Source organism: Prionailurus bengalensis, chromosome D3, assembly GCF_016509475.1.
Source record: "Prionailurus bengalensis isolate Pbe53 chromosome D3, Fcat_Pben_1.1_paternal_pri, whole genome shotgun sequence".
Classification (NCBI taxonomy): domain Eukaryota; kingdom Metazoa; phylum Chordata; class Mammalia; order Carnivora; family Felidae; genus Prionailurus; species Prionailurus bengalensis.
This window is the reverse complement of record NC_057356.1, coordinates 84,116,564-84,188,652: the sequence shown is the minus strand read 5'-3', so window position 1 is coordinate 84,188,652 and position 72,089 is coordinate 84,116,564.

Below are 72,089 nucleotides of genomic sequence, written 5' to 3'. Positions count from 1 at the left end.
AGAATTTCATTCCATGCAACACAACTAACGTCTTAATGGAACTATTTTTTTTTAAATACTCCTGATAGTAATATCTACTTTTCAAGAAATTTTAAAACTCCTTTTACAAAATGGTAAGTTTGACCAAATTTAGACCTTTTTATTATTAAAACTTTTTTTTTCCAATTTACTTATACTCACTTTGGATACCTACACTCAATTGCTATTTCAGATAATTCTAAAGAGTAAACATCAAATATTATTCAGGCCACATATTTCTAAACTGTTCTCTGCCGAAGACATGATTTCTTAGGCTGTGTACATTCTTCTGACTTTTCATGTTTAAGTCTTAAATAGAAACAAAACACCCCCTTTTCTTCTCCTTTAAGGCTTAAAGAAAAGTCCGTTATTTTGATCACATTGGGTAAGTCTTGACTTTCTGTTGGTCCAAGGGGCATATTTCTAAAGAAAAATAGTGACAGTATAGCAATAGGAAAAAAGAAAAGAGAGAGACGCTTTATGAAGTGAGGTTTTCTATCTCCCTCTTGTGTTTCATTTAAAAGAAAACATGTCTAGCAGTTACTGATTCCGTGTTTCCAGCCTGATACAATTACAATCAGAGCAGCAAAGAAAGCCAGTCTCCGTAGTTCCTCTGGACATTAGTTAAATAGCATCACAAAATCAATTAAAGTTATGCTGAACAGTTTACAGTTCACTTTGTGTTTGTATCCTGAGATGTTTGGAAGCTAATAAGCAAGAAAAATGGTATTGACTCTGTTTTCCTCCTGTTCTCAGTAAGCTCATTTTTCAGACAAAACCAAGAACATGCTGGCAATATGTCTTATTAGTAAAACAAATTGAAAACCTTACTGGTTTAGGTCACACTGTAGTACAAGTGATAGAACCTACTATAAGAAATATAGAGGAATAATTTACTTTTCAGCTGAGAACTGAACAGGGAAAATAGTAGCCCCTCATAGGCACCATAGACATCCTACTGTTGGATCTAAAATGAATTACCAGGCTTAATAAAATTTCAACCTAATTATATCCACTTAAGTGTAAGTTATTTGCCATAGAAAATTTGAGCACATGAAACTTGTTTAAGACTATTTTAAATATGGAAGTTCAATGTTCTATTAACCTCTCACTAAAAAAAAAAAATACTTAGTTCTGGAAAGGAAAAGATAAATTTAGATGTTAGTTAACGTTTTAAAATACGATCAAATAGGGCACCTGGGTGGCTCAGTGGGTTAAGCTTCCAACTTCAGCTTAGGTCATGATCTCATGGTTCCTGGGTTCGAGCCCTGCGTCAGGCTCTGTGCTGACAGCTAAGAGCCTGGAACCTGTTTCACATTCTGTGTCTCCCTCTCTCTCTGCCCCACCCCTGCTCACGCTCTGTCTGTCTCTCTCTCTCTCTCTCTCTCTCTCTCTCTCTCTCTCAAAAAATAAACAAACATTAAAATAAAAAAAATGATCAAATAAATGCATACACATAAATTACTCATGTACTCTCTATCTAAGCATTCATGTTTGCCCTAGAATTGAGGAAATTATAAGTCGGTTTATATGGTGATGTACCAAAACAGAGGATAGGTTACTTCCGAGTGATCCTTCCATTTAATTATTTAATCAACTCATAGTATTCACAGAATTTATCCTTCCATGGTACTTTTTTTTTTTTTTTTTTAGAAATTTACTTTAGTTAAATTTACCATATAACAAATTATCCCACAACTCGGTGGCTGAAAGAAACAGGAACAGCCATTTACTCTAGTGCATGTGTCTGCAGACCAGCTGGGGCTCAACACATAGAACACTGTAGAATATTCTTTAAGCACTGTTTTATCTTAAGCACTGTTTTATCTGCATTTCACACATCTACTATACTGTAACTTTATTTCTATTCAGTTGAAATATTTTGGAATTCCTTCTCAATTTTTTCTTTGGTTACAGGATTACTTAGGATTTTCTTACGTAATGTTTAGATAGTTGGGTGTTTTATATTTATGCTTTTATTACACTATCCGGTTTAATTAACCAAGTGGTGAGATAGTATATTCTGAATATTTCCAGGTACTAATACTTGCTCTATGCAGCAACATGTTAGATAAGGATATATATTCCATGTGCATTTCAGATCATATACTTTGCAATCGTTGCTATCAATGAAGCCAGTGAGATCACTTACCTTTTATCTATGTTGTTTTTTGTCTTTGGGGGTAGAAGGCTATCCTATTTCCTCTGGAGATTTTACATCTTCCCCCCCCAACCATTCAGATCTCTACTTTCCCATACTTTGAGGCTTCCCACAAACCCTCCTCATCTACAAGTCTTCTCAAGAAGTTAAATTGCTCCCACCTGTCTCTCTAGGCGTGTAAAAACTCCTCTCTCTTTTTTTTCACGTTGCGCTACCTAGAAATCGTCTACCTAGAAATATACCTAGAGATCCTCCTGCGCTGAAGCTAGGCTTGCATGGAATTTCATGGAGCTCTTGGGAGGTGGAACCCTGACACAGGGGTTCTCGGTTCTCAGTGGGTTCTTAGTTTATCCCTCATGGGACACGGGTTTCCAGAGAAATTCCCTGTCCTATCCGGCTTCACTGCTCCGCTTTTCAGCCCTGAGACTGTGGACCAGGAGGGCTTGGTTGTGGGTTCCCAAAGAAGGACCTCAACCCTTGGATGCCCGCTGAAAATGCATTTCTGTCTCCAAAGGCCTTTTCCGCTTGTTTCATTGGAACTGTTCCACAAGCTGTATTGTGACATAGCTCGCAAACTTCCTGGCTTAAAGGTAAGGTATCAGGAACTGAGCAAACATCACTGTTCCGTAAGAAACTTGGTTAATAAAACTATTGTCCCTATACATACAAACCATGTCAAAATTTAGACTCAGAGCTAGAAATACATACTCTTATAGAAGATTTTATCGACATTTACCTACAACAATCTAGTACAAATATTGACTCAAATGCTTATATATTTTTGTCTAGAAAAGGCAGAGAAAATATTGGAGAGTGCACCTATTTTATATAAAATATACTTCTGCTTGGGGACAGACTTGTAAATGTTGTGAATGTAATTATTTTGAATTTAAGCTAGGCACTGAAATAGAGTTTCAGAACCAGAAGTGTGCATAATAATATCTTGCTTTACCTTTTCTATGGATAAGAACATTCAAACACTGAGTTTTTAGGTGATTTAACATCTTAGTTCTTTTTTCCTCTTCAAGAACTGTTTCCCCACTTACAAATATACATTTGGTGCAGTTTATAAATTTTATCTAGTTTTTTTTACCCATTAACCTATATGTGTGTTTGGTTTTTTTTAAGGATTATAATATAATCTTTATTTTTTTAATGTTTATTTATTCTTGAGAGAGAGAGACAGAGCATGAGGAGGGGAGGGGCAGAGAGAGAGGGAGACACAGAATCTGAAGCAGGCTCCAGGCTCAGAACTGTCAGCACAGATCCTGACGTGGGGCTCAAACTCCCTAACCGTGAGATCATAACCTGAGCCGAAGTCAGATGCTTAACTGACTGAAACACCCAGGCACCCCTTAATGACCTCATTTTAATTTTATTTTCTCTTGAAAGACCTTATTTCCAAATAAGGCCATATTCTGAATTACTAAGGGTTAGGACTTCAATATGTATTTTGTGATGAAACACACTCCACCTCATAACATCTAGTCTATATATTGGACTCTACTGTATTTGGTTCAAAGCAAGGTCCTAAAGTAAAATAACCCCATTGACAAAATTATGAAATTTGTTAACCAAGTGGTACCGAGGTTAGTACAAGTACACGTGTTTTAGAAAAAAAAATTTTTTTGAATATATATTAAAGAGAAAATGTACTCACTCTTTGAATCAGAAATGCCACTTCCAAATATTTACCCCAAATTATAAAACAAAACAGAAACAACAATTTCTTATATATATCCACAAGTAAATATTCACAGCCATGTGAGTTGCATCATTTCTATAAAGCAGAAATCAGGTCAAATAGCCAGGAACAAGAACATCTACAATTGTGATATAGATGTGACAGAAAATATTATAATTATCTAAAATGTGGAAACAGGGGTATATGTACCAATTTTTTATTAAAAAAAATTATGTTTTATTTTTGGGAGAGAGAGGGGGAGAAAGAGAAAGACAGAGGGTGAGTGGGGAGGGGCAGAAAGAGAGGGAGACACAGATTCCAAAGTAGGCTCCAGGTTCTGAGCTGTCAGTGCAGAGACCGATCCAGGGCTCCAACTCAAGAACCTTGAGATCATGACCTGAGTCGAAGCCTCACAGACCACGTGATGTAATGAAAGTTGCAGAACCACACAAATAGCATGATATTATAACAACGACACACGCAAGTGGTTGATGCTAAAATATGAAATTCTAACACTTGCACAAAAGAAATAAATACTCCATGTAGGATGGTGATTACTTTCACAATGTTACCGCTGGAATTAGAGAGAAAGAAACCAGTTTTGGAACGCAAAATTGGTCTTCAATTTCGGGGTGTGTGATATTCACTTACAAAAGGGGTGCCTGGGTGGCTCAGCCCGTTGAGCGTCTGACTTCAGCTCAGATCATGATCTCACACCCCGTGAGTTCAAGCCCCGCATCGGGCTCTGTGCTGACAGCTCAGAGTCTGGAGCCTGCTTCAGATTCTGTGTCTCTCCATCTCGGGGCCCCTCCCCTGCTCGTGCTCTGTGTCTCTCTATCTCAAAAATAAATAAAAACATTAAAAGATATATATTCACTTACCAAAAACTGAAACAAATATGGCCACGATTAAAACTTGATAAAGCTAGGTACTGGTGATTTTTGCCTTATTCTCTATGTTTTATTATCTACACTTTTGGATGTTTTATTGTGTTTAATCTAAAATAACTAAGGAAGCAAGTTCTTCCAATATTAAATTTTGCAGATTTTAATTTGGAAAATAAATATATTACTATAAGCAAGGCAGACAACCTCTGTGTGGTTCTTTTTTTCTCATTAAAACAATATTTGCTAAGAAGTATTATGAGGAAACAATGTGGGGGGAAGGGGTTGAAATTTTAAAATCCCTATTTAAAACTAAAATATTCATGGAAGCATAGAAACAATTTGACCAGAGGTTTGTAAAATTAAGTGATGTATATTGGTTATCTGAAGTATGGAGAATTATGGTAGGATTTAGTTAATAATTTGGAGCTATTTACTTTTTATTCATGGTTCATTAATTACTTATTGGCTAAAGTCAAGAGACATTAAATACAAATTAGACCCAAAAAAAAGCTGTATAAAAAATCATTTTATTTGTTTCAGCCTATGATGAATGCAATAGTGTGCTCTTCTGAAGATTTCTCTTGATAGGATCATTTTAATTAGGTAAATGTTAGGTTCTGGAATATAGTTGACTGATTAATAGTGAAAGCTTGCCATCTGGCGGACAAAGTGAGAACTGTGGCATATTCTCAGATAGTTAACCAGTAAATCAACGCCCTTTGGGGTTAAGCATATGCTTTCTATGTATTTATTTGTAGCTCATGGCTGAATAGCCCGAGTTACACACGCACAGGCACACACACACACACACACACACACACACACACACATTTATATACATGTACACACACCCAGCAGCCCTAATGGATTTCCGTTTGTGTTCAGACAATTACTAGTATGAAGTGCTAATAAGGAGGATGATACTGATTCATTTCTTCATAAAATGTGATTTTCCTTGAGATCTTCTGTCTCATCAAAACTGTTTAGATGCTACTTTTGAAATAATTTGAAGAACTTGAATTCAGAGCCATTTGCAAATAAATGTGTCCTGTATAGCTCGTATTTCTTTTGATGTACCCTCCCTTTTTAACTCCTGAATAATTCACCTAAATGTTATGTCCACACCCTCAATCCCCACCCCTGCCAAACTTACATCCACACATTGAACGTAATGGTGAGTAAATAGGGTGAGTTCGATTTTGTCCACTAGACTAGATTGTTTCAGCGGGGGTTCGGTAAAACCCTTAAGATTCCACAAACTTCCTCTAAGCGGGGACTAGGATGGAAACAAAATAAACACTCTTTTCTTTTTCACTTTGCATGCCTCCTGGCCTGGGGTGACAGAAAGTTAGAGGTCTCTCGGCACTGATAACAGCGCACATTAGAACCATGTTTCTGTGCTTGAAGTCCCATCTGAGCTCCAGGACAGGGACCGAGATGCCCGTTGACAGGCAGTGGGATGGTACTGAACAGAGGACAGATGAGCAGGCCACCAATGTTGCTCTCCTCCTGAATTAACTCCCGCCAAACTCTCTGTACACACCTTTGGCTGATTTTTATGAAACAAACAAAGTCTGCAAGTGTAAAATTAAATACAAGTGGGTTTGTCTGTATATGCAGCCATTCAGCACCTCCCTCTTTGCCATTTTGTCGCATTATATGACTCACCAACCTACATGGTATGGGTCAGAGCTGAATTGCATTACAAATGCTTAAACTTCTTTTTTTGTTTTGCAATTTTCTCATTTAGCTGTTTATCACTTCCTTCTGTTTATATTTTCTTAGGAGTTGTGTTTTACAAACACATGTCGCCCAATGTGGCGACTTCTGAGACAACATATGACACACAAGAGGATGATGATGGTTATAGGCCTTGGCGAATGGACAACTCTAATTAGGTCATGTTGTAGAGTTACTCTCCTCTGATGCATTTCATCTCATGAGTGTGACAAGGGACAGAGACAGCCAAGAGAACCAAGAGAACCACTTGCCAATGGGGTTTACATGAGGCAGTGACTCATGTTGTCCTTTCCATTGTGAATTGTCTGTAAAGCACAGCATACAAAGACAACAATAGTTTCTGCAAAATCTTGAAAGACTGAAATACAAGACAGAGCTATTGAGCAAATAAAAGTACTGATTATTATAAGTGGCTGTTGGGACCTCCAACAGAGGAAAGATTTTGTTAAACAAAGAGGTCACATTTCTTAAAAAGCCTTAGAAAACAAGTTATTAGCAGAACTTTTGCCCAGAAGAGGGAAAAGGAAAAAAAAAAAAAACAGAACCAAATAATATTCACATGTAGATTAGGGTGAGTATATGAGGGGACAAAATGCAAAGTGAGAACAAAAAGATCCCATTCACAAACAGTGCAAGTATAAGTAAGTAGAAGCATAGAAATAATGCCCAGGAGATTTAAAGAAACATTGATTTCTCTATCTCGATTGATTGTATCAATAAATGTCATGTGGAGCATTTGTAAGATTTGCAAATAATGGTGAAATTCAGAAATTGTTTCTTCTAATAAGCTTCCCCAAACAAGCAGAAACATAAATATATTCCAAGTGTTATCTTCATCTGGAAACAGTGACTGTATCTTCTAGGAACCTGGTGTGTGTACTCTGGGTGCCCATCGATGTTTGGCTTTGTGATGTTTTCCCTCTCAAGTTACAAAAGTTAAACTCAAGTCCTAATGTTGCATAAAACACTGCGTTCTTCACAGAGAGACGTCATTGTCAAAAACTGTTGGGTATGCAATGAAAAATAGTTCTGGAAGCCGTTACCTCGTGGTTAATGTTATAAGTCTACTTCGACTCAGGATGTTCAAAACTATGTGGAAGCCAGAATAACAAATGTATAGTTTTCCTACAACACTGAGTAATCTAGTGGCTTAGCAGAGGAAGATTTCTCAGAAGGGAAAGGTGAGTTGCAGGAATGCTTCTGTCAAAAAATAGGCCATATATCCTGTCTGCTTTGAAGAGGAAGGATAGCCATGAATGTAGTCTACTTCGGACGAAAGCCTCATCTTGTGAACTAATTGGAAAATTCTCTTTATGACCCTAGAGAAAATGTTTTGTCTTTGAGTAGATTTAGAAAGAAACCCAGTTTGTGGAAACCCAGGTCAAAAAAGGAAATTCTGAAAAGTTTCCATTCTCATAGGGATTCAGCGTGAGGAAAAGTCTCAGGTCTCAAGTCTTATTGAAAAGCACTTGGACGAACAGCAGAATCAAAATTGAAAAATAGCTACCCTTCCTCTCAACACAAGTGTGAGACCAGATGACAGACCTGTTCAGAGAACTTACACTCAGCCTCAGAAATTGGTTTTATGAGGAGGGGAAGAATTTTGTGAGGTAAAAGCTGGCATGGACTTTGGATGAAAAATATTGATCTTTCCCTAGACCAGTTTTGGATTTCAGTGATAACAGTAAACACTTTGCTGCAGTGTTCAAACTCTTAAGCATGAACAAGCTTCTTCTCTGACAAGCACCGGGAGCCAGGACAGATATTGACTTACTTCCCCTGAGAATGAAATCTGTGTACTCCCCTCTCAACTTCTACCAAGAATTGAATATTCGTTCGGCAAAAAGCAAGGACACATTTTATATTAAAATGAAAATTTCATTATTAGTTTAGATACCAGGAAGAAATTGATGGCTCTTTTGATTCTGTCTTTGAAATAAACTATTTATAAAGATGAAGGTGTGGGGACACTCTGGATGATGTCTAATTTCTGGATTAGAAGCTGCTAGTCTTTCATGCCCTGGTCTGAAGGAGAAATGTGTAGGGATGTGCAAGAAATGGGTCTTACAGAGCAGGGCTTCTCAAAATATCTGTGGTGAAGAATTTGGTTTAGATTTTTGTTGGTTGGCTGGTTTTCTATATTTCCGGTGAGTTGAAGACCGAAACTTGAAAATTAAAGTAAATTGAAAAGGAAATAAATTACAAGACATTGGTGAAGTTAAGGTTTGCAAAAATGAAAATAAACCACTAAAAAAACGAGGTAAAAAAAGATACTCTAAATACAAGTCTAGTTTTGGTATCATCAGATTCAGAAGATAGACATTTACCCTATGAATTGCTGTAACATTTTCTAAATTCTGCTCGTGATGTTGGTACTTAGTTCATTGCAGGTCTGTAGCAATAATTGGGAGAGCGGTACTGGTCAGCAAGACATAATGTGAGCAGTAATGCAGTAGGGGTCAGCTCCTTGTTGTAGTAATGACACCATGGACAACATAGCACCATGTGACTGAAAGGGTAACAGGGACATAGACATGTTGACCACATTCTCCTCCCTCCCACCTCTCTGGGGAGGCCCACTGGCCACACCCAGTGGAAAGCTACATGGTAGGGGAAGCCACAGCCAACAGGGGGGAGAAGGTAGAGGGGGTTCTATAGTGATACAAAGAAGGAAATCGATACAGAGTGTATTTTTTGCTACTTAATCACTGCTAAATACCTTGGCATCGAAGGACTTTCTGGCTAGCTTTTTCATAGTGTAACTGGGGTTAAAATTTTGCCTTCCCTGAATTTATTCATTTCTTATTTTCTGCCCTCCATTCACTACTAATACATGATTTACTGTTTTTTTGATACCTATATCAAGAAAAATGCAAAAAAAAGAGATGAGTAGATACAGAGTATATCAATTCATGATACATCTGTGAAGTCTTTAAATATTTAGAGCAAAAGAAAGGGAAAGGGAGATGTCTAACAAACCTATACATTTATGCTTTTCTGCTCCCTATGTCATTCACAGAAATATAATAAGAAAGGTCCTATTCCACTTCCCTATTTTCTTTTTTTTAATGTTTTTATTATTTATTTTTGAGACACACACACACACACACACACACACACACACACACACACAAAGTATGAGAGGGGAAGGGGCGGAGAGACGGGGAGACACAGAATCTAAAGCAGGTTCCAGGCTCTGAGCTGTCAGCACAGAGCCTGACAGGAGGCTCGAACCCATGAACCGTGAGATCATGACCTGAGTCAAAGTCAGATGCTCAACTGACTGAGACAGCCAGGTGCCCCTCCACTTCCTTATTTTCTACACCTACGTAGAACCAAACCAAATACAATCGTCCCTCGTAATCATAATTTTTGTTTTACTTTCTCCCAGATATTTAAAATTGGCAAACACTAGCACTCTCTTCATATAAAAAAGAAAAACCTTCTTTCTTTCCAGCCTAGTATTCACTATCTTATTTGCCTCTCTTCCATCCCCAGTCAGCAAACCCCTCATAGGTATTTTCATAACTTTTTATTTAAATTCCAGTTAGTTACCATACAGTGTAATATTAGATTCAGGTGTACAATTTAGCAATTCCACACTTACATGCAACACCTGGTGCTCATCATGACAGGTGCCCTCCTTAATCCCCATGACTTAGTTCACCCATACCCCCACCCACCTCCCCTCTGGTAACCGACAGTTTGTTCTCCATAGTTAACAGTCTGATTCTTGGTTTGGCTCTCTCTTTTTATCCACTATGAACATTTTTGTTTATTTGTTTCTTAAATTCCACATAGGAGTGACATTCTATGGTGTTTGCCTTCCTTTGACTTCTTTCACTTAGCATCATATTCTCCAGTTCCATCCTCGTCTTTGCAAATCCTAACTCATTCATTTAACTTGAATACTTCCTCCAACACGTGTTCTCCTTCTATGTTTTATTTTTCTCCAACTCATATATTATTTTCTACCCTACTATATAAATACAGGCTGTGTCCCCAAGTAGACTATAAATTTCAGAAATGTTTAAGATTTCTGGTACTTAGGTAAATGGTATATTCATAACCAATCCTGGTGAATCCCGGTTAATAAAATGTTGTTGAATTAAAAAATAAAAGTCCTGTTCAATACTTTAATATTTTTTCACTGAGTAATGGTCCATATTATGAGTTCTTGAGTGATTTACTTACAACAAAGTGGGTGTTACGCCTTTTATAGATTTTTTTCTAATATCTACCGTATAAAAATTACCACTATTATTCAAAAGTAAAGTATAACAACTATTTTAGAAACAAAAATACCATTTTTCAACAGAAGTTAAGCCATTCTATTTTTTTTATGAAAGGAAGTTGAATTTTCTGCCAGTTGGTTTTCACATGCTGGTGAATGGCGAAAACTACTATTTTTGTATTGCTTCCAAACTTTTACAAATAGAATTTTTAGAAATCTTCAGACCTTCTCTTCTGTTTCCAAAACTACAGCTCAAAAGATGAGCAAAATAGAAGCTACCTAGATCTTACTCAATTTAATAATACAGTTAACCCTTTAACAAAGTGGGAGTTTGGGGGCCAACCCTCTGTGAAGTCAAAAATCTGTGTATAACTTTTGACTCTCCCAAAACTAAACTAATGGTAGCCTACTGTTGACTGGAAGCCTTACCAATAACATAATATTTGTAAGTTATCTGTATTATGTACTAGAGAAAATAAAATGTCTTTCAGAAAATCCTAAGGAAGAAAAAATGCATTTACAGTACTATACTGTAAAAAGTTCATATATAAGTGGACCCATGCAGTTCAAACCCATTGTTGTTCAAGATCAACTGTATATTTTTGATTCACAAAATTTTAAAAACTTGGGGCACCTGGGTGGCTCAGTCAGTTAGGTGTCCAATTTCGGCTCAGGTCATGATCTCACAGCTCCTGAGCTCGGGACCCGTGTAGGGCTCTGTGCTGACAGCTCAGAGCCTGGAGCCTGCTTCGGATTCTGTGTCTCCCTCGCTCTCAGCCCCTCCCCCACTCACACTCTGTCTCTGTCTCTCTCAAAAATAAATAAACATTAAAAAAATTTAGATACCCAATCTCCATTCAACTTTTTTCTCGTGAATCATTTCTCTCTATCTTAGCTAGGTTTATTGTTCAATGACTTAAAGTGAACATTAAAATTAAGATTTTTCTGGGTTATAAAGATATATTCATCCATGAAAGTAGCCAAATATTTTAATTAATTATGATATCTGCCTTGTAGCCAATTACCACCGGTCATTAAATTTAATCAAAAGATCCATTATAAAAATTATTATTAAAAGTAACATTGAATAACTTATTCACCATAATTATCCATAAATGTAACTAAACATGAACAGTATCTAAATGAAAGTTAACTTGCTATTGACTTAGACTGTAATTGTGCTTTATAATATTCTCTTTCCTAACTCACCCTCCCTGCTGTATTTCATATCAATCCCTACCAAGAAAATCAAACTAAATCATGAAGAAAATCAAACAAATGTACAGCCTTATGAATATTTATCATTTAACTTAAAACACTACTCATAACATTTCTAAAATCTTAAAGCAACTGAAGAAAAAGTCAAATTTGACATTTGTCTCCCATCAGTCCCTTGTCATTAATTTGTTGTAATTTTCAAATATTTCCAATACTATATATATGTGTGCAGGTATATGGGCATCATATATCTAATGGAGTTTTACTGAAAATTCAAATGAAATTATGTAAGAATATATTAAAAATTATATAAGAATATATTAATGGACTTAAAAGAAAAGAAAGCTATGGTCTTATTTTGTAGGATAGACTATACACTACATAGAATATTATTAAAACACCATTGCTGAACTCTAAGATACTGTCCTGGATGAGAAAAATATTGGTGATGTGATTACAAAATGACATGCACACCAAAATTTTACAATTAGAATATTCCAACTTTCCTTAAACTCACAAGTTGCAACCAAATTAAGAAATATTTAAACGAGAAAGAAAGTAGGGAAAGAAGGAAGGGAGAATGAAAGCAAGAGTGAGGGTCAGAGGAAGAAATACAAAAGACAAGGAATTAATAAAAGGCTCAGAAGACTTTCACATTCTAGATCTATAGTAGGTTTGGTGTTTGTTCTTATATTGGGGACGATAAAACAGCAAGTCCATTAGGACTTAGTGTCTTCTTTATTGGAAGAGTTTTCTATATGGATTTAATTTCTTTAGTAGTTATAGGAACATTTAGGTATGTGTTTAAATATGTCATCTATTTTTTTAAATATATTGCTACATTTTTCGTATAAACCTGTTATTTTTAAAAGTGTATCTGCAAGTGAAGTTTCTTCTTGATAGAGTGTATTTGTGCCTTCTTGACTTTTTTTCTTTTTTTCTTTTCTTTTTTTTTTTTTTTTGGTTTATCAGGCTTACCAGGGATTCAATAATTAATGAGTCTTTCAAAGAAATAACTTTTTTCTGAACTATTTCATCCACTTTATTTGTTTCTATTTTACTAATTTCATCTTTATTTTATTTTATTTTATTTTAATGTTATTTATTTATTTTGAGAGAGAGAGAAGGGAAGGAGTGGACAAGGGGCAGAGAGAGAAGAGAGAAAGAGAATCCCAAGCAGGCTCCCCACTGTTAGCACAGAGCCTGAAGTGATGCTCCAACTCATGAACCATGGGTCATGACCTGAGCAGAAATCAAGACTGGCACTTAAGTGACTGAGCCACTCAAGCGTCCCTCAACTCTGTTTAAAAAAAAAAAAATGCAGTAAGCAGTGGTAAACCAATTGTTGCCTTTGGAAACATACATGACTTGGAAACATACTTGCTGAACTTATAAACCTGGACAAGGTGGTTTTCAGGAAGAATGTTGGAAAGTAAAGCTCGCACCTGTTACCTGTAGTTGATAAAATACAACAAGGAAATATGCAAACAAAATGAGAGGGAACATAAACATTCAGAATAGAAAAACAGAATTGTTTCACACTTCCATCTTCTTCAGACACTAAGAGATGATTAATTTGAAATACTGACAGGGCAAAAATTCAAATCATGAGTCTGATCATTAATATGCACGTTGTGGCATGAATCAAGTCAAGTACATGGCTATCATTCCTTTGTTAAAATGTTTGAATTAAATATCAGGACCCTTGTTGCTTTAGGCAAGATCACCTTTTGAGTTTATCTATAATCCAATTGTCACACTTATTTTCCCTCAAAAAAACAAAAACAAAAACAAAAAAACAAGAATCGTTTTCTTAAACATGTTTTGGAAAAATTATATACTTTTTACCAAAAGTGATTTAAGGTAGACTGACCTATTGAGAAAGGAATACTTGGCTATTGGCTAAAAAATAATAATCTGAAGAACCAATCTCTTCTCCAGTAATTGACAAGAACCAATATTGCCCAGACTGAGTAGTGTTGGTCCATATCTTTGTGAATAATTATTATTCAAATGAATAATAAGCTTACAGATGCATTAATAATTATAAAAAATAACATAGGACTATGCACATCAAATATTCAATAGTTGTCTCAGCCATAACATAAATCTTGGCAAACTCTTATGTCAGTCATTCAAAATTTCTTGGAATAAACCTAGTACAAAAACAAAATAAAACAAAATAAATAAGTAGCATTCCAAACAGAAGTGTAATTGTTTTCCTCTGCATTGAAACAGCAAGGGATTACATTTATCAGACTATTATAATTCGCCCTAATTTTTCTAATTTTAAGGACATTTCCTAAAGACCAAGTTTCAATAAAGACCTTGTCAAAAGAAGGACAAAAACTCCAGTGGTTTTTCCCTCCATTAGCACTCTGTGTCTGAATCCACATGGTTTAGACCAAATACAAGCTTCCAAAATTTCAGAATTTTTTAGAAACAGAATGAGACGTAATCTCTATAAATACACACACACAGACACATACATACACAGTTATGAAATCAATTATTTTGCACTTCAGAAATTATGGGAAAACATCATGGAAGTTTGACGAATTATACTAATATTATATGACATATTAAAAACAAGGTATCAATTTTTTAGGTGTTTTTTCCCTTATCTGTACTTTGTTGTTATTGTTGATTTATTTTAGAGAGAGAGAAAGAGAACACAAGTTGGGGAGGGAGTAGAGGGAGGGAGGGAGAGAGAGAGAGAGAGAGAGAGAGAGAGAGAAAATCTTAAGCAAGCTCCATGCTAAACTTGGAGCCTGATGTGAAGCTTGATCCCACGACCCTGGGATCATGACCCGAGCTGAAGTCAAGAGTCAGACACTCGACCGACTGAACCACCCAGGTACCCCATTCTTTGTACTTTTGTAATTGATTTGTGACGATGATGTGAAAAGGACGAAGTGAAACTACGTGGGTAAAGCCTAGCACAAGCTCTGTCCTTAGGACAAACACAGCCTATGGAACAGCCCCACCAAGGATACTGTAAATATAAAAGCATGCTCAACCCATGCCAGCAGGAGTGAGTCGAACCACAATGACATACGATGAATTCAAAGAAGTGGGCACACTTATATCTTTGCTTCTCTGAGAAATCAATGTCCATGTTTCTCATGATGTTTCCTAAGGTCATAGAACAATGCATGACAAATAGTAAGTTTTCAATATATATTTGTTGAATTGTTGGACTCTTCTTTAAGCCACAGAAATGGCTAGTCAAAGGAAAGATTGATTCTAAAGTTTAAATAAATAGACACAACTTAATTGACACGATGTTATAGAGGTTGACTATATATTCATCTCTTGCTGTTGTGACTTCATCAAGTTATCAAAAATGACATCATAATTGTTTGAGATAGCCAACAATTGCTGCAAAGCCCACAAAAACAAAACAAAACAAAACAAAACAAAACAAAACAAAACAAAACAAAAACTACTAGCCTTCTTTAGCATATATCGACTAGAAACAACCGTGACTATCTCAGGTGTCTGTTTTGTGTCATGGACCAATGAAGGGGAAAAATAAGGCCCAAATCTGGGATTCAATAACTACCAGTTCCCTAAATCTGTTACATGAAATGCTACTCCCCTTGAATGTCAGTTGCTAGACACTTGTGCCTTTGTTGGAGAAAAGCAAATTTAGCAACCACCAACACTGTTACCACCACAACAGCAATAATAAGACTCATCAAGGGACTTTGAGTCTGAAATCCAAACTTCCTGTATGAATTGGATCACTTCCAGCTCAGCAAAGGACAGCTGCATTGGTAAATGGCGAGAGTGCATTAGAGCTTGCATTATGGTTGGCTCTTGAAGCATTTCTTTCAGCTTTCCATGGGGTAGTTTCTACACTGCAGGGGGTAACCTGTGCAAGAAGTGATAATAGTAACACACAAGAGATCCCCCAAATGCATGGGTATCTCTTCTCTGTGTTATTGTCTTGTGACTGCATATCTGCTTTTTCTTTTAAACAGCCTGATAACCACTGCTTCTGGAAAGTAACAATATGAGTAGAAATCTTTCTTTACCTTGGTGTGCAAGAACAACTATAAGAGGATAACTTGGATCTCATCCCTTTGGACTAATCAAAGTTCTTACCTATGACCTTTATAATTATGGAATAAATCCTTTTTTTTATAATGATTATCACCTCACTGATTAGAACATATGTAGACCACAAACATAAGTAAGGAATACATAGTTTATCTTGATAATCATTTATTTGAAAATTTTCTGAACTTGTTTGCTTCTTGATGTTTTATCTCTTCCCTCTAATTTCTTCCTCTTTATCTCTCCATATTTTATGTATCACATTAACTTTGTTTACCAAAGGCCTCTCTTCTTTCTTCCTGTTGTCTGTTTTGATAAGTTCTAGCTTAGTTAACTGTTACACATTTTTATCATGTCACCCCTGTTGTATGGGTAGGAGTGTGATGAGACATGGTATGATAACAATTTATATTTTATTTTATTTTTATTTTTAAAGTTTATTTATTTTAAGTGAGAGAGAGGGGGGGGGCAATGAGAGAGGGAGAGAGAGAATCCCAAGCAGTCTCCATGCTGTCAGTGCAGAGCCTGATGTGGGACTTGATCTCGTGAACTATGAGATCATGATGAGAGCCAAAATCAAGAATCAGATGCTTAACCAACTGAGCCACCATGTACCCCAACAATTTTTATGTTTTTATAGTTTTTGTATGTTTATTTGTTTTGAAAAGGAGAGAGAGAGCATGAGAGAGTAAGGAGCAGAGAGAGGGGGAAAGAGTATCTGAAGCAGGCTCTGTGCTGATAGCAGAGAGATATGGGACTGATATGAACCATGAGATCATGACCTGAGCTGAAATCAGATGCTTAACTGACTGAGCCCCACTTGGTTTCCCAGCTATTTGTATTTTATTGTTTTATTTTATTTTATTTTATTTTATTTTATTTTATTTTATTTTATTTTATTATATTTCACATTTTATTTTATTTAATTATTTTAGTTTTTAAATGTTCATTTCATTTATGTTTGAGACGCATGAGCGGAGGAGGAGCAGAGAGAGAGGGAGACACAGAATTGGAAGCAGGCTCCAGGCTCTGAACTGTCAGACCCCAAAGCGAAGCTCAAACTCAAGAACCATGAAATCATGACCTGAGTAGAAGTTGGACGCTTAACCAACTCAGCCACCCAGGTACCCCGACTTTTCCTTTTTTTGAACAACCTGTTCTTTGTTGTGTTCCAGATTTACCTTACTTGATATAACACATTTACTTTTCAATTACATATGTTCCGCTCTTTTACTCTATCAGTTTTTAGTGAGATGATCACGTGATCACCTTGTGTTTCCAATAGCATTATTTATCTTCCATAAGAATTTGTTATTTTATGGGTATAATATGAATTTTAATTGAGCATAATAATTACGACTCTGCTATCCCAATTTTCTCTGGTGTTAACTTTTCTCTACTACAGTGACTGAGATGCTACTGAATTAACTAAAATACTATGTCGTGTGTCTACTCAAATTTATATTTGATCATTGTGCATCAGCTTGTGAGACTGTAGTCTACCACTTCTGACTGTGGGGGAGGAAAGCTGAACTTGTAAGGGTGGGGCGCTCATACCGCCTGAGGCGTGCTAGATGCAACACAGTCCCAAATCGTGTTTGCCTTCTCTGCCATATCATGGAAGTCAGTGTCACATTTTCTTTCCATTCTGCACAGATAGAAAGTGGAGTATGAGGACACCCCTTGTTCCCTCAAGAATTACCCTCTGATTTCTTCTTCAGGAATCATACATTCTCCATATGTGTGCTAACTCTAAATTAGTGCCTTCTGGAACTGATCTTACCTCCTCAGCGGTCTGCTCCTGTGCATCTATGGGTTGTTGTTGTTGTTGTTGTTTTTTCCCTTCCTCTTTTTTGTTTGTTTGTTTGAATAACCTAATTATGTTGGTATTTCATCTGTTCCAGAAATTCTTAAAACTGTCAAGTGTACTTTTCGAGGTTCTTTCTAGTTTTACTGCATTCTTATTGATCAACTGATTAAAATTCCCTTTTCATTATTGCACGGTATTTTTCCCGGGAGAAGATATAAATAATGATGTTGACACTGATCTGACAATATGATTATAATTTTAGTTTTTATGTTTTTAAATTTTTTAATATGACTGTAATGTTAATCATGAGATTCTCCCTTTAAGCAAGGATCATGAGTTATTTATCTTTCTATTTCATTAAACAACTAGGAATTGATCTTGCTTATGACATAGTTTTAATAATAATATTGGTGATAATAGTAGTCAAATTTACTGAGCTTTTGCCATAACACCAAACCCTTGCTGGGGCACCTGGGGGGCTCAGTCAGTTAAGCATCTGACTTCAGCTCAGGTCACCATCTCGCAGTTTGTGAGTTCAAGTCCCGTGTTGGGCTGTGTGCTGACCGCTCACAGCATGGAGCCTGCTTCACATTCTGTGTCTCCCCCTCTCTCTCTCTCTCTCAAAAATAAATAAACATTAAAAATTAATTTAAAAAAAGACCCTTGCTAAGTCCTCAGTTAATCATCCCAACAGCACTCTGTGTTAGGTACTGATAGTATTCTCATGTTAAGGAAACAGAGGCACAGAGACACGAAATAACTTGTTCGAGGTTAAATAGCTGCTGGACGTTTGATTCGGAATTTGAACCCCGACGTTTTGACTCTAGAGACTGTGCCACATTATAAAGTAAGTCCTATTCCCCAAGGCCAAGCCACTAGTTCCCAGCATTCTCCTTACCTGCATGTTATACTTATCAAACACACAGTCTTGTACCCTCCCTGAGTCCTACCAAAACATGAACTAGGAACATTTTGATTTATTACTTATTTTTATTCGCTACTTTGATAATGGAATACTTCACCCACAACTATATGACATTAAGAGCTCATTCTAGAGTTAGAGACTAACAGTCTTTACAGCTAACTTCAAAGATGGGAATCCATGCAGTCAATCAGATGCAATAAGCAAATTTAGCTGAGTTTATAGTACAACTTCGCTCTCACGCGTCATATAGTCGCAACATAAATATGTAAACAAACAGCCCAGGGAAAGAATATTTATTTTACTGACATCCTAGAGCCCTCATTTGATAAACAAAGTTAGTGTTACAGCTGAACATAGCAAAATAAAAAACTCAAAAAAACTCCTAATGCACGGTTCAAACGATTATCAGTTAAACATAACTCAACTTTTGAAGACATAACCTTTTATTTCACCAAAGCATTCCTATATATGGTGACTTTACACAAAATATTTTAAATTCCCACACTCTGAGGCTAATCATTTACTGGTCTACAAATTAAAGGCATTGGTTTGGTGTCATACTTTCCTGGCATAAAAAAGCAATTCACTATCTCGCTAGGAATCCAAAAGTAATTCTCAGAAATATAATTCACAACCCATTATATTTTAACACAACATATTTCAACACATACATCAAGTTGTCTGCCTCTTCATCTCCCCAAGTCACAATTAAAATGAGTTAATGAAATCTTTATCCAACTTGCTCACTCTTATCAGTTATATATGACACAGCTTGTTATTTATGATGTTATTGGTCTTCTATTACATACTATAAAAATAAATTCTGCTTCTCTTCTCTTTTGTATGATTGGGGTAATAAAAAATTTTATTTTAGAAACTGTTATATGTATCTAAAAATAAAATGAATTGGTTATATAAATTTTATTTAAACATTGCACTAATTTGATAAAAGGAAAACACCATCTTATTTCTATTTAAGCAAAATTTTCAGTTTCCTATTATGTTTGATAAAACAGCAAGGAGAATCATCAAATTGTGAATACTTTCCTGTGATTGGCCCAAGAAGATAACCTCCAATCATTCTAAAAATTGAAATGGATAGATGAATATCATGACAGGTGAAATGTTTGACAAATAAAAATGAAAGAATAAAATTCTATTGAAAACATGAATTAGATTGAATATATTTCTTCATATATATCTGAGCCTATGAGACCTTAAGTTTCAAAGATAATCTTCTTGGGTTTGATTCTTTGCCTTGAAAATGCTCTGGGGTGGCAGTCCTGTCCCCAGAATCCACTAGAGCAGACAAAATTTAATCAAAAGAGAAGTCAAGAAGCACAAAAGACACATAGGTTAGACTCCAAGATGCTTACAGGTATATTGTACAGGAGTACCGAAGTGGATATGACCTTGGCAGATGGAGTGGTCTTCATGCAGTTGTCAATCAATCAATCAGTCAGTCAGTCTTTGATGAATATTGGCAATGTGTCAGACCCCATGTAGAGCCTGATGCAGTCTTCTGAATGAATCCTAACTAGGCATGGGAGCTCCAGGACAGGAGGAAGAATTTTTGTCTATTGTGTTCACTGCTATATGCCTAGTGCCTAAAAGAGTGATTGGCACATGCCAAAACTTGATAATTAAGCAGTGGTGTAATGGATATTGTTGAACGAAAGGATATAATGTATTGGTTATTCAGGGTTGAGAAATGTGTGTATATCTATGTGCATTCAAAACCAAATAATTCTAGACTTCTGAAAAACTGTTGCTATCTAGACATACTCTAAAACATTTCAATTAAAATTTAATTTTATAGCCATTGTATATAATAATATTATTATTGAGCTCTTGTTATGCTGATATCTTATCCATATCATCATATATATCAACACTACGTCTTCCAAACTCCTTTTAACAGTGTGACTTTTATATTATATAAAATGTGAAATCAAAGTAATTGAATCAGTATTTTTAGTAGTAAATCATCATCAGGTTTTGTGTTTAAAAACTTAAATGAAAGCAATGTTCAGACATAGTCATGTTTAATAAATCTGAAACAACTTCAAGTGTTTACATGGTATTATATGCTCATTGATAAAGCTTATTGAAAAAGAGTAATAAATTTCTCTCTACCTGTATTATTAAAAGCAAATCAATTGAAATGAATAAGATCTCAGAAAAAAAAGGCTTTAACAATTTTTAAATATCACTTAATTCTTAGCATGTAACACTCTGAATATCAGAATTATGACAGTCAAATGAATGCTTATAAACATTTATATTAAAAAGATACACAGGCATATTTATTAGCTTGTGTTTTATGACTGCTCAAACGTCAAATTGCTTTATTTTGCCCTGGATAGGATTCCAGTTTACCATATCCATTCCTGGTCTTCAAACCATTTCATTGACCAGTTCCTACTGTAAATTTAATATTTATTTATTTATTTATTTATTTATTTATTTATTTATTTATGTTTATTTTTGAGAGAAAAAGAGACAGAGTGCAAGCAGGGGAGGGGCAGAGAGAGGGAAACACAGAATCTGAAGCAGGCTCCAGGCTCTGATGTGTCAGCACAGAGCCTGACATGGGGCTCAAACTCACAAGGTTTGAGATCATAACCTGAACCGAAGTGGGAAGCTTAACTGACTGAGCCACCTAGGTGCCCTTCCCACTGTAAATTCATTTATTGTAGACTTGACTTTCATTACGTGTCATAAGTCATATATATGTATATATGCATATATGTATTTGTTTATATATATTTGTTTATATATTTATTTATATATTTTAAAGACCATAAAATCCCCCACAAAAAAAAAGATGCCCATTATATTAATGAGAAACAAACTCCATTTGCTTAGAGTTAGTGAGAAAGTAACATATAAATAAATGGAATGTTGAGTAATAATACACAAAACAGTTCCATTTTGGACATGATGACAAGAACCTATCAGCATTTGGTGATTAAAGGCACCAAGTTATGCCTGAGCACATATGCACTTTTGTCTGCATTTATTGACTTTTCTTTAGCTGAGGAATATTTTCTTCTATTATGTCTTTATTTATTCCTTCCTGGGCACCATTCAAGATATCACTTATTTAGTTGTTGACTCTACACTGTCTGACTTCCATATCTACCACTATTTCCAACTCATAATTTTATTTAAAAATTTCATTTATTTAATGAGGTTTGATTTTTATTCCATGTATCCAGCAATATGCACTTTTCATTCTTCTGTATTTAAGCAAAACTTGAGAAAACTGCATTGCCCATGCATTTCTACCAAAGTTGTTCTTATTTATGCTCTAGATAAAATGTTTTCCAGGAAAGTTTTATTCTCTCATAAATCAAATCACTGCTATAATATTTTTTTCTTAATATCTTTCAGTTTTTCAACATTAGTTTTCTTCTTTAGGCTTCTGAATAGATAAATATCGAAAAAGAAGATGGAAGAATTATATATTTTTCAATGTTACATAGACTATGGCCCTTGAGCGGGAATGGGGTATAACTTCTTTGTTCTTCAATTATTCATACACAAATCTATTACTTGGGAATTGATAGTGAAGACACACGATGTCTTCTTGTTTTTCTTTCTATCTTTATTTCAATATCACTTAAAAATATAGTACATTAAAGCTTGTATGGATTTTTCTCATCTTATAGTTACATCAGTCTATCAGAGAGATAGATAAACTTTTGGCAATCTTCATTTTTAATTGTGTAAGCTTGTGTAACCTTTAGTTTGGAATTTATAAAAAAAGTAGAGTACTGCTAAATTAAAGATGCTAGCCAAATACTATTTTCAAATGAAATCTCATATATATGTTGTCACTTTATCCCCACAAAAACAGATTTGTTTTCCTTTAAACTATCAGTAAGCCTTGTATAATGATACAATATATAACAAAATCACCACTGTTAATATATGGTTAAAATTAAAATTTGATTTTCAACTTGAAATGTAACGTGACCATGGACATTTAATTTACCTGTCACTGGTCTCCACTAAGACTTTATAAAATTAAAACTCATCTCATAGGGTTGCATGAGAGTCATGGCTTGCCTCTTACTAGTGTTCAATTAATGCAAATCACTATCATAATTGTTAATAACCATAACCTGTTTTATTCATTTTTGTTAATTATGTTTGTAAATGGAATATTAAATTGTTTTAGACACAAATTATTCTAAATAATTTCGAAAGTCATGTTTAATAAATGCCACATCATGGAAATGATTTATCCGATTTGAAAAGTAGGCTATTTTATGTTTGTCAACAGAGACTAAGATATCCCTTCATTCCTTAAAACAGTATAGAAATTATATTTAAATATATATGTTTATTTCATATTATTTTGCAAATAACCTTTGAGTATTCTTTTATTCATTTATGCACTATAAAAATATTCATTTGGTGAATCTATAATTTCAAAATTCTGTTATTGTATGAATTTTATATTATGTAAATTAATTCACTTAAAATGTTAACTCAATGTAATATATCCAATAGAACATACAGAGAATTTATCTAATAAATTGCATTATAATAATTATAGTAGTTATTATTACAATCTAATATTTACCATTTGAAGAATTTTAACTTTCTTAGCATTGACACATTCTAGGTCAGATAAGAAGTTACTTAAATATTGCTTCGGAAATTTACATCAGAGAAATGGAAAACTGTGTGCGTGTCACAAAAAAAAGACAACCTGTCTTTTTTTTTTTTTGAAAATGACCTTCATTATTGATGCTATGGATATATTTTTTGAAGCATTTGAAGCTTTCTATGGATGCATTGTTCTGAACAAGCAAAGACATGTTTTCCTATGTTAATAACGACATACATACATATAATTTTTATGAATCCTATAAACCTGTATGAACATTTATGTGGTGAAACTGAGTATCTCGAAAGACCACTAGATGTCTCCACACTACACTTCTTGGAAAGACTACCTAGCAATCACTGTATGGTGAATACATTGAGAATAATACTGACAGTGTACAAAATAAAGTGCCAACAAAATAAAGTGTTATTTTTTTAGAAAAATTAAGTAATTTTATATATGGACGCAGTTATATATTTTTCATTTTTTTCAAATAAATATAGCCATGGTAAGAAGGGTCTAAAGCCTCTGTCACCATCAATATTGGCCTTCAACAGCAACCACTGAAGGACGAGTACTCCAGGGACTGGAGTCTACAGGAATGTGGGTGCATATGGTTACAATCAAGGACACCATATGCAACCATGGAGATACAATTGCATCCCTGATGTAGAGGAGGAGCCTGATTTCAGGCAGGTTTGACATTCGAAGGGGTGCTATAAAGGGGTTTGGTAGAACATCAAAAGGGATTTCTTGGAATAATAAAGGTGGTGCCAATTTACTAGTTAATAGGGGAACACACACACATGGGCACACACTCATACACACTATGGAAGGAGAGAAGGCATAGAAGAGGAAAAACAGACTGGATTATGGGGATCAGATCTAGAAAGAACTAATCAGGAAAATAAAACCGTAGCAAACTATCTGGCCCAAGAAAGATCTCCCTAATGACCTTCACATCACAACTCCCGTCATTCAGGTGGCACAGACCGTGATAAACTGCAAGCTCCCTCTAGACCAGCAAAAGAATCAGCTTGAATTGGACAGCCCATTGATTGGAAATAACCCAGTTACTGCCTGAAAAACAGCGCCACCAACACAAAAAAGCAGTTGGTCTTAGAAGTGTCTGTATTACTCCAAACATGGAATAGGGTATATGGAGCATCTTGTATTTAAAAGAAAGAAAGAAAGAAAGAAAGAAAGAAAGAAAGAAAGAAAGAAAGAAAGAAAGAAAGAAAGATTAATGTTTATTTATTTATTTATTTATTTTTTGAGAAATAGAGCATGTGCAAGGGAGGGGCAGAGCGGGAGGGAGACACAGAATCTGAAGCAGGCTCCAAGTTCTGAGCTGTTAGCACAGAGCCCAACACAGGGCTCGAACCCACAGACCATGAAATCATGACCTGAGCCAAAGTGGGACACTTAACCAACGGAACTACCCAGGCCCCCAGGCATCTTTTAGAGCACAGAGCACTAGAGGCCTCCCTCACCCCACTCCAAATGCACTGCTAGCAGAGTTAAAATGCATGGATAATAGGCCCTATTGGATTTTTCTCAATCTGTTATGAGTCAGAGCCGGCATCTGATGCCTGCTTGCTCATTGCAAAAATAAGGAAAAAATGGAATGGCTCTAAAATTATAAGCAGTAACTGAAAATCTCATTTTAAAGAGTAAATGAAGAAGGAGTAACAAACTTTTGTTTGGAGCACATTACAAGAATGTAAATTTCTTTTTTAAAAATGTATTTATTTAGAGAAAGAGAGAGAGGGAGAAAGCATGAGAGAGGGGCACAGGGAGAGAGAGAGAGAGAGAGAGAGAGAGAGAGAGAGAGAGAGAGAGAATCTTAAGTAGGCTCTGCACTCAGCATGAAGCTCAACACAGGGGCTTGATCCCCCAACCCTGGGATAATGACTTGAGCCAAAATCAAGAGTCAGAGGCTCAAACAACTGAGCCACCCAGGCACCCCAAGGATGTAAATTTTTTGTATTATAAGTAAATTCGTTGTGGGGCCGTGTGTTTGCCAAGAAGATTGGTAATCATTTTATTTATTTTATTTTATGGTCATCATTTTAACAAATGATGAATCTCAAGCTTCCCCAAACTTATAAAAGGTATACAGTCACTTATGTTTTGCACTGAAAGCATTTCTCATGCTAGAAAGGGAACAGCCTTGAAAGAAAATCTACACAACATGACATTCTCAATCTGAAGACCTAATTCACTGCTGTAATGATAAAAATACAATTAAATATTGTCTTTAAAAGTCTAACTTTATTTTTATATCAATGTCATTCATAATTTCAGATTTTTTGAATAACCAGAAGAATTCACCAGTAGCCATAACTTCCAAAAACCAGAAGGAATTATTTTGCTAAGTAGCTGCTCAAAATGAATAAGCCTTGCTATAACAAAATTCTGTAAGGGATATCAATTTCTCAAGTTCCCCCCACCTGATATTAAACATTTATGGGCAACAGGTTGAAGGTATTGAGAATCTATTTACGGAGATAATGTTCTCGTTCTCATATGAACGAGGCAAAAATGTTCCTCTAAACTACTCTTCTTCATGGATTATTCTGGATGTAGAGATGTGTTTATGTGCTGTTCATTTATTTGTCTACCAAGACATCACTGTTTCTGTGTTTGAAGAGCACAGATTGATTATATCTGAAGATGCTCAAAATTTATTTATTGAGATTTGACTGGACTCTACCAATTAAGTGTGATGTAGGTGTTCTGTTAAAGGGCATAGTCTGTATGCACCACTCTAAATACAGAGAAAAGATGCATAGCAATAGAAAATGAAATGCAAAAGAGAAGATTGAAAGCATGACAATTCCCATAATAACTGATTGGAGGGAGAAAATACCTTGAATAACTTTGCCACGAATAAAATAATGCAAATCATTAGATTCAGAGGAATCTTCCTACAGTATACAAGCTCAAGTCTTTATACAGATAAATGCTGCCATAATCTTTCTGATAATGAAGAAGAAACAAACATTTCCCTATCCATTATATTAGGCTATTGATCCCTTTGCACAAAAATCCAGAAAAATATTTTTAAATCACAAGCATGCTTATCTATACACAGGTTTAAAAGCCCTAAGTAAAATATTAGCAAATTAAGTTTGGCATTATATACATAAGAAAATATATTTTAACTAAGCTGTGTTTGTCTTGAGAATGCAAAAGTAGTTTCACATTCTAAGAACTATAAATATCATTCAGCACATTGACATTTTAATTTGCCAAAGTATATAAGCAACTCAATAGCTCCAAAGAAGTTCTCATTTTTGTTAAAACTCTTAGTAAAATAGGAATAGAAGTGAATTTACCAAAGCCTTACAGCAATTTTCATTCTTCATAGAGAAATACTAGAAACAATTATATGAAAACCAGAAACAGAGAAAAGATACCTACTACCACTCATTCTATCCCAAAGTTACTGAAATTTCTAGTCAGTGCAATAATAGAAGACAATGATTTAGAGATTTCTCCACTGAAATGAAAAACCAAAACTTCTTATAGTTGCAAATGTATAGAATTTGTGCAAAATTTAAAAATAGTTAACAAGATTAATGATATAAGCATATCTATCTATATCTATCTAATCTATCTATCTATCTATCTATCTATCTATCTATCTATCTATCATCTATCATCTATCATCTATCATCCATATAGCTATGTATCCCTTATCTATCTAATCTATCATCTATATATCTATGCATCTATGTATCTGTCTAATAGCAACAGCAAGGAAAAAGGTGTTAATACAAATAAAAGGTATCTGAAAATATTGCAGTGATGAATTTTTCAGAACCTTTTGGAAGCAAATATAAAATCTTTGTAATACATTAAATAAGACCTAAATATTTGAGAAAGTATATGAAAACAGACACAGAAATATTATAACATAAATATGATCCATCTTTCAAAATTTGTCTGTGAATTTAATGCAATTTCAATAAAATACAATAGGTGTTGACAAGCATATTTTAAAATTATATAGATGAACAAATAGCTGAGATTAGTTAAAATGCTTCTCAGGAATATGAACAAACTGGGGAGTATTTCTTGACATATATCAAACATATCTTAATATGTATTTATAGAATGTAAATCTACAATGTGACATGGGTACATAAGTTGACCAATTAAGGAACAGAGAGGCCTCCAGTATATGAAGAGGTGATCATAGAATAAATTTGAATTGTTCACAAAAATTAAAACAAAAATTCTCAAATCTACATTGAATTATGACTTCATCTTACCATAATTCCACAAATGTTAAGGATTTTGATGGTTTTTTTGTTTGTTTGTTTGTTTGTTTTTGGTTTTTTCTTACAAAGCAGCGGTGTTGCTTTTTAAACACACACATACAAACTGGTAGATATATGCTTGTATTTATGCATAAACATGTATTTCAGTTTTTGACCAATATTTTTCTGATTTACTTTTTTAAGTTTATTTATATTGAGAGAGAGCAAGAGAGAGAGAGAGACAGTGAGAACTAGTGTGGGTGGGGGGGAAAGAGGGAGAGAGAGAATCCCAAGCAGGTTCCATGCTGTCAGCACAGAGCCCAACGTGGGGGCTTGATCTCACAACAGTGAGATCATGACCTGAGCTGAACCAAGAGTCGGATGCTTAACTGACTGAGCCACCCAGGCACCTTTAATTTTTTTAATTGCTTTTTTTTTAATGATATTAAATCATCATGTTTTATGTTTACCTTTTTTCAAAGTATCTAGTGAGATTTGTTCAATATTTTAAAAATTGAATTTGATGAAACTGGACCACTTTCTTACACAATACACAAAAATAAACTCAAAATGGAACATAGATCTAAATGTGAGACCTGAAACCATAAAAATCCTGGAAGAGAATATAGGCAGTCATGTCTCTGACACTGGCTGTTGTGATATTGTTCTAGATATGTCTCCTTAGGCAAGGGAAATAAAAGCAAAAATAAACTATTGGGACTACATCTAAATAAAAAGTGTCTGCACAGCAAAAGAAACAATTGACAAAACTAAAAGGCAATCTTCTAAATGAGAGAAAATATGTGTAAATGACATTTCCAATAAAGGTTTAGTATCCAACATATAAAAATAACTGATACAACTCAATACTCCTCCCCCAAATAATCCAATTAAAAAATAGAGACAAGACATGGAAAGACATTTCTCTAAAGAAGACATATATATGGCCAACAGACACATGAAAAGATGCTCAACATCACTCATTACTGGGGAAATGCAAATTAAAACTCCAGTAAGATATCACTTTACATCAGTCAAATGGCTAAAATCAAAAACATGAGACAAATGTTGACAAAGATGTGAAGAAAAAGGAACCCTCATGCACTCCTGGCAGGAATGCAACCTCATGTGGCCACTGAGGAAAACAGTATGGAAGTTCCTCAAAAAATTAAAAATAGAACTACCCTAGACCCAGTAATTACACTACTGGGTATTTACCCCCAAAAATACAAAAACACTAATTTAAAGGGATACGGGCACCTGTATATTAATGGCAACATTGTTTACAATAGCCAAATTATGGAAGCAGCCCAAGTGTCCACTGACAGATGAATGGATAAAGAAGTGGTATATATATATATATATATATATATATATATATATATACATATATATATATATATAAACACATATAGCATCTTATTCAGCCATAAAAAACAATGAAATCTTGTCATTTGCAATGTGAATGGAGCTATGGTATAATGCTAGGCAAAATAAGGCAATCAGAGAAAGACAATTACCATATTGTTTTACTCATATGTGGAATTAAAGAAATAAAACTAATGGGCATTGAAAAGAGAGAGAGAGAGAGAGACCGAGAAACAGACTCTTAACTCTGGAGAACAAACTGATGGTTACCAGAGGGGAGACGGGTGGGGGGATGGGTAAATAAGAGATAGCTATTAAGGAGTTCATGTGTCGTGATGAGCACTGGGTGATGTATGGAATTGTCAAACCACTATATTGTCTACCTAAAACAATATAACACTTATGTTAACTCTAGTGGAATGAAAATAAAATTAAAATTAAAAAAATATTGAAAGAAAAAAGCAAAATACATACTGGAATTTAAAAATAAAAATAAAAATAAAAAACAATTTGACAGATATTGTAAGAAGTCATTCTAATTTATTGAGGATTATTGCAATTAACATTTACAAAAATTTTTTTCTATATAATTTATAAATACATAAAAATTATTGTAACATCTTGGTAAGTTTAAACATAATAATAATAAATTGCACGCATCTAAACCAAGAAGTCAAAGTGTGATAATGTTTCTACAATACTTGAATACTAAGTTTCCTTGCTAGTTCCAACTCCTGCATCCCAAATGATGATAAACTCTAACTTGATTTTGTTTTCATCATGCCCTCACTTATAAAGTTTTTACAAATATATGTATTCCTTAATTACATATTATGTAGATTTCTTGTTTTAAAGTTTTATTCATCATGCATAGGTCATGTTTAGAAAAAAAATTTCCACTCAATTTTAAGTTTTCTGAAATGCAATTATAATGAACTATATAGCCTTTTTTGTGATATACTATAATGTATACTGTAATGTATTGATTTTTTTAATGATGACTGACTAGTTACCCATTTTCCCTCATATTCTGAATAATGCTACTACAGATATTCTTGTTTGTGGGGTCTATATGCAACAGTATTTCTAACATCTGTATCTATTATTAAATAGGTAACATATTAAATAGAACTCATTTTATAACCTCAAGGCCAATGTGTATATCCATAAATGCAGTGCCTTGCAAACCAGTTTTATGCCAATAGCATTTCCATACATATATGTACAGATATATATTATGTATTATTATACATAATATAGAGAACCCTGCACTCAAATAATCATTTCAGAATACAAAAACACTTACAAGTTATCTCTGCTTTTAAGTCCAGAATCTATAACAAACTTAAAAGAGTTTATAAGAAAGTAGCTATCATAGGCAAACACAATTACATTAGAAATTAAAAATTTTAAAAATTCTTAAGGCAACAACTTATCTATGAAGTTGATATTAAAGTTGATACATCTCAGGAACGCCTGGGTGGCTCAGTTGGTTAAGCCGACTTTGGCTCAGGTCATGATCTCACGGTTTGTGAGTTCGAGCCCCAAGTCGGGGTCTGTGCTGACAGCTCGGAGCCTGGAGCCTGTTTCAGATTCTGTGTCTCCCTCTCTCTCTGCTCCTGCCCCACTCACACTCTGTCTCCTTCTCTCTCAAAAATAAATAAACTTTGGGAAACAAAAATTGACACCTCTAAGTATAAAATGGTTTTAAAAATCAACTGGAATGTAAACTAAAGAAATGTTTTTTTAACAGAATGATACTGAAAACATACGCGTCTAAACTTACGGGAAGAATTAAATTGTCTTCTTGACTGAATATAAAACTTTATTTGTTATAAAAATATTTATTAATTTACTATGAAACAAAACACAACAATAACAAAATTAAAGAAAGTAAGTCTTTGATTTAAGAACCTAGGAAGTAGAATAGAATGATCCCCAAATATTACTAGGGAGGAAGTATCTAAAAAAAGTGTCAAAATTAATGAAATCACAAAGACATTAACGAACAAGAGATGAAACTCAAAATTGCATTCTTCCTCTTCTTTTTTTAATGGTTATCTATTGTTATTTTGAGAGACAGAGAGTGAGCAGAGGGTGGGGCAGAGAGAAAGGGAGAGAGACAATCCCAAGCAGGCTCCCTGCTGTCAACGTGGAGCCCTAAGCAGGATTCAATCCCACAAACCGTGAGATCATGACCTGAGCAGAAGTTTAACCTACTGAGCCACGCAGGCGCCCCTAAAAGAGCATTCTTAAAAAGAATGGTTAATTGCACAATGTCTAGTGAAACATATCAAGGGAGAAAGAGAAAAAGAATTCTTTCCTGACTTCCTCAATTCTCCAGGCAGACAGGACGGGGATCCTACACCTTCCCAGCCTGTACAGTCTCTTCCTGGCATCTACTGGAACCCACTCCCAAGAAATCAGCACAAACATTAAAATGATCCTTCAGCCCACTTCAAAATAGTACTCATTTTTAACCCTGCATAAAATTTAAGAAAATAATAGTGGTCACAATGGAGTTTGTTTTTAGAACTCAGTCATATGTATTTGTGCTGGGACACGGGGCCCATTTTTGACTGCCGCAAAAGGAGACAGTTACGTGGGTATTAAACTCTATATGAGCAGCTTAGCTATAAAGTCCGGAAGAGGACAGGACCTAAGGAAGTAAGATAGATATCTGAGGGGAAGCATGGCATTTGGTGGTTATACTTCACTGTGGGCAAATGTCCAGAGTGAAATTGTTGTTGCAGAGAGAGCTGTTTTAATTTAAAATATTGATCCACAAGAGGATTAAAAAAAGATGATTAATGGTACTACAGTCACTTGCATATTCGGTGCTACTCAGTGTATTCCTCATCGTACTTTAGGCTCATTCCATTCTACAGATCCCAGAGGTGATGTGTTTTCTCCTGCAATGCTTTTTTATTTTATTAAGGTCATATTATTATTTTTATATCATTTTATATCAGTCCCCCCCACAATTTCAAAGGCTCATGAATTTTCTTTCTTTTTTCCCTTTCTTTCTTTCTTTCTTTCTTTCTTTTGTTCTTTCTTTCTTCCTCTTTCTTTCCTTCCTCCATTTATTCTTCTTTCTCTTTTTTCCCCCTCATCTTTTCCTACATTCCATCTGTTTTTCTTTTGGGCAGCCTAATATGCTTCAATAATTTCTTCTGCCAAAAATTGATGAGTATCAAGCTTCACAGAATTTCCATGAAGTTTGGAAAACATATCTGGTGGAGTTAAGCTTTGTTAGTATCTGTGTGTGTGTGTGTGTGTGTGTGTGTGTGTGTGTGTGAGTGTGTGTGTGTGGTGTTATGTTGCACATATGTGATATAGTTCCAGAATCTAAGTTCCAGGATCTGGAGCTTACCGTGTGGTGTTTATAGCTAGGAATTCTGTATCTTATACTTGAAACTTGCTGATAATACATGTTAAGTGGTCTCAACACACACACACACACACACACACACACACACACACACACACACCATAGAAACTATGTGAAGTGATGGATGTGTTAATTGATTGTGGCAATCACTTGAAAATGTATACATATATGAATCATCATTGTACATCCTTGTACATCATTGTACAACCTAAATTATGCAATTTTTATTTGTTAATCATACATCAATAAAGCTGGAAAAATTACAATGTATGTCCATGTTAAAAAATGAACAAGAAAAAACTATTTTAGTGTGCATTCAGTGTTTTGTTATGCAAAGGATGTATTCCATCAATAGCCAATTTATTGTTGCTGTTGTTTGAATATGGTATATTTACTTGATTCTTTAGTTGCTTTCTTTGGAGAGTGAGTTCTCCACATTCTTAATTGGCGAAAACAGAGTAGAATCTATCTTATGAGTTTTTAAAATCTAAATCTTGGCTTATACTTTTCATTACTTGGCATGGTGGCTGACAGTACAAGAAACGGAATGTCTCCATGAGTGGACAAATGCCCAGGAATATTGTCATAAGTAGCAGCGTGTTATCAGCAAGCTCCAGCTTAATATATCCCTAGCCTAGCACTTACCAGGCTGAACAAGAAACATCACCATGCAAGAAGCTTGAGAGCTAGTGTCCTACCTGCTGAGGAATTTCTTTCTCCCGACCCTGCTGTTTGCCGACTGCTTTATTGTTCACTTTTGCACGTGGCTCCTGTTTAGCAATTCTGACTCATGTAGAGCCCTCTATTTGCTTCTGGCTCTCACACTCTGGCTCTCCCTGACTCTTTAGTTTGGGATACTCCTTCAGGCTTGCTGCCTTGGAATGAAACCCAAAAATAAAGACTGTATGTTTTCCTCTTTTAGGATGGCCAGGAAAAAGTATTGAAAAGGGCCCAAATCATTGTAGATTCATAAACACTGATGCATTGAACATCTCAAATGAAACTTACCTACTCAGATTCCAAAGAAATTCAAAACACAAGGATGAAGACTGCATAAAATGACCCAAATTTACATATACTGTTTTGTCCTTATTGTCAAGAATTTTTATTCCAAACAACTTCTTAAGGTGTAAGAATAGTTTATATTAAAGGAAAAAAGACACAGGAATTAAATTAAAGTTCTTTTATTTCTTAATGTAGTATAATAATATTATCCAAAAAACCCTTATTTCAGCTAAATATATATTAAATTTATTTATTTATTTGAAATGCAAAACTTTTTAGTTGATTTGTACGATAGCTTTGACTGGATTTATATGACATGGTATGAATGATGGTTATAGATAACTACAGATATGGTTATTTTTCTTTGCTCATTATTTTTATCATTTCTACGTATGTGGGGCATGATGTAAAGAGAAAGAGAAAATAAACTTAATAAAAATAAATAATCTAATGTCTCTTTTTGAAACAAAGGTCATAAGAAATACAGGTACACAAAATACAGTGAGAGCACTTATATGGAAAGTGTAAGCTTGGGGGCGCTTGGGTGGCTCAGTTATTTAAGCATCCAAAACTTGGTTTTGGCTCAAGTCATGATCTCACAGTTCATGGGATCAAGCCCTGGGTCAGGTTCTGTGCTGACAGCATGGAGCCTGCTTAATATTCTCTCTTCCTCTCCCTCTGCCCCTCCCCTGTTTGTGCTCACATTCTCTCTCTCAAAGTTAACAAATAAACTTAAAAAAAAAAAAAAGAAATTATAAGTCGGGAGCTAAGAAAGTTTCTCCTCCAATGAATTAGCATTGTATAAAATGCATAAGTGTGTCAAATAATTTAAGATAATGAGGACAATGGGCCTTCAAGAATTCTTATTTTTTCAATTTTTTAATCTTTATTTACTTTTTGAGAGAGAGAGAGAGAGAGAGAGAGAGAGAGAGAGAGAGACAGTGAGCAGGGGGAAGGGCAGAGAGAGCGAGAGGGAGACACAGAATCTGAAGTGGGTTCCAGGCTCTGAGCTGTTAGCAGGGAGACAAGGCAGATCTCAAACTCACAAACCATGAGGTCATGAGATCATGACCTGAGCCAAAGTCAGGCACTTAACCGACTGAGTCACTCAGGTGCCCCAAGAATTCTTATGTTTTTTAAAGAAAAAAAAAACTTTTAATTTAAAACCATTATATCACTTTTTCATCCTCTGGTGCTATATCAACCTTTAAAAATTATCATATAAAATGAAATATACTTTTATCCAATGGAATTGGGCCAACTTTATCTCTTTTTTATGAAAAACATGCCTATTATTTTTAAATGAGTTTCATCCACAAATATCTTTAAAATATTGGGAAGGGACCATTTGCTTTTCAGATTAATGACATGTTTGGATATCTTCTTGAGCACATCTAGAATATCTCCCATATCTTCCTTCACATAACATGTTGCCCAGTTGACTCATGATCTATTCAATTTCTCAAAAAGTGAAAACATGCATGTGGTTCATGAAACCAGAAAACCAAGTACTTCTATTCTATTTATATCTTTAATGCATAGCCTGAAATTAGGTGTTTTAGCTGAAGTAATGTTAATAACCCTTTTCCTTCTTCCCTTTCTATTAAAGAGCAAATGTGGGGTCGATGGATGTGTTTTGGTGTCCTAGTAGCTCTGTCTCTTGCAATATTTTTCTGTTGAATTCTTATCCCCCATTTTCAGCAAGGAGGATGTTCTTGGAAAATGATGCTGAACTCAATGTGCACTAATGACACTTAGCTGATAGGAAAGCTGTTTTATTAATCTGATGGAAGAGAAAGCTTGAAAAATCTCAACCTCCTACTTTGAAGCTCTGTGGAAAAACATTTCTCTTAAGAATAATACCTAGGGCAGTATTATGTAATAAATAACAGAACAATTATAGACGCCTTAACAGTTTTCTGTCTGTCTAGGCAGACATATCTTCTCCCCTTCTAGGCTTCCGTTGAAATATTTCTTTTTCTGTAATATGCACATTCTTGGAACTGAATCCTGAGAGATTCACTGTTTTAATGCTGTCTCACGTTATCTAATTCAGTTACTCCTTCTTTTACGTAGGGGTCTTCTATTTTTTTTTTCTAATCTAGCAAATCAGCATGGTATAAACCAATACTAACGGGGAGAAATACCTACATACTCCTTCAGCATAGCTGAGGCTCTCCTAACATTTTACTTTGGAAAGAGAAAAACATTAGGTTATTGTATTTTTCACTATCAATAAATAGTTGGATTTGCAGATCTTAATCAGACTTGACATTTAAACCAATTACCTTGGTTACAGAAGGGAGTACGAGCCTCACATAAAAAAAAAAAGCCCTGTATGTTTGAATATGATAGTATTTATCTCTGCTGAATTATCTATTGCCAACATGGCATCACTCTTCCCATGTTTCTGAGTTTTTCTCTGCATTTCAGAGAATCAGCTGAAGACTTCACTTCTCAGAGTCTCCTTCGCTACATGTTCCAAGTTACAATTTGCCAACACAAGAAACTCGCATGATATTTGGGAAGTATAGAACAAAGAGAGGTCATTGTTCTGTGAGTAGAATTATAGGCAGACTCTCATGCAGGCCTGGGATTCTCAGCCGCTCGGTGAGCATTTGGGAAACACTCATTTTGTTATTACAGGATGAAGAGAGAAATAGTGGGAGTTTGGGAATTTTTTCTTCAAACTGAAGAAATTTTCTTGTGGTCTCCTAAGAACCACACGTTTTCAATGCAATATTTAGTTGTGAAGTTATAATCCCTTTACTGATAGGCTATGGTTGTCAGTTTTGTTTGGGTCCAAGGCAAGGGAAGACTCTTCAACTGTCCCTGACTGTCTTGCAAGGTTATGTGCCAGTCGGGCTGCATGATCCATCCAAGAAAATGGTGATTGTAGGAATAAAGTGTCTATGGCAGATAATGATTCTATAGTGAGGCTTTGGCAGGTTCTTAAGAGATTCTCCTATCGTTTAATTTTGGGGTCAGGGGTCTCAAGACCCCCCACGTGTTCAGTGCTTCACTACATGGACTCACAGTATTCATTATATATATACTGAAAAAAATATACATATATATACTGAATTATATATTCAATATATATATACTGAATTATATATATTATATAAATATATATAAGTATATATATAAGTATATATATATATACTTATATATATATACTTATATATATACTTATATATATATACTTATACTTATATATATACTTATATATATACTTATATATATACTTATACTTATATATATACTTATATATATACTTATACTTATATATATACTTATATATATATACATATATATACTTATATATATATAAAAATATATAAGTATATTATATATATTATATATATAGTATATATTATATATAATATATATAATATATATTCTGTATATATTATATATATATATTTCAGTATATATTTGTCCTCACAGCTAAGATTTATTACAAGAACCCAGCAAGCATATGCTACTGGACCAGTAAGGTATGAAGAGACATTCAGGTGAAGTCTGGAGAAATTAATGCATAGCTCTCCTATGCCTTCTCACACCCCCTGGCAGGCGGACGAAGAGCCCAATCTTTTTTTTTTTTTTCAAGCAGCAACTTGCATCAATACATATGCGAAATATTTCCCTGTTGAGACTCAGTTCCCTAGGTTTTACTGAAGACTGGTCATGTAGACACTTTTCATCAAAATTCTAGACTCCTACAGGGCAATCAAATATTCACACTGTTTACAGAACCACTGGGTAGGCTGATGCCACTCTGTAAGCAAGCCCTTCTAAAGATCATTAGTTACATAATCAGGAGGTCACAAAATTGTGGGGAGGGGACAGTGTATGAAGGATGAATGAGTGGAGAATTCATTAACTTTAGTTCGCTATTTCTTGTGAGATAAGATAAGAAAGAGTGTGATTAGAGTTTGAACCTATGAGTTCTGAATTTGAAGTCTACGTGTTTAAAGTGACAACATAGTTATTATATATGCAGATTTATTTTTTTAATGTTTATTTATTTATTTTGAGAGGGGGAGGGGCAGAGAGAGAGAGAGAGAGAGAGAGAGAGAGAGAGAGAATCCCAAGCAGGCTCCATGCTCAACAGGGAGCCTGATGCGAGGCTTGATCTCAAGACCCCAGGATCATGACCTGAGCTGAAATCAGGAGTCAGAGGCTCAACCCACTAAGCCACCCAGGAACTCCTATGTACAGGGATTTAAACCTGCCTTAAAGCATATGTATCAGTTAGAAAAGCAGTTAAAGAAGATAAGTTGAGTGATAAGTTGAGTTACTTCTACTTTGTGCTATTATTTGATTTGTTGTAGTATTTTTTTTCTTTTATTGCTATTATCTCACTCCATTCAATTTAATGGGTGGCATTTAAAACGCTGTGGTTTCCTAATGGATGTAACCTGGATATAAGGATCAGGCCCACCAATAGCAGCCTCTCTGCTAATTATTTAATAACAATGGCATATTGGTTCAGTTATATAACATAAACACAAGCCTAAAAGAGCAAACTCAGACTCATTTTTAAGAAACACTAAGCTTCTTTTCTCAAAAAATTCAATATATTCCCTAGAGTCAAACACAACAGGGATTTGCTATTGCAGCCCAACTGCTTTCCCTAGAGCCAAATTATTTTGTTATTAGGAAATGTGCACAGTAATGGTTAAGAAACATATCAGCAATCTGATAATGACAGGGTTTTTTTCAGTGCTTTCAGAACTCCCGATAAACATTTAAATCTTAAAGCAAACCAAATTTACAGAAGATTTCAAGTATGTGTTGCCCAATTACTGTGATAAAGACCTGCTACCACCTCCCACATTAATGAAGGCCCCACCATCTCCAACGGGGGGGGGTTGTTAGTATCATAACTTAATAAAAGACTTTGCCTTTTCATTCTGTATGAACAGGCAACCCACAAAATGAAAGGAAATATTTGCAAACCACATATCTGGTAAGAATTAATATCCAAAGTATGTAAGAAACACGACTGGATAGCAAAAAAAAAAAAATCAAATAACCCAATTGAAATATTAACAGAGAACTTGAATAGACATTTCTCCAAAGAAGGCCTACGAATGGCCAACAGGTTGTATAAGAAGATGCTGAACATCAATAATTATCAGTGAAATGAGAATCAACACTACAGTGAGATATAACTTCACACCTGTCAGGACGGCTGTTATCAAAAGATAACAAATGCTGGTGAGAATCTGAAAAAAATGAAAACCCTTGGATTCTGTTGGTGGGAATACAAAATAGTGAAGCAACTGTAGAGAAACTGTATGGAGGTTCCTTAAAAAATTAAAAACGGGAACTACCGTATGATCCAGCAACCCCCTACTTCTGCGTATATATACAAAAGAATTGCAGTCAGTCTCTGGAAGAGATATCAGCATTCCTGTGTTTGTTGCAGCATTATTCACAATGACCAAGATATGGAAATAACCTAAATATCTATTGACAGATTAATGGATACAGAAATGTGGTACATGTATACAATCACGTAGTGTTCAGTTTTCAATGAGAAAGAAATCCTACTATTTGTGACAACATGGACGGACCCGAAGGACGTTATGCTAAGTGAAATAAGCTATTTACAGAAAGACAATTATTATGTGATTCCATATATGTGATTCGTATATGAGGTATCTAAAATATCTTGCTCATAGAAGCAGAAGATGCAGTTTTGGTTGTCAGGGCCTGGAGTTTGGGGTAAGTGGAGAGCTGTTCAATGGATATAAGATTTCAGTTATGATAGATGAATAAATTCTAGAGATGTAGATAACACAGTACCTGTAGATACCTGTAGATAACAGTACCTGTAGATAACAATAGTATTGTACACTTCAGGGTTTGTGAAGAGGGTACATTGCATGTTAGGTCTATATCACAAAACAAAAGGAAATAACAGAACCAAAAAAAAACACAAAAAACAAAAACAAAAAAGCTCCAAATAACAAAAACAAAGGAACATAAGGATGTGTCTACTACCTTGTTTGTGGTGATGGCACCACAGGTGTGTGCCTGTGTCTAAACTCATCAAAGTGTTTATATTAAACATGCACAATTCCTTGCCTTCCTTCTCATTCTATTACATGATATTTTCCCTATTTCTTTTCTTCCTTCAGTTTGGAATGTTATTTAAATAAGTAAAGCATTACTGAATTTTATAAAGGAGTAGTTACTTTTAGCCTAGTTGAAAACTGAAGTATGTCTATTGTAAAAAGACCCCGAGAAAGAGGAATTTTTTTGGAAAACAGAACTGCATGAAAAATTCCCGACTGGGAGATTTAGATTCACAAAGGTGCCTGGTGACGGTGTTGACTGAATTTTAGAATAATTTCCGAACGGGTTTTTTATTTGTATCCATAAATAGTGAATTTAAGTTTCTAGAATTAACATGTAAATAAGCTGTTTTATTTGTGAATATATCCAGTAATGTTTTATATTTGAGGCTTTCCGAAGTGAGAAAGGAAAGTTATTTATCCACTGTTAAGTACAGACCTGTCCAGACTTTTCTGTAGAGCTGGTGGGCAACCTCGCCAGAAGTTATATTCAAGAAGAAATGTGAGTCTAATGGCCCTGTTGGTGTTATACCTTAATTCTGTGATAAACTAAACATATTGTTTGAAATGTATTATTACACAATCTGTTTAAATATTCAAAAAATTAAAAAAAATAGAAAGTGGGTGTACATTGCTGCATAGGAAATTATTTCTTATAAAATATAGAATATTTAGAAGGTTTTTTTTCCTATTACTTTTAAAAAAAGAATGCATTTGAATAATTGTTATTTTATTTTTTCTAAAGGAAGTCCTTTTAATCAAATTTATAATCATGATTGCTTTATTTAAATCAAACTATTTTATAGATGAAGAAAGCCAATGTCAGGAAAGGCAAGTTGATTAAAACCATGGTTTATTATTGGTGTAAGAGATATTAGAATCTTGGATAAGCACTATCCTATCCCCCCACTGTGCTACCGCAGTTATATGAGATAAGTAGATTTTAATATCTGACTGCTTAATTATTTAAAAAGTCTTAGAATTCTTTCCTCAACAATCTCATTAAGTAATACAGTCAAAATAGAAGTTAAAACACATCAAAATGCTTTTAAAACTAGGGCACTTGCCACATGTCTTAAATTAGCCTACCATTAGTAAGACAAGATCCTTGACTAGACCAAAAATTCCTGTCAAGGCCGCCTTGATCTCCTCACAATGAAAACTAACAGGGATTTCACCAAATCTTTCCATTACACCTGTCCTATGACTTCAATCTATCACCTTCGACTTTCAATAATCTTAACTCACCAAAGCTTCTCCTAAGTACTTCGAATAAAGTTTTCAGAAATGAATCCTTTAAAATATTACTTAGATGGAAAGTCTTGCTCTCACCTTTCACTTTGTGGATTATAAATTACACTTATACATCTTAGCAGTGGCATCAGATTAATGATATATTCCAGAGGCAAGTAATCAGCACGGTATTTCTTTAATAATGTATTCCCTTAAGTCATCAACATCACAGCATTACAGAGATATTATATCGACAGTGGTTTCCACTAGCCTATCATCTATGCAAGTGCATATCACTCCAGTGGTGGGTATGCTAATGAATCATTAGCTGCCACTTTAATACAGAGTATTAACTTAATGCTGCCATGAGGTAACTAAAGAAGTGGATTTTTTTTTCTTCTATTACTCATTATCACTGGAGGTGAAACTCATTGAAAGTCTGGATGCAACTGAGTTAGAGTGAGACTTCTAAGCATGAAAAGCCCTAGCACTTTAGAAACTTAGTCTTTCCTTTGAACTGTACTTCGACTTTGGAGGAAAGGCATTCCTATTGGAAATCATGTGGGTATGTATTTCTCATTAAAGGAAAATAAGTCTTTAACATATTTTAGAAGATATAACAATATTTTAACAGTCTTAAGGGTGCTATTTTTTTAATGCACTTGTGCAAGCCACTTTTGAAAAAAAAGTGTAAGAGGAAAAAACACTTGGAAATAAATGTCATTGACTTTTATTTCTCAACTCTGTCTTTTCTTTAAAGTTTACTTATTTTTGAGAGAAAAGCATGTGTGCACTCGAGTGGGGGAGGGGCAAAGACAGAGAGAGAGAGAGAGAGAGAGAGAGAGAGAGAGAGAGAACCCAAAGCAGGTTCCGTGCTGTCAGCATGAACCTGATGTTGGCTCAGTCCCACAAACTGAGCCTTGAGATCATGACCTGAGCCAAAGTCAAGAGTTGGAATGAACCACCCAGAGGCCCTTCACCTCAGTCTTTTATCTTTTATGACAAAAGTGAATCTCAGTTGCAACATTTGGCATCATCTTCTATGCTCATTTAAGTCACTTCTATGATACAGATTTTCCCTAAAACACCATTGATACTCTTCCTTTAAAATTTTTCCTCTTTCCAAAATTCACACATTTTTATATGTCCTAAACACTCAACAGCCTATTTCTTAAACTATCACATAGAAAACAGCAGAAAAGCAAATTTAACATTAATGCTAATGGATGTGCATATTTTTTAAATGTTTATTTATTTTCGAGACACACACACACACACACACACACACACACACAGAATGCAAGCAGGGGAAGGGCAGAGAGAGAGGGAGACACCGAATCCGAAGCAGGATCCAGGCTCTGAGCTGTCAGCACAGAGCCTGACATGGGTCTAGAACTCACAAACCATGAGATCTTGACCTGAGCCAAAGTAGGATGCCCAACTGACTGAGCCACCCAGGTGCCCTGTGTTGTGCATATTTTAATGCTCTTTGGATGTACTGCTTCATCTTTGAATAGTAGAGAAAAAATATATTTTTATATATTTGACATGTATATCTATTTTTATATCTATTTTTTTACTCTCTATTCATACATTTATACATATATTCTCCAATATATTTGCATATATATGTGTATAATATATAACATATAATGTGTATAATGTATGGTGTAAACAATATAATTATATATATATACACACACATATATGTACGTGTGTATATATATATATATATATATATATGCATGTGTGTGTGTGTGTGTGTCTGTTTTAAAAATGTTCATGGCTCTACTTAACTCTTGAACATGTGGAATGTAGAGGAACAAATTTTAATTTCCTTGTCTCCTAATTTAAATACCAATGTTGGTCATGAACCTGTTATAATTTTTTTAGCACTATGGGTTGTATTTTTCTGCAGGTTTTCATGTCTGGTAATCTTTTTTTTTTTTTTTTTTTTTTTTTAATTTTTTTTCAATGTTTATTTATTTTGGGGACAGAGAGAGACAGAGCATGAACGGGGGAGGGGCAGAGAGAGACGGAGACACAGAATCGGAAACAGGCTCCAGGCTCCGAGCCATCAGCCCAGAGCCCGACGCGGGGCTCGAACTCACAGACCGCGAGATCGTGACCTGGCTGAAGTCGGACGCTTAACCGACTGCGCCACCCAGGCGCCCCATGTCTGGTAATCTTTGATTAGATGCTAGACATTCTAAATTTTAACTTATTGGGTGCCTGATATTTTTACATTCCTATAAATATTCATAAGCTCTTTTCTAAAATAAAGTTATAGTTTCATGCACACGGTACTTGTTTTTAAATATGTAGTAGGTGGGACAAGATATGTTTAGTATGGGGTTAATTTTTCTGCAGTAGAAAGGAAAGGCTTTTCTGAGTGCTCAACACATCGCCTTATAAATTATGAGGTTTTTTTTTTTTGTCTGGCTAATGGAAGCAAGCTCTATTGCTGGCCCTGTATGGATCCTAGACCCTGTTCCCTGCATTCCTTGTGGAAGTCTGTTTCTTCTCTCTCCAGATCTCAAGGGTTCTTTCTCAGTTGAGCTGTCCATCTCTGATATAGGCTCCTGTGAATTCTAACTTTGTTCAGGGAGTGCACAGAGCTGCAGGCACAGAACTGCAGTCTGGGCTCCCCCCTCTTCACTGCTGCTCATAAATGCTTTTAAGGAAGTAAGTTTAAGCATGTATAGGATTCACCTCATTTGTTTTCCATCTCTCAGAAATCATTATCTATTTTTCCTTGATGCCTAGTGTCTTGGAGTCACGATTTCAAAAAATATTTTGTCAAAAAATTTTAGTTATTTCAAGATAATGTAACTGTCTTTCTTGTTACTCCATTTTCCCCTGAGTCTTCAGCAATTCAATTAACACATTTGTGCCTAAGTTTTCTGTTTATAAATTATAGACATAGTCAATATATTTCTGAATGTTTCCTAAGATTACTGACTTAGTATGTGTAAAGCATGTGCAACTTTATCTGATATTAAGTAAGGGCTCTCTGTTCACTTGTAATATCAAGATGAAGAAGTATATAGTGTTGGCATTGGTATACTTATACAGAGTTTTTTTCATTATTTCTAAGTTTATTTATTTATTTTGAGAGAGAGAGAAAGAGAGAGTTTGCATGTGTGAAAGGGGGGGGGGGCAGAGAGCGAGGGAGAGAGAGAATACCAAGCAGGTTCCTCACTGTCAGCGCAGAGCCCCATGTGGGGCTTGAACTCATGAACAGGTATGATCATGACCTGAGTGGAAATCAAGAGTCAGGCCCTTAGCCACCTGAGCCACCCCATAACTCCCAAAGAGTGTTTTAATATTTTGTTTCTTTTATGTCTGAAACCTTAAAAAAAATAGTAACACCATTGGAGTAGCATGGGTCTGTGTTTCAATGCTATGAGACTCTGTATAGGTTATTTAAACTTCCGAAGCTTCAGTTTCCTCACTGGCAACATAGACATTGAAATGGCACCAAACTCAAAGAATCATTATAAGGATTATATGTGAGAGTGGATGCAAAATGACTAGCACAGGCTTTTGTAACTGGCTGTAATTCTTATTCTTATCCCTAGAAATGAGTTTGTCAGATAAACATGAAATAGCTAAAAAAATAAGAAAATTATTTTATTTATCTAAAATAATTCTTGTTTTACATACACATTGGAATATTATATATAAATTACAGATTATAATGTTTATATAGTCTTTATTATATATAATACAGTAATATTAAATATATAAATATATAGAGAAAGAATGATTTTTTAAACATATATGTATGTTTTACTAATGGATCAATGATTCCTGAGTGTAAAAAGTCATGACTGTGCTTTTTTCCAGAAGCTGTTAGATCACCTCTTCACACTATCTTTCAGATAGTTTGAACATAAGTCTTCCCGATAAAAAGTAAAGAAAACTTACTGCTGCTACCAAAATTCCATAGGTTGATTTATTATCCTAGAAGACAAGGTGATCAACAACCTGTGTGATTTTATTAACTTGCATCTATTGCATCAGATATAAAGCATTGTAATTAAGGTCTTTTGTTTAATTGGACTTTCAAATGTTTGTGTGCCATATATAAGACATGGAAATTAATTATGAATGAATCTATTGAAATGTTTTTGACCAAGATTGAAATAGCAATGTTATTAAATAACTGAATCGTTATTGGATTTAAATGCTTTGTGGTTATGACCTACACATAAAAGAAGTTACAAATTAGTAAGTGCTATATCATTTCATCATCAATTAGCACTTTTGGTTATATTCTGAACTTTCAGAAAAGAAAAAAATGGGTCAAAAGTACAATTCATAATTTTTACACACCCTCCAAAAGTTTTAACTCATTTGATTTCAATACAGTATGTTGAGGGTCCATCCCTATATGTTATGAAGTTCCTATATATAATCATTATTTTTTTTTTAAAGAGTATAATCTGACAACCATTGCCTTTTTTTTTTTCAACGTTTATTTATTTTTGGGACAGAGAGAGACAGAGCATGAACGGGGGAGGGGCAGAGAGAGAGGGAGACACAGAATCGGAAACAGGCTCCAGGCTCTGAGCCATCAGCCCAGAGCCTGACGCGGGGCTCGAACTCACGGACCGCGAGATCGTGACCTGGCTGAAGTCGGACGCTTAACCGACTGCGCCACCCAGGCGCCCCTATATAATCATTATTAAAAGAGGGCCACCTGGGTGGCTCAGTCAGTTAAGCATCTGGCTCTTGGTTTTGGCTCAGGTCATGATCTCACGGTTTATGAATTGAGTCTCCCATCAGGCTCTGAGCTGATGGTGAGCCTGCTTGGAATTCTCTCCCTCCTTCTCTGCCCCTCACCTGCTCACACACTCTATTTCTCTCAAAATAAGTAAATAAACTTAAAAAAATCCACAATAATTATTAAAATAATTTACTTGACATACAAAATTATGCCTTGTATAAAAATATATGATTACATACATCATAAGAGACTATTTGCGTTTCTCATAAGGCTGGTTGTTGATGCATTCCAATATGTTCTGATATCTTGACATATTTTAAGCAATCTTTGACTTAACCTCTCTTAAGCTTCTCATAAAATAATTAGGATGGCAGGGAGAAATTTTGACAGCTCAAAAATGACTGAAAACAAATACATAAGTAAGTTATTGCCACTTCTTATGTGAGATATTAAATATTTGGAGTAATTCACTGGTGAGACATTGGTGAATTTAGTAAGAAATAAAGAAAATCATATAAAATTGTGTTTACCCTAATAAGTCAAGATTGGCTTAACAGTTAATAAATAATTAGATATTTCACCATATAAACCAAAACAGAAGAGAAACACCATAGAAGCATCTCCAGAGTTGGAGGGGGAAACAAAGTGACAACTTTAACATTCATTCATTTTGACTTTTAGCAAAATAGAGATAGAATGCAACTATTTATTCCAAGAGGATCTACCAAAAAAATACTGAAAATACATTTAAATGATATTCCTTGTAATATCAAATGAATGTAAGAATTCCCACTAATATGTATTCTATTTAACATTGTATTGGGGGCTGTAAGCAGTCTAATAAGGTAAGAAAAAAAAAACATAAAGGGGGAGATGGAAAGGAAGAAATAAAATCACATTATACATACTTGAAAAAATTGCAGAACAGAAAAATAACAGAATATTCACATGATTATATGGGATAAAAATAAAATTAAAAATCTCTTGATACAATTTTGGAATAGAAATTAAAATTAGTCATGATATATTAAAAAATTAGAAAATACAACATAATATTCACCATAATCTCAAAAACTTCAAATATCTATACATAAATAGAGTGGAAGATATAAGAAAAAAGTATTTCCTAGAAAACTACAAGTAATATTTAAAAAATTAAAGAAAACTGAAATTAAAGATTGTTCATAGGAAGACTCAAGATTGTGAAATATTTGTTTTTTAAATCTCTATATAATGTAATCTGAGTTAAAATATCAATAAGAATTATTCTGTAGGAATTGAGAATCCTGTTCCAAAATTCATATAAAATTCAGCAGGTCAAAAATGGGAGAACATACACAATAATATATGAAGCCATTATAAAGGTCAATATTTTGAAAAGCGGTAATGACACATCAATAAATAAATAGATAAGTGGAACAGTATCCTTAGCCAGACTCAAAAATTATGACTGAGATAAAACTGAATATACCAAATATACGTACTTTTAATTATTTTAATTATTTAAATTTGTGAAGGCATGGTTTATTGGTCAGATGTGATTTATCTTGGTGAATGTTCCATGTGACCTTGAGAAGAATGTGTATTTAGCTGTTGGTACATGGAATATTGTATAAATTCCATCAAGATAATTGAAAGTGCTGTTGAGGTCAATTACATCACTACTGATTTTCTGCCTATTTAATGTCCGTATGAAGGAGCTGGTATCATTTTCATTTTTTTATAAATATAATCCTGAAATGTATACAAATTAACCAACTAAGATTATGCAGCAAGAAAATGCTGAAACTTTGACTTTTTTTATGCATGCATTGACAATTCCCCAAATCATTTTTTAGGCAAAGTTACCTCTCAACATTCAGAAATGCATAATCTTCAATAAAATGGCTAGAAACCATAGTCAAAAACTAAAAGCAATTCCACTTCTGGGTATAGATCCAAAGAAATGAAAAAAGAATATTGAAAAGATAACTGTACCCTAACTGTTTTTGGCAATACTGTTCACAATAACCATGATATGGAAACCACCTAAGTGTCCATCAAAGAGCAATTGCATAAAGATGTTCACACACACACACACACACACACACACACACACACACACACACTGGATTTTTCTTTTTAAGTTTATTTTTAGACAGAGAGAGAGAACATGTGGGGGAGGAGCCGAGAGTGAGGGAGAGACAGAATCCCAACAAGACTCCAGAATGTCAATGTAGAGTCCAACAGGGGGCTCAAACTCACGAACCCATAGATGACCTTGATCATCCTTGATCAACCTGAGCCAAGATCAAGAGTCGAACACATAACTGACTGGGACTCCCAGGTGCCCTTGCACTGAAATATTACTAAGGCATAAGAAAGTAGGAAATCTTTCATTTGCGACAACATGGACGGAGTTTGAGGGCATTATGTTATGTAAAGTAAGTCAGATAAATACAAATACTGTATGGTATCAATTATACACAGAAATTTGAAAAGTCAAGCTCATAAAAACAGAAGAGGCTTACCAGGGGCAGAGTCCTGGAGGAATTTGGAAGATGTTTAAGGATAAAAACTTGCAACCAGTAGATAAATAAGTTCCGAGGATCTAATGCACAGCATGATGATAGACAATAATACTGTATTCTAAACGTCAAACTTTCCAAGAGACTCGGTGTTAACTGCTCTCACCACAAAAGACAAACGATAATTACGTGACTCCATGATTAACTAACACCATGGCGGTAAACATTTCACAACAAATAAGTGTATCAAAACAATAAGTTGTATACCTTACACTTACACAATGGCATATGTAAATTAGATATCAATAAAAAAAACCTGAGAGCTACCCAGTTTATTTAGAAATCTAGTTTAGATCTGATATTAAAGCATGACTCCCCTTCACCAGTGTCTTACACACCTGCATTCTTCCGAATCTGGTGGTTCTCTTTCCTTAACCTCTCTAGTCTTCTGTGCATCTTTCCAATTTCATAATCCTCTGTACTGTCTCCAGTTGTGGGGCTGCAGAGGACCTCGTCTTGAACCCTTTCTCTTACTTTTTCGCATTCCAAAAATAATTTAATCACATCCCAGATTTCAAGCCTCATATATATGCCAGTGATTCTGAAATATACATTTTCCACTCACACATCGTCCCTGAAATTCATATTATTATTTCATTTCCAAGTTGTAGTGAAAAAAGACAGAACGTTTCATTTATACCATCTACCATATCCACTTATAGCTTCCAGAGGTGTGCTGGGGTCAGCTAATACTGACTTGCAAGAGGCAATTTTTAAATTTTTAGGAATGTATCAATCATTGTTAAACCATTAGTTGTTGGAAATGACAGAGTGGGCCATATTTACAACACGAAAATTGAGAAACTAGTACTAATTGGGAATTTTCAGAGACTGCATGTTGGTGAACATTGACCACCAAACCCCAGCATCTAATACTTCTCCCCTACCCAGATTTCCCGTCTAAGAAATAATACATCCTCCCTTTTAGCGAAAATGAAAACAAACATACAAACAAAACAGGAATCTTTCCTTCCTCAGCTCTCACATCCATTCTTTTTGTGTATCCTGTCATCTCTAATAACAAAACATATTGGAAACTGTCTCCTTCTTTCTATTTCCAGATTATGACACTACAGACAAGAGAGATGTCATTATTCTTCACTTCTTCAATAGCCACAGTCTTCTCTTTCAGTTTCCAGTTTGCTCTCCCCTGAAGCTTTAATCCTTTTTCATATTGCAACTGGAATCACATTTTTATCAAATAATAAAGCCATGCAAATTCCTTTCATTTGTCTGCCATGAGCTGGTGATCCCTTAACTCTCCGACTTCTTGTTATACTCTATGTTGGCATTCTTTCTGATTCCTCAACAACCATAAGAATAGCAATGATAGGGGCACCTGGGTGGCTCAGTAGGTTAAGCCTCCAGTTTAGGCTCAGGTCATGATCTCACGGTTTGTAAGTTCGAGCCCCGCGTTGGGATATGTGCTGACAGCTCAGAGCCTGGAGCCTGTTTCAGATTCTGTGTCTCCCTCTCCCTCTGCTCCTTCCCCTCTCATGCTCTGTCTCTTTCTCTCTCTCTCAAAAAATAAATTCACATTTAAAAAATTGTAAAAAGGAAACATATCTTAAAGCTTAAAACTGCCTCCTGAAATAATATAAAACAAATGCATATTTATTTATTAAGTGTAAATATATTTTACATATGATAATTTACTAATTTGAAGTAAAATTAAATATATTGGTAAACATTCTCTTTTCTACTCTAAACATACTCCGTTCTTTTTACTTATTCTGCTTTATCATGATTTATACAACTGAAACCCTCTTGCTGGACTACCACTGTAGTGCTTAAACTCATTAATTTTTTGTGGACAGCAGAGCATAGTTTTAGAGTTTTTGCAATAGGTGTTTGCAATCCCTACATGAGACAAACCTGGCTATGGACTTAATACATATTATCTCATGGTTTCAATGAGATATATATATATATATATATATATATATATATGGACTACAAAGACATTTATGTAAAAGTAATGCTGAATTTGTGGAAACTTTCATGATGATATTGGTCATTTCATTATTTTTTTTGTTTTGCTTTTGATCCCCAAAGTTCAACTATCATACATAATGGGGATGTCCATAAGATTATTTGAAATGTGCGAAGAATCTCCATCCCTGCGATGATTAAATATTTCAACTTTAGATTATGATAGAATTTAGAGGACAAATGAAGTCTGCTTTTGGGATTCGGTAATAGAACTTTCATCACTATCCTGGCTTTGAAAGACGAAGCCACCTTGACTCTGGCAATCACCGTGGTATATCTCTTTTTTTGTTCAGCAGCAGAATTTTGTTAAGGATACTGATCCCAGAGTGATAATTGCTTAAAACATGTGGGCTTATTAGCAATAACCATCATATCACAAAAATAGCTAGTTTTAACAAATGCGAACTAACTCAGACAGTAAGTATCTATTGTTTAGGAAACTGACCTAAGCTGCAGAACAGAAAATTAAAAAAAAAAAAAAAAAGATTAAAATGGAATCACAACTTCTATGGGTTTTTTTTGAAACCACGGCATAATTAAATTAGTTTTTTCCCCAAGACATGATTGGATATTTATGATAGATCTTTTAAACTAATCATTTCAGGTGTTTTGATGACATTTGGAAACATTTTTGTGTGAACTCCTGTTTTTCATTGATGCGCATTTGAGATGTAGTAGGATGTTATTTTTGCCTAGCCAGTTCATCTGGTTCTCCGATTGCTTTTCATATCTTGTTCCCTGTAGCTTTTCATTTTTCTCCGACTGAACCTGAGAATGTCTCAGCATGAGAGACTAATGCTTATTTGCAGCTTCAGCTATTTTCTCTGGTAAATGTGGTTTTCATTTTGTTTGGTTCTTGGTTCCTCTGGCCCTGAAATTTTGGACTAAGAAATAATGAATGGCAAAATATTAACTTGCACCATAGTTTATAGGGTATACTATTGTACCTTAATTTATTTAATAATATTTGAATATTTTTAATAGTAAATATGATTAACAACCTGTATAATCACTTTAGTGATCAGAGTGGAGTTATAACTTAGATTGCTTTAATATCATTACATTTCCTGAAAACTCAATATTCTGTTTAGATCATTTGCTTTGCCGTTTTGTGTTATGTATAGTTACCTGGGTATATATGGATTTATTTAACTCAATGCAGAAATCTTTGAGTACACAGTGTAGTTAAATTTTGTTACAACATAGATCATATCGACTGGCACATTAAAGGTCCTTGATTGAAAACACACACACACACACACACACACACACACACATATCAATGGGACTTAACTATATGTTGCTTGTTAGAAGTTTCCTTCATATATAAAGACACAGAAAGATTAATAAATAAAGGATAGACTAAGATATAACATACTAATACCAATCAGAAGAAAACTACAGTGGCTATAAATATCAGACAAAATAGGTTTACCAACAAAGAATATTACTGATAATCCAAAATCAGACTCTGTGTGTGTATGTATAAGCACACATGACATATATGTGTTTCTACTATTCTTCTCAATATTTAAAATATTATTTAAATTTTCACATAAAATGCTTACATATTTTATTTTGTGTAACATTGATATTTACCTCCATTTCTAAATTTTTCTTACATTTCCTAAAAAAATCCATTTTATTTTCATTACCAAAACCAATGTGAAAAATATAAAATTGGGATATTATTTCTACACGTACAAACATGTAAGTGAAAACAATGATAATGTGGTATCAATCTTATTGAGTAAATTATGGTATTGGATAAAACACAAGACCTGTGAGTATAAAATTTTCAGCTTTGTTTCTATTTTTACTATTTATAAAAGTGTTCCTGTCAATTCATATGGTTTAGTATGGTTGAAATAAACATAGGTATTGGAGCTGGTTTTAAGAGTGAATATGAGGGGCGCCTGGGTGGCTCAGTCAGTTGAGCGTCCGACTTCGGCTCAGGTCATATTCTCACAGTTTGTGAGTTCGAGCCCCGCATCAGGCTCTGTGCTGACCGCTTGCTCAGAGCCTGGAGCTTGCTTCAGATTCTGTCTCCTTCTCTCTCTACCCCTCCCCCGCTCACACGCCGTCTCACTCTGTTTCTCAAAAATAAATCAATGGAAAAAAAAATTAAAAAAAAAGAGTGAGTATGGAATCTCAGAAAATATGAAACTCTTTGCAACTGAGGAAAGCATTTGAGAGAATACAAATGCTGGTCAACATGTGTAATTCAACTTTTTAAATATTTAGTAGAATGAGCACACCTATAATATTTTAGGACATAAGATAAATATTATAAGAAATTTAGTGAAATTACATATTAGTATCAAATGTAAAAAAAAAAGCATTTGAACAAAATTAGCTCTACAAAAAGGCTTCTAATAGAAGACAATTTTTCTCTGACTCACAATAAAGAGTAGTTTTGCATAATTTGCTCCACCAAAGGGAAAATACTAGATAGCTTTTTGATGTGACTGAAACTTTGATTCCTTCAGTGGTCTGATGCGTCATATCACATCTTCCCATTCTCAATATAACTGAGTGTTCACACAGTGGAAAAAAGCTTAGCAATATTGGGAGTCAGGAAACTAGATTGTCTTTTTTTTCTCTTTGTTCGCTTTTCTTTTTTTTCCTCTCAAAAACTAGAATCCCTCTTCTGACCATGCCACTACAAAGCGTATATGGCCCTGAGTTTAGTAGAAAACGAATAAGCTAGAGGCTCCTGGGTGGCTCAGTCAGTTAAGCGTTGGACTTCAGCTCAGGTCATGATCTCACAGTCCTTGATGATCTCGCAGTCCGAGAGTTCGAGCCCCATATCGGGCTCTGTGCTGACAGCTCAGAACCTGGAGCCTGCTTCAGATTCTGTGTCCCCCTCTCTCTCCGCTCCTCCCCTACTTGTGCTCTGACTCTCTCTCTCAAAAATAAATAAGCATTAAAAAAATAACAAAAAAAGAAAATGAACAAGTTAAATTTCGCCATCTGTTATACTGCTATATATCTGCTTTTGGATGGAATGGGTAGTTTTTTAATCAAACTCCTCCAATGACATAACATAAAACAAACTGGGGAAAAGAATAGAACAGCTCTTTGAATGAATTATAGAGCACTTGATTTAGCCAGGATGAAAAGGCCAAGACCCTTGCAGAAGGCAAATGAATCCAGGCAAGTACATCCACTAATTTTCCATTTGGGACAATTGACAATCCACATGCAGTGAGGGGCCCAGGGTCAGACTTTGGGCAATCTTACAAAAATGGAAAATTGCCACCAAGAGTTCCTAAGGGCGACTGCACTTCAGTAGCCAAGATCATGGAAAAAGGGAACCACAGTGAAGTAAGCTTGATATCCTGCATCAAACTTTGTCTCCAAGCATCGGCTGTTAACTAAAAGTGTGTGGAACGCAAGGCCAAGAAGGAAGCATCCGCTGAAGGATCAGAAAGCCAGACAGGACTTGGAGCAAACTCACAATGCTGAGAAGAGAACAAAAGGTAAGTCCAGGACCTTAAAAGGAGAAGGTGGCCTGGTTAACAGGCCAAGCTTCCAAATGTGATTACCTACAGCTAAAACTTAATGGTAGGATCCAATTTATAAATACCGTAGCCAGGATCAAATCATCTTAAACATCTATGGGATCTATTTGACCCTGGGCTTACAAATTGCTAAAAGCAAATTTTGTGCTTACAGGAAAAAAATAGCATTCCGCTGAATCTCTACAATTTTAATACAATGAAATTTTCATACAATGTATTAAGCAATTTTCACATTATTCCCGCAGCCAGGGAGCTTTAAAGCTCATTTTGAAACCCAAGTAAAAGAATCGTGAGATCATGGCCTAAGCTGAAACCAACAGCTGGACATTTAACCGACTCAGCCACCCAGGCACCCCTAAAAACCTTATCTTTATTTTGCCTTTAACAGGGCCTTTAACTTTATAATGCTTAAAATAGTTATTATTTGATGTAGAGCATGATTATTTTTTAAAATTATTTTTAATGTTTATTTTTGAAAGAGAGAGAGAGAGAGAGAGAGAGAGAGAGAGAGAGACAGAGAGACAGAGAGAGAGAGAGAGAGGTGGGGAGAGGGTCAGAGAGAGAGCAGGCTCCAGGCTCTGAGCGATCAGTACAGAGCCAGACGTGGGGCTTGAACTCACAAACCATGAGATCATGACCTGAGCTGAAGTCCAGTGCTTAGCCCACTGAGCCACCCAGGCACCCCTGAACATGATAATTTTTAAGCAAACGTAGTTGAAATAGTAGAGCTAAAGTTTTACAATTTATCATTTAAAGGTTTAAATTATGCAAGGGAAAAGTCAAGAAATCTCCATTTACACTGTGATTTAGTAGTAGCCATTTTATGAGTTGGCAAGCTTTGTACCCTCCATTTGATGGGGGAAAAAGTGCAACTTAACTAGAACATTAAAAGATAGATCAGAAAAGAAAAAAGAGGAAAAGAATAGTGCTCTGGAAAAGTGTTTCATGACTCGAAACATGGTTGATACAGTGCCAGCAGCTGTCCAGTGGAATTACTGCATGTCACCTTGGTAGTTAAGATGAGTATTTGGACTTCCAAGTAGAAAATTACTTCCTTATCCTCAACTGAACAGTAAAATATAGGAAAAGTATTGAAAAACTGAATGGGTAAAAATACTTTGTCATGATAAATTATATTTTAGCAGTTAGGATCCTATGTCAGAGTTTCAAGACAGACCAATGACTGATTAGAAGCTAATAATACAGACACATGATCTAATACCAAAGATGAACGTTTGCTTGATGAAAGATATTTCTTCCACTAATGTTGACTTCTTACAAGAGAGTTCCCTCTGCGGTTCACTTCACAATGTTGCCAGTTTCACTGAATTTTCACATATCATTTATAAATACAATGCTGACCTTCATATTTCAGTAGGGTTAATGAGACTAAATCAAAGATAATACCAATTCAAGAATGGCCATAAAACAGGAAATGTCAGGATGCAGAACTTTTATATGACATATTCTGATTAAAAAAAAAGTCTTAAGAGTTTAATAAAGTTTCCAGCTACACTGCCAAAGCAGAAAATATAAGTAAATAAAAAGATTTAAACACAGAATATTAATATTTTCCATTTACTCCCCAGAGCATCTTTACAGTAACTAAAAGAGAGGGAGAGAGAGAGAGAGAGAGAGAGAGAGAGAGAGAGAGAGAGACTTATCCCAAATTATTTTAATATTTTAATTATGTATTGGGGCATATTCATATATATGTGTCCTGTCCAGCTGCATGTGATCTTTCTTAATGCAAGATCATAGTATTTCTCATTTCTATCACTTAATTAAATGCCACATACTGACTTGAGGTTCATGGCATATATCTCAAAATGAAGGGCATTGCATCCATTTTGTCTCTCTCCAACTATGAAAAATGGAAAGAGATTTCATTGAGAAGATATTTATAAGTTGTATGTTTTATTTGTACTAACACAGTGATTTTGGTAGAGTGTGCACAGGTAATCAGACCAAACAACATTGGGGGTCTCCTAATTTCCAATGCATGCAATTTTCTCTTTCTCACATTGAAGACACTTGATACACATATAAGTACTCACCTCCAACTCAGCATCTTAGGGTCAAGCCTAGTACATAATGCTAACCACGACTCTTATGCCTCTCCTATCTTTGCTTGGAACTATACATGCAAAATTATATATATATATATATATATATATAAAATATTTATATATATAAATATATGTATATATTTATATATGTTATCACCACATTGAAGGAATTTAACCCATGGTCATATTTGTCACATTTCAACTTAGATTCCCAATTCTTACCATGCTGCACTGGCTGATTATTTCTTTAGTGTTTCTGGAGAAACCAAATATAAATGGTAAAATAATATATTAATAACAACAGGGGCACCTGAGTGGCTCAGTCGGTTAAGTGGCTCAGTCCGACTTCGGCTTAGGTCACGATCTCACAGTTTGTGAGATCAACAGTTTGTGAGTTCAAGCCCCACATTGGGCTCTGTGCTGACAGCTTGGAGCCTGGACTCTGCTTCTGATTTTGTGTCTCTTTCTCTCTCTGCCCTTCCTGGACTTGTGCTCTGTCTCTGTCTCTCAAAAATAAATAAATGTAAAAAAAAAAAAAGTAATAATATATTTATAATGGCATAATCCCAATAAATTGTATTAATAAAAAGTCTTCAATTAATTAAAAAGATAAATGAAAAAAGTAATAATACAGTTCTAATAAATGGGGAAAATAGTGGTTGTAAACTTAAATATATCAGTGATTATATTAAATGACAAGGGATTAATCATTCCATTGAAAAGACAAGACTTTTCGGGCTAGATTTTAAAAATTATAAAGTCAAACTAAGTACACTCATTGTGGAGGACTTCATTCAATAACTGATAGGATAAACAGAAAAACATCAGAAAAAAATACATATCTGAACCAATCTTGATCTAATTTATACACACACACACACACACACACACACACACACACACTTGTGTGTGTAGAAATAAATGAAAGAGAAAATAAATAAAGGCAACAGAAAAAAATTAAAAGGCACACATTTAGTTATTTTAAAATATTAGTACATCTCATGAACCCCAGTATGACTAAAATGAAAAGGAAACACAAAATAGCAATATAAGACATAAAATGAGAGGCCCATAACAGATCTTATTGATTTTGAAAAGATAATAAAATAATATTACCTACAACTTTACGCCAATAATTGAAAATTTAGATGATGTGGATAAACTTCAAATAAAAACTTACCAAAACTTCGTAAGAAGAAATTAAAAAAAAAAAAATTTCACTGGCTGGCCTAAAAAATATCTCTGAAAATACCTGTTTTCTAGCATTTGACTCTTATCCAAGAAATGGCAATGGGTTTTATGATGTACTGTTGAAAGTCTAAAACCCTTGTTCCCCATGTTGGGGTAGGTCATCAAGAAGGCATGACCTCAGGTTTGACCCTTGAGCTGGACCTGGGCAATTGGAGGCTCCTCACAGCCTCCCCTGTACTTGAGATGGGCCCTCCACTTGCCTTCCCCATGCTAGGACTCTGTCTCTTGAGAGAGTAAAGTATTGTTTCTCAACATATGGGCTGAATGTCTGATGGAACTGTGAAGGCCTCTCAATAAACTACTAGGACTTGGTGGGTGGGTTAGGAGATCTACTCATCTTGCAGCAGCAGAACACAAGCTTCTTATGTAAGTTCCCTTGCTTATTGAACCTGCTGGCCAAGCAGTTTGGAGTGGCTGCCTTTCTCCTCCATCTCTCCTTGCCCTCCTTGCTGGAACTGGCTTCAGATTTCATGGTGGGGGGCTGGGGGGAGCTTCTGATGTTGTAACCTACATAGTCTCTTCACTTTTGGTTTGCAATGGCCTAACCAGTTGGACAAGGTTGACTTGATTATATAAAGGGCTGCTGAGAGCTCTTTGGGTAAACTCTTTCAAGCCAAGACTCCTCATACCAATGTGGAGGTTCACACTGGGGACACAGCATGACACATGAAACGTGGGTCCAAGGGTAGCTTATGCCTGGGATGCCCTTCAAATTTGCAATGTGTGACTGCATTCTTTTTCTCTTACTGCATTATATTTCTTGCCTTGAAATCTCTGTGGAGGCTTATGAGCCCTTTTGAACATCTATTCTTAGGAAAAAATACACTTAGATATTGTAAAGAAATCAAATACGCAATTAAACCTTTTCAAAAATATCCAAAATAATAATAATAAAAAAGACATAAATCATAACCTGACTCCAGATCCAGGTAAATTTGTTTGTGCATTCTTTCAAATATTTAAGGAAGATATAACCCCAGTCTTAAATAAGTAAACCCATGCAGTTAACAGGTAAAGAGGAATAACTTCCAAGTCAGTTTCTGGATTCAGCATATCTATTGTATTAAAACCCAGCAAGGATACCAAGGCAGGGGGAATGACAAATGTAAAATTCCTAAATAAAAATGTCAACAAATCAAAGCTACCAAATATAAAAAAAAGGGTAAACCATCCTAACAAGGTAGTGCTTATGTTTGGAATAAATAAATGACTTAGCACTTAAATATCAATAATGTGATCAACCATATTCACAGGAAGAAGTGGGAAAAAAAAACAAGCAACTCAATAGAGGCTGAAAAAATCATTTGATATTAAAAAACTTTCTTAATATGATAAACTGTCTAAAATAAATACAAAGGACACCAATTATAATGGTAAGTAATTGAGAACTTTCTTTCTAAGTTCTTTAATAAATCTCTCTATTTGTATCAAGCACTTTGTATTTAGTCAATAATCATTGGCTCTCCAGTTATTATTTTCGAAGAATAAAGTTATTTTTATTATGTGATGGAAGTTAAAATGTTCCATTGCATGTTGTTATTAAGCCATTATGACTTCATTTCAGACTTCAACACACAGGGGACATTTTCCATCATTACAACTCTTCCTTTTTACCAAAATAACCTATCCAGAAACTTCCAATGAATGTTGATCCCCTCTCATTGCGTTTTTAAATTTATCCTTGATTTGGCATTCTTACAAACTCTTCACAATCAAATCTCACAAATTCTTTTGTACTAATTCTCCCCATGAACTTTCTGCTCAATTTATAGTACTGTTATATTCACTCCAAATTCCTCCTTCCACCCCCCACAAATCCTTGACCTTTAATGATGTCTCAGGATATTGCCCTAAAATGCAGTCCTTCTGATCTCCTCTGTTGGATTCTTATAAATTCTTAAAATTCCCAATTAACTCCATCTACACAATAACACGTTCTCTAACCCCTCTGATACATTTGGATCCTGCTATTGTCAGAGCTAAAAAGCCAATTATTTTTATTTTGCACTTCCATATGTTCTTCCATATTGTGCATTTGCATACTAATAGTTTATGGACACAGCTTCATTGAAAGCTTCGAAAGGCCAAGATCATGACTCTGCTTTTTATTATCTCCCAAGATGCCTATCTTGGTTTGGCATGGTACATAATTGACTGGTTGATTTTTACATGGTTCTCTAATAATAAACACCTTTCTTTTTTATGGGGCTGGGGCTAGGATGAGGTGAATAAGTTGCTTGCTTTAGGCACAGAATTAAGGTGCACACCAAAAAGCCCTCTTTAATCAAGATAATTAATAATGCAATAAATTTAAAAATCAATTAATATGAAACTTCATGAGGAACAAAATAGGAAATTGTAAATATAAGATCACTATTATTGATTTTGCTTTATGTCTCAAGCCCCAGTATTCCTTAGCACAGCAATGCTTACATACAAGCAAAGAAAAAAAATATATAGATATGGGGTCTTTTCATTATTTTTTTCGTCGATTGATGGCTGTAAGTAAGCTCAAAACTGAAATGGCGGAATGACACCAGTAATCCTGTGAAACATTGGCAAACTTAATGTTTAAATATTTCAAACTGTTAGGAAAAGAGGTGTAGTGGCCTAGTGGTCAGAACTCAGATACTGAAGTACAGATACAGACTTACTTCAAAATTGTGGCCTTTTATTATTATTATTATTATTATTATTATTATTAATTTGAAACTCTTGAGAAAATATCTAACATTTAAGAAATAGTTTCCTGACTTATGAAAAGAAAAAAAATATTAATATGTTTGTAGAGCTTAGGACAGTTAAGGGAAAGAAGCAATACATATAAGATGATGGCTGGAGGCATTGTAATCATCTCTAAATTACAGATATTAAGGTTACCACAAACCATTTGTAAAATATGTTAAAAAGAACTCTTTTCTGATCTGCAATGAATCTAAAAATACAGATGACTCCTGAGGAAAGGAAAAAGAATTGATTGTGCTTTTTGGAACGTATGAAGAGCTCAAGGTAAATAGGGCAGCTGGAATGAATGGAGAAACTTAGGGTTCCCTAAATGGGCCAGGGGCATAAGGAAATCATTTTTGTCCTTTCCAAACAAAACCCTTCCAGCCGAAAGACTCATCCCCCAAAAGAACAAGCTGTAGTTAGAATAAAACAGGCAGATGGAGCAGGAAGGACATTGCTGTCCATGGGTGTTGTGGAGCAAGCCTGGTGTGAGGAAATAAAATGTCACTCTCTGTAGACTTGGAAAAAAAAGGACACACCATTTTAGAATCCTTGAAGAATGGGGTGGTTCTTTGAGAAATAAACCGTATTTACAGTCTTTCTCAACAAGGAATCAATAAGCCCTTATGATAGGCCAAAAGCAAAACAAACAAATAATGAATTAATCAATAAAATATTTTAAATTATAAAATGCTGATAAAACACAGTTTCTGTATCCAGGAACTCACCATCCAACAAAGGAACGCTAATGATTATAATTCAATGAACACTGGAAAACAAATAAAATTATTATTAAAAATAAGAGTCTAATAAAATAGACAGCTCCTTTTTCTTTATTCTGATAAGCAGAGTTCAGAGCAATGTACTAACTCCATTAGTGACCTTGAGCAGGGAAGGCGTTATACAGTTACAAGTTCAAAGGTGAAAGTAAGACAAATTTCCACAAAACTTTTGCCTTAAAATCAAGTAATTACACTCCTGATACCAAATAAATAAATAAATAAATAAATAAATAAATAAATAGCTTGAACACATCCTGATCTAAAGAAGACAAGACCCACAAATGAATACAAATGAAAATAAATCAACGTAATGTTACATCAGTTTCATAGTATTGACACAGGAAGAAACAATTTACATGAAGTAATTTAAGGAAAAGGTGTTGACTGTACTTTAAGATTATACTTTTGTTGGATGCATTTGAATGAAAAAAAGTACAAGGAAATTGTAAATTTCACAGTATAGTGTTATTTTTAGTAGTCGATTCATAGTTTGTTTTGAAACTACTGTTCTATGCTTCAAGATAAAACAAGTAATTAATTATGGAATCCATGGATGTAAGATATACACATATGTAAGCTTTTAATACATAGATGCATGTTTAAAATACATATTATGTGTAATACATAAATGTATACAAACATAAACATATGTAAGTGGACATTTGGGATGTTTAAAATGGATTAAAACTTAAACTATGATGTGAAAATGCAAAATTCCTACAAGAAAATATAAAGACAAAGTCCTTGACGTTAACTTTGGCAATGATTTTTTTGGATATGAAACCAAAAGCCAGCGAAAAAAAACAAAAAATAAACAAGTGGGACTACATCAAACTAAAAAGGTTCTACACCAAAGAAAGCCACCGACAGAAAAAAAAAGAAGGAACCTATGGATTGGGAGAAAATATTTGCAAACTATATATCAAATAAGTGGTTAATATTAAAAATATGTAAGGAACTCATACGTCTCCATAACAAGAAACCCCCACAAATACCCGATTAAAAAGCATCCATTCCTTACCACAGATATTTTGACAAATTTCTTAAAGGCATCATCTGTACACTTGGAGGCTTTATGTAATCTCTCAACTGGAAAGGTAAAGGAAATGTGTCAGTTTTGTGACGCCGATCATTGGGACACTCATTTTTCACCTAATTTTAGAAGCTGCGTTTTCTTTTCTCATCTACTCATTTGTGACTAGGCATTAGAATACCCTGAATAAAGCGTGTAAGACAGAACCACAAACGTGTAAATCTTAAGGTTTTTTGAAACAGCAATGGAGACGATTCTGCAAGCGCCATATGCACTAAAGTAGTAATGGCCTCGATACGTTCTGAGCTCTCCATCAAGCAAATACATTTAGGAAGGACTGGAGCCAGCGGGCGGGCTCATTCTGTATGAGTTGTCTGAATTATGTTGACAATCTAATAATGCAGCTGAGGAGCTAAAGGCTTCTGCAGGCCTTCAGGAGTTAGGAATGTTTTTACAGCGTTAATGGCATCATGGAGATAAATGAGACTAATATAGTTTGAAACTGATCATCTCTCTTGTTTTAAAGAAAGATTTAAAATGTATAAATATTATATATTTATATGCATATGGCTCATCATTCACATTATATGTCTTAGCACACTGAGCGTCGCATATAAAGTAGAAGAAACCAATAGTGGTATGAAGTCTTTGTGAAATTCAACTGAACATTTTCTTAAAAAGGCTAATTAAAGGGTAATATATAAGATTGATTTCAAATTCTAATATGATTTTTAAGAGAGAAAAGCATGTACACTCCTTTTCTTTCTCCCAAACAACGGCTGTATCCTCATAAAAATCCAAAAATATAATATATGAAAAACTAATGAATCGTGGGTGAACATGTCAACCGAAATGAGATATACAATTGTGTGCTTTATAACTACATGTGATGGTAATTTAAATACAGTCAAAATACTGCTCGTTACAGCACTTCAGACAAACGGTTGATGAGTTTATTTCATTCTATTTTAAACAGTAAACGAAACGAGACTGGTATCACGGAAGTTAAAGATTATTTATTATCGAGTGTTTTGTATTCTATATAATTTTCTTAACATTAAAATACTTTTAATACCTTTTAAAAATTCAGTCAAAAGGTAACATAATAGGCATTTCTGGTCGCTCAATCCATTTTTAACTAATTGCTCTTATGTTCATTTGCAGAAATATAGACATTTTCTCTGAATAATGTAACGATCCATTGCCTGCAAGGAAAGAATATAAGAAAACAAATACAGAAAAACATCGTCATGGTATGAGTAAAAGTGACATTTTTGTCTTTCAGTTGATAATGAAGAAAGGGTTAATGTGACCATTCATTTTCAGGTTCTCATGTTCTTTGTTTCAGAGGCAGGAAGAAAAAAAAAAGAAACTAGGTATGTCCAAGGGCAAATTAAAAAGCGAAAGTAAATAGCCCCCATGGACAGAACCAAAGTGATGCGACGCTGATAAAAGCAACCTGCGGTGAGAACAAGAGACACGTGACAACTTCCGCACTGAAAAACTGCACTGCTTACAGTCAGAAAGCTGCTTGTAGCAACTAGAATTCCTTGGCTGCTCTGTGAAAACTTGCCCAAGCAGAAAGAACATTTTAAGTTATTCTGGGACAAGGAGAAGGCCCCTTACAGGTATCACGTTCAGCAAGCATTGCCTTCCTGGTCACACATCTATCCGTGTAAACATCTGTCCGTTCCGTCGATCAAGCCTCAATCATCTCATGGAAACACATTAAACCAAAACTAATGATTTTGTTAAAAATTAAGTCACTTCCTTTGCTTCTGATTTACATATTCTTGGCCTCATTTGCCTGGCAGAGGACTTCGAGTTTCTATGTTAGTTTTTGATCTACTGACCATGCGGCTACCCCTGGGGTTTCCCCATCCTCCTGTGGACGATAACGTTCTTGCATGGTTTCTGTCTTTGCATGAACTTTTGTCTTCGGTGTCCTCTGCTGTTTCAGCTGACAATATCTTACCTGGAAGTTTTCCAGCACTTGTCACTAGCCTGTCTCCAGCTAGTTGAAATACCACTCTAGCAGCTACCCAGGTCATAACATAGGGGATTTGAACATTTTTTTCCAGGTAGAATGAAAGTAAATTGAAATACAATATAAGGACACAGATGAAAGAAAACCACAAATGCAGATTCACTAAAAGAAACTAAAATGGATCCACCAAGCCATAAAATGTACTTATTTATTTAAACTGGAAATACATGTCTTCATTATGTCATACATTTTTTTATTCTTGATATTTCCTAAACCCTGGTCAATCGACATTAATTTGATCATAAAGAAACTTTACCTTTTATATGGAATATGAAAGTGGATGAGGAGTAATTGCCAATTCAAATAAAGCTGAACATTTTTTTGGAAAGTGTACATGAAGACTGACAATAAATATTGCAGCGATTTTTGGCAACTATCCAATAACCATAAATGAAATGTTTGGCTTTAACATGCAACAATAGAAGATCAAATCCAATGAAAGACATATTTGGATCTTCTGAATTTTGCAGCCATGGGCTTGTTTTTGAGTTGTATTAAAATTTAAATCTATATTTATAGGTTTTCCACCATTGAAAAACATTCTTAGGTCTTGATATTTTTCTCCTCAACGTTACCCATTTCCTATGAACCTTGATTCCTGGCATCGCAGTTAACATGCCTTTGCAAAAGGAGCAGATTTTTATGGTGGTAACTTAAGACCATCTAAAAAGCCATTTCTCTTTAATGTTTCCTGTGAAAATTTTAAATCAGCATTTTGAATTTTATGTTGTTACAAAGAAAAACTGGGCACAGTGTATGAGCCATATAATAATCAACATATGGTTAGCTATTGAACAATGTGACACAATTGAATAAATATCATATTAATATTTAAATATACACTCTGTCTAGAAGAGCATTTTGGCTATTCTTATTTTTGCTTGGTAGGAAATGTAACTTGTCACAGACATTTATCTCAGAATAATGAGACCCACACTTTTCATCTCTACATTATCACGTTTGTGTGTGTACTGAAAACTAGTCTTAAACAAAATTGGTTAAAGAGAAATATTTTTTTGGGGCGCCTGGGTGGCGCAGTCGGTTAAGCGTCCGACTTCAGCCAGGTCATGATCTCGCGGTCCGTGAGTTCGAGCCCCGCGTCAGGCTCTGGGCTGATGGTTAGGAGCCTGGAGCCTGTTTCCGATTCTGTGTCTCCCTCTCTCTCTCTCTGCCCCTCCCCCGTTCATGCTCTGTCTCTCTCTGTCCCAAAAAAAAAAACCAAAAAAACAAAAAAACAACAAAAAAAAAAGTTGAAAAAAAAAAAAGAAAAATATTTTTTTAATTAATTAATTTATTTTGAGACAGAGAACGCATGAGAGGGAGAGGGTCAGAGAGAGAGGGAAAGAGAGAATTCCAAGGAGACTCCATGCAGACAGCAAGGATTGCAGGTCTCAAACTCGTGAACCGTGAGATCATGACCTGAGCTGACATCAAGAGTCAGGTGCTTAACCCTCTGAGCCACCCAGATACCCCAGGAAAAATAAATGAAAGTAACAAAGGAAGCAAACTTTCCATTTTCCTCTCGTTCCCAGGATCCAAATGGCTTTCAGTTTGACATGGGTGTTTTACTGTGGTGCCTCTCCCAGAGCTGGCAGGTTTTTCTCCTCCCTTGTGAATATAAATTGAAGCTTTTTAGTGTTGCAGCCACAAATAAAAGTGTAGTTGTCTCAAAAACACTTTTAAAAGGAAAATGTATAGCAATGTAAGTCTGCCTCAAGAAATAAAAGTCCAGGGGCGCCTGGGTGGCGCAGTCGGTTAAGCGTCCGACTTCAGCCAGGTCACGATCTCGCGGTCCGTGAGTTCGAGCCCCGCGTCGGGCTCTGGGCTGATGGCTCAGAGCCTGGAGCCTGTTTCCGATTCTGTCTCCCTCTCTCTCTGCCCCTCCCCCGTTCATGCTCTGTCTCTCTCTGTCCCCAAAATAAATAAAAAACGTTGAAAAAAAAAATTAAAAAAAAAAAAGAAATAAAAGTCCAAATACAATCTAACTTTAAACCTAAAGGAACTAGAAAGAGAAGAACAAAGAACAAGCTGCGTAGAAGAGGGGAACTAAAAAAGAATCTGAAGAAAAAGAAATGGCATACAGAGAAAAAAAATGAAATCAAGACTTGGTTCTTTGAACAATAAATAAAATTGATAAACCCGAAGCAGACTCATCAAGAAAAAAGAGCAAGAACCTAAGTAAATAAAATCAGAGATAAAAAAAGGAGATGTAACAATGCCACCATAGAAGTAAAAAGAGTTATAAGACAATACTATGAAAAATTATACGCCAACAAATTGGGCAACCTAAAAAAAGGATAAATTCCTAGAAACATACAACCTTCCATAACTGAATCAGGAAGAAGTAGAAAATCTGAACAGATTAATTACTAGTAATGGAATTGAAATGGTAATCAAAATAGCTACCAGAAATTAAAAGTCCAGGATCAGATGTATCCGCAGGTAAATTCTACCACACTTTAAAAAGAGTTAGTATTGGGACTCCTGGGTGGCTCAGTAGGTTAAGTGTCCGACTCTGGATTTCAGCTCAGGTCATGATCTCAGGGTTTTTGATTTCAAGCCCTACATCGGGCTCTCTGTTGTCGGTGCAAAGCCTGTTTTGGGTCCTCTGTCTCTCTTTTTCTCTTCCCCTTCTCCACTTGCTCTCTCTCTCTCTCTCTCTCTCTCTCTCAAAAATAATAAATAAACATTAAAAGAAAAGAAGAGTTCGTACCTATTCTTCTCAAACTATTTCAAAAAATAGAAAGCTTCCAAATACATTCTACAAGGCCAGACTGACACTGACACCAAAACCTGACATAGATAATACAAAAAAAGAAAAACTAGAGGCCAATATCCCTGATGAACATTTATTCAAAAATCCTAAGCAAAATATTAGCAAACGATATTCAACAATAAATTAAAAGGATCATTGACCACAATCAGGTTGGATTTATTCCAGAGATGCTAGAATGGTTCGATATTCACTAGTTAATCAATGCAATGTACCACATTTACAAAACAAAAGATAAAGAAATCATATGATCATCTCAATTGATGCAGAAAAAGCATTAAAAAAATCAACATTCATTCATAATAAAACCTCTCAACAAGGTGGGCTTAGAGGGAACGTACCTCAACATAAAGATGCCATATATGATAAACCCACAGGCCAACATCATATTCAATGATGAAAAACTGAGAGCTTTTCCTCTAAGTTCAGGAAAAAAACCCCAGACGCCCACTCTCACCACTTTTATTCAATATAGTACTGGGAGTTCTAGAAACAGTAATTAGACAAGAAAAGAACCAAGAGACATCTATATTGGTAAAAAAAGAAAAAAAAGAAGGTAAACTTTCACTATTTGCAGATGACATGATACTATACTGTGAAGAAAAATTATATATTATGTATTATATGTATCTTATATATCATACATGAAATATATATCATATATATGTATCCACATCTATACAAATCCATATTTAATAAATATATATCTCTATATCTGCATATATTTTATTGTGAAGAAAATAAAACCTGGGTTAATTTCTAACTCATTTCAACTGCAAAACAATGTAAGAAGGTGATCATGAGAAAGATGTCTACCTTTCTGTTTTCATCTCTGAATATAATGATTAAAACTACTAAAGTTTATTAAACTGTATACTTTAATATTATCAATAATGTTTTATAGTGATGTGGAATATTATATAATTAAGCTTTATGTATTTATTAATTTTTAATGTTTATGTATTTTTTGAGGAAGAGAGAGAGAAAGAGAGAAGGGGGGGGCAGAGGGAGAAAGACACAGAATCCGAGGCAGGCTCTAAGCTCCAAGCCGTCAGCACAGAGCCAGACGAGAGGCTCGAACTCACGAATGGCGAGATCATGGCCTGAGCCGAAGTCGGATGCTTAACTGACTGAGTCACACAGGTGCCCCATCCCTATACTTAAATTTAGTTGTGTTCATGGGTATATGAGTACAGTTTTGGTTTGAAGTCTAACTTAATAGGTTAACAATAATGACTAGCTGTATTATAATTGAAACACTGTCCTGTGCATCAATAAAACTATTTAGCTTTTACCCAGACTACTATCCACAAACTGCTAAAGATTTAGGAGTGGGTAAAAAAGAGAAAATTTGAAAATTATCTCCTCGTGTGTGTGTGTGTGTGTGTGTGTGTGTACCATGGTAATTTGGATACTACCTGAATATTCCATAATGAACTTCATAGAAAGTAAAACATTTAGCTACACAGTAGGGTGAGACTTTTTATAATCAGTTCTAGAAAGAAATATTTGTGTATAACTTTTATGACGATAGTAATGTTCTACTAACCATGTAAAGACACATGGTCATCCTTGATTTAAGGATAAAAAACTAGATCTTATTTGATGGAAGGGGAAGGATTTAGAGTTAATTTTGTAATCTGCCCTAGTCTTCACCCTATTTATAATATTCCTATTGTTATCAAGTGCAAAATATGATCACTTCCATCCAAAGGATCCCCAAATTATCATCTAATTATGACATCAAAATCCCAGACCATACTTTGCATTACCCTTATCATCTCTCTTGGGTCCAAAGGGAAACAAAACTTTGGTGCACCTTCTCACGTGTGGTACTTCTTAATATAGAGACCTCTGAACTGAGGAAAGAATGATCTTTTTACATTTCTAAGTATCATGATGAGCCGAACTGTGGATAACCGCACTAAATCCCCATACTCTGAAGGTGAAGAATGAGAGGCCCATAACAGTCACTTGTCCATAACAATCTGAAATCCCGCAGGGTGCCTGGGCGGTCCACCCCAGGAGTAGTGAGTGCTTCACCTTGTTCTCATCTGTGGGGAGAGGGTTCTAGTGGACTCTCTCTCTTGGCTCGACCATATGGGATCCTTCCTCTGCCTCCTGAGATGTCCCATTTTTTTTATTCCTGAAAAATTGTCAACGTTTATAGCTTAATAGATTTCTCCACAAACTTCCTGCCAGTAGAAGTTTGGCAACCCCGAGGGCATTATGGAACTTGAGCAATTTCAATTCCTTTTCAGTGAAAGGCACCACATTGCTCTTAAAACGTTTTGTGACACTATTATTTTTAAATTTATACTATATTTATTAGGGAAGAAGAGGAAAAAAACCTACAGTTCTTTCTGAGATAGTCCTTTCTCTATTTTGTGTTCAGCTTTATGTAAGTCCTGTTATTCTAGCTGCACAGGTATATTAGGATTCATATTAAACCTTTTAAAGGCATTAATGCTGATATTTATAACCATGTCTTTGATATTAACTGTGGTGTTAGGTATCGTTTTATTTTCAAAATCTTAATACTGGCTTGGAGACTAGGGGTAAGAGCTTGTTTTCCATCTCAATAATTTATGGCTCGTTTTTAACCTTTTAAAATTATCCTTGCGATTTTAACAATTTCTTCCGTGGCTCGTTTTTCTCCTAAAGTTCTTTATCATATGCATCTGGGAACATTCAACAGACACTTTCAATATTCTCTTTGGGGATCTCCTTGGAAGGATCCATGTTTATTCGGCCAAGTTGCTGCAGATTACAGGTTCTGCCAATTGTTCAACAACTATATAAATAAATTGTCATTTTTTTACAACCCTTCAGTAATAATTTCTGCATCATTTATCCAGATTTTTCCAACTGTGTGTTTGGCAAGTTTTCATTTTTGATTATCATCCGATTCCAAATCGCATGCCATATGTTTTAGGATTTGTAAAGGCAGTATTTGTTTCTAGAGAACAACTTTTGTACCAGGTAGTTTTTGTTACGATTGTTCACTTTTTGTAAGCCGTCCTCCACCTTAAAACTTATACGACAATGTTGTATCAATATTTATTTAGGTAAAGCAGTCTGTGGTCATTTTGGTTTGGTTAGCTTTGCTGCTGTCTGCTGGGCTTTCTCATCCCTCCAAGAGGAGGGAGTGAGTTCGTTGGAAGCTGCTGGTTCTGGCTGGTGTAACTGGGACCACTTGTTATCTGTTCTACGTGATCTCGGGGTCTAGAAGCCTAATCTGGCCTTGTTAACATGTTTGCCTTACTGTCCAGCAGAGTAGCAGCTGAGTAAGCTCGTGGCAAGCACTTTTCAACCCTTAGTGCTCCTCACAGTTGGTAATGAATGTTCCACAGTTCATTGAAGGTCATTGCATAGAAGCCATTGCACGGCCAACGTAGATCCATGGGGTGGAGATACAGCCTACACATTTTGATGGGAGGGGAAGTGTTTGTGATCATGTTCAACTCTACCAACACATGTTTCTGCTTGCTCTCTTGTTCATCAGGAGGAGAAAAATTCTCTCAGGTAGTAGCTGGTCTACCAGGCTCAGCCTTAAGAGGGATTGTGTGTTTCTATCTGTCTTCCTGCACTTCTTTTCACCCCACACAAAATAGCTTTCTCCGCGGAGTCCCTGTCCCCTTAGCATGGACTCCAGAATGGAAACATGTGGAGAATATATCTTAGCTGACATGTAGTGGGAATCATCCCGGCTAGTTCTGAGACTTGAAGAAGCAGATCACGTAGCCTTGCCTGCCCTCTGTCAATCTACCAAAACCAGACACACGTGTGTGAGAGAAAGTAAATAATTGTCAGGCTATACCATTGAGTTTGGAGTCTTCTAATGAATCAATAAATGACTATGCATGCACTATCACCCAAATTGACTGAAGACTTGGCTTGGGTTCGCTGGGTTTATTTCCTCAGAGGGACCAAGAATGTTCATAATGTTTACTTAATTATTTATCTGTGTGAACTAATACATTTTCTTTTTCATACCTCAGTGATAAGAACTGTATGTCATGTTAGGAACAAATGGAATCAATGTGTTTTCACTGCTATAACTCTTCATGGTGAGTGAAGAAACTGTGGCCAAATTATTCTTTTTCTTTTTTGGATGAGCAGGATATCTCCGAAAAATTCAAGAAATATCAGCTTAATATTTGTACAATCGGATACCTGCTAATGAAAGCAAGATTACATCTAAATAGCAAATAGGACAGTTGGGGGGCCAATATTAAAAAGCTTTCAGTTTTTACTCAATTCGTGCATGATGACTGTTAAAAAGTTGCTTCAGTCTTTTCTTCGTTTGGGTTTTTTTAACAAGGATTTATAGAAGTTTTGAAATCAGGACTTTTTCATAAAACAGAATTTTGCTGAAGTTAATTTTATGAATACTATGGACTGAACAGTGCTGACTTCAAAAATTGCCTTCAGTACAATTCCTACACACACACACACACACACACACACACACACACGCACCCACACACCAAGATATTTCTCACTATGGTGATGTTTAACCCTCACGAATTAGTAAAGGCAGAAGCCCAAACCTGGGTTCTTATATTAGCTTTACAATTCACTGATTTAAGTCTACAGTGCATGATTTCTCAATTATAGTTTGCTATATCAAGACACACAAGGCTGACTACTTCCTTGATTCAGTTGTTATATTACTCAATGCTCTCCACCTTTATATGTACATTTTCTCAATGGTCATTAAAATCTAGGGAATAAATCATTTGAAATAATTATCTCCCTGTTTGCTCCTGCAAGGACTGGGACCATGGGAAGCCACTGGAGTGCAATTTTTTCTAGTTGAAATGAATTCTACCGACGAATTCTACAATATGTTTGTTATACAAACTATATTAGACAATATTTTGTGATGTGGCGAGAAATAATTTATAAAGTTGATGGCCTTAGGAGCAGAAATGGTTCTTTGGAGGGGTTAAATATTGTTTGAAGAATTCTCCACTTTCCCAGAATCTGCCCCTTCGGCTGTAATTCCCTAAGAAGCTTAAGGGTTATCTGGCTACAGGAGCCAAATGGATGCTACCTTGTAAATATTTCACAGTGATATCATGGTTATGAGAACAGAGAAAAAAAAAATCCTAGATCCTTGAAAACATGTTAGATCCTAGGTTCAATCATTTGCTTTGATAAGAAATCCAGAGATCGATAGGGCATTTGGGTGCATTTTATTTTCACTGGGTGTTTTATTTCAATTTCTCATGTTATTCTGAAAGTCTTACTCAAGTATTTGTTTGTGAAATGGTGGAATCAAACTTCAAAAAGGTAGGAGGGAAGGCTAGAAGGGCAAGTCTCTGAAGCTTTCCTGACTCGGCCTGTCCATGAAGCATCTTGTTATCCTTTGTGTTGTGTAACAGCGGGTACCAGTTGCCTTTGATTAAGTAATTGGGTTCAGGAAACTCTCAGGCATGAACATATAATTATTGTTTCTGCTTCTTTTTGTTCCTCTGACCCGCCAAAAGACATCTGGCTCAACTGTACTATTAGGAATAAAGAGAAGAAAATGGAACTAATAATTCAAATTGTAGTTTTTAAATTTCTCACAACTCCTCTTTTCAACAAAGAAGAAACACAGGAATCTCTTCTTGACAGCCCTGAAGGCACATAACTGGGCACCTAAAATAAAACGTGTAACAATTCAAAAGGACAATTTTAATTTTCAAAGTAACACAGTTACACACTTTCATCAGAAATAAAATGGCACCTTAGTTGTGATCAGCACTGAACAGAGAGAAATATCCAAAAAGGAAATGAAATACTGAGGAACACTCTTAGGGTGGTAGATGTTTTTCTTTATTTTTCTTCAATTTGTGAAAGCTGCCATGTCAGCAGTTTCAAATTAAAA